The 72,089-nt window shown below is 40.5% G+C and overlaps 1 protein-coding gene, 1 long non-coding RNA gene and 1 pseudogene across 4 annotated transcripts; 2 read left to right on the top strand and 1 right to left on the bottom strand.

Moving 5' to 3' along the window:
• Positions 1 to 10,691: 10,691 nt before the first annotated feature.
• On the bottom strand, positions 10,692 to 18,969 carry LOC134624574 (oocyte zinc finger protein XlCOF6-like). Of its 3 annotated transcripts, none has more exons than XM_063469577.1 (4): positions 18,829 to 18,969; positions 15,574 to 15,679; positions 11,910 to 13,934; positions 10,692 to 11,586 (listed from the first exon to the last, which is right to left on the bottom strand). In XM_063469577.1, the coding sequence occupies exons 2-4, from the start codon at positions 15,589 to 15,591 to the stop codon at positions 11,092 to 11,094; spliced, it is 2,538 nt and encodes an 845-aa protein (XP_063325647.1). In that variant the 5' UTR covers positions 15,592 to 15,679; positions 18,829 to 18,969; the 3' UTR covers positions 10,692 to 11,091. The 3 variants fall into 3 exon arrangements, with proteins under 3 accessions (XP_063325647.1, XP_063325646.1, XP_063325645.1); XM_063469576.1 differs by having other exon boundaries at positions 10,692 to 11,589; positions 15,574 to 15,671; positions 18,829 to 18,960; XM_063469575.1 differs by having other exon boundaries at positions 10,692 to 11,589; positions 18,829 to 18,960.
• A 91-nt stretch (positions 18,970 to 19,060) lies between these two features.
• LOC134624584 (uncharacterized) lies at positions 19,061 to 22,684 on the top strand. The gene is made up of 3 exons (XR_010093589.1): positions 19,061 to 19,154; positions 21,998 to 22,157; positions 22,362 to 22,684. It is a non-coding gene; the product is annotated as an uncharacterized LOC134624584 (long non-coding RNA).
• Positions 22,685 to 61,053: 38,369 nt separating this feature from the next.
• LOC134623373 (tripartite motif-containing protein 16-like) lies at positions 61,054 to 62,812 on the top strand (annotated as a pseudogene).
• Positions 62,813 to 72,089: the final 9,277 nt, after the last annotated feature.

Raw genomic sequence — 72,089 nt, forward strand, 5'->3', positions numbered from 1 at the left:
ATACAATAATTTTACTGCTGTAAAATCCAAATTCTGTCTTATTTAAAATATAAATCTAATATAATCTGCTTCTTAATGTATGTTCTTTAAAATACAGCGTGTTTTTTAATATATTATAATAATGCATAATTATGTGGACATGCATATTAGATTGTTTTTTAGTGAAATATAATCCCTCCAGAAAGGCAGGAAAAGCGCTGTAACTTACTTAAAACTAAATATGTTCCCTAAAACGGTGACAGAGCTACAGACCCATGACAGCCTTACCCAGTTAGCCAGCAGCTATGACCAGCACTACTTGTGCAGTTAATAAAAGGACAGGTAATGTTTGTCGCGCTGTTGCACACACAGCACGCTCATTTGTTCATCAGTTGCAACAAGACAGCTTACCAACTTGTACGCAATAAGCTAACACTCCTGTGTGCTATAGACTACTGTGTACGCTGTACACCTACTTACTGGTTTTGTCGCATCAGTCTGTGTCTCTGAGTTTGTGTTTCTCCTACAGCTCCGGACCGCAAAAAATGCGCGTGCTCTTTGTGAGCTCGTTCCCGGCTCGTAACCAGCGCGTTCTGCCGTCAAGGGCGATCATTGGTTAATGGTGATCATGTGACTGATGCAAGCCAGATCCTTTTATTTAGCAAAACTGTGATTAATAGTTAAATATTATTGTTGAGGGGCACTGACAGGACTCTGCACGCCCACACACAAAAAAAAATATTTTTTTAAAAAAGTTGCCTCAACAAAAGGGCACTTTGGGCACTCATCAGGAAAGGGGCGGGTGCTCAAGCCCCTCTAGCCCCCCCCTCTGCACGTGCCTGTCGAGCTCAAAAAGACATTTAATGAGTTCGAATACGTCTCTACTACATCAGATATCTGGACTGCATATAATAAAAGCTGTCTTGGTGTAACAGTACATTGGATAAATCCACACAGCATACAGAGAGAGAAAGCAGCACTGGCATGCAGAAGATTCAAGGTTCAAAATACGCATGATAATATTGCTGTTTAGTTGGACAACATTCACTCACACTATGGCATATCCCACAAAATAACATCACCTGTGACGGACAATGGCTCTAATTTTGTCAAGGCCTTCAGAAAGTACCAGCCAGTTGAGGAGGAAGACTCTGAGGATGATGACGACGAGGTACCTTTTACAAATATGAACGATGCCTTAAAAAACAGTGTTGGTGATGATAATGACAACGATGATAATGTAGGTGTGAAGATCACTTGCCGCCACACCACAGATGTGCATCACACACATTAAGTCTTGTTTCTTGTAATGATGTTGACAAGTGGCTACTTTCACAAACAGAAACAAAGGCAGTATATAGAAGCGCTGCCACAAAGTGCACAGGGTTATGGAACAAGGTCAGTCGTTCAACAGTGGCTGCAGAGACAGCGGATGGCATTATTGGAAAGAAACTGCTAGTTCCTTGCACTACAAGATGGAAATCATTTTATGATTCCTTGGCTCGAATCTGTGAGATTTCTCTGCTTGAGCTGAACACCATCTTCTCCAGGTTTGGGTTGACAGCCATGACCGAGCGGGCACATCAGTTCATCAGGGAGTACTGCACTGTCATGAGGCCACTTACAGTCGCCCTGGACATTGTTCAGGGAGAAGATCACACTTTTTATGGGATACTCCTGCCCGCACTGGAGACATTGATGTTTAAAAAAAAAAAGTGAAGATGCTATCTTGGCTGCTGTGACTCTGCCCAAGTTCAAACTACGTTGGCTGTGGACACAGGAAAGGAAGGACAAGGCCAAGGCAAGTCTGCTGGCAGAGTGCCGGAAAATTGTCCTCGACGAAGACCAGCGAATAGGTACCAGCACACCAACATTCCAACTTAGCGAAGACTCAGCCACAGAGGATGGCTTTTTTTCCTTTGAAGATGAGGACGACACCTCTGCTACTGCACAAAGTCAAGTCATAGATTATTTCAAATCAGGATCACGTGGAATGGACTCTCTGAATAGATATGCGCTGTTAAAGAATATTTCACTCAGATACAATGCAGCCACGCCATCCATTGCCCCAGTTTAGCCTGGGAAAGCTCGTCTTCTCTCCAAAGAGGAACATATTTATAGATTGTAAATGCCCATGGAGTTGACACTTTGTATTACCTGTTTACAGTTTTATACCTTATAAAAATGTTTTAGTTTTATTATACAGTGTACTTTTTCAGTATTAAATTGAAATCATCTCAACTATTTACTTTTGCATGGAGGAAAAAACTTGTTTAGCCAGAATTCTCTAAAGCTGTTACAGTTTGGCTCATTTAATTTGCACTACATTGCTTAAAAAGCATAATTTAGTTTAATACTTATTTGATAGCCAGTTAAAGCCTGTTTATGTGCAATAAATATCAAAGGTTCTGACACATCTGTTGTGTTTTATTGTATTATTTATTACAAATTAAAAAAATAATTCTCTCTGTAATTATAAAATATTATCTGATTGGTGTTGTCATATTATCACAGCAATGTTTGAATAGTTTGTATTCATATATATTAATGTTTACTGTTAGTTCCTTCTGTTAAGTGCCTATTTACTTCAAATATATATTTAGTTTTATAACAGAGAGTTGCATATATGTGTTAGTATGTTCAAGTATGTTTAGTCATTTATTTTTTATTATTTTGGTAACTTTGATTAAAACTGGATCCAAGTTGTTTTACATATTTAAATATTTTTTAAAGTAACGCAATAGTTACTTTTCCATATACAGCCTAAAGCACAGACAGCAGAGCAACACAGAGACGGACAGAGAGAAACAGCAGAGGGGAAAAAAGTGCTGGGGTGTCCTCTGGTTCCCTAATATATAGGGACCAGTATCCCTGCCCCCTGCTGCTGGGTAACTTTCCCACCCATCCTCCAGCCAAACACAGCTGCAGGGGTCAGGTAGCGGCCAAGGTCTTGGCCAAACGCCAGTCAGGACTCTGACTACAGTTTGGCTTTGGCTTTTTACAAAAGGTCATGACACGGTCAAACATCACACATTAATCCTAATGATTAAATCTTACACAGCAAGTGGCACAATCTTATAATATATAATCTTATAACTACATATGTTACATGCTTAACATGGTGATTCTCATATATAAAAACATTTCAGTGTAGGTTCATAGTGACTGTGTGTGTTCGCGCGCGTGTGTGTGTGTGTGTGTGTGTGTGTGTGTGTGTGTGTGTGTGTGTTATATCATATGATCCTTAAGGTGATTTTATTATTATTAACTGCCCTGTTACTGTACCACCTTAATAAACCACATGAAAGTTAAAATATATATGTTCAGTGCAGATAGATATATGGTGTATATAGTTACATAGGTATACATGTCACACAAAAATCCACCACATAACAAAAACCAGCTGGAAATGTTTTAATGTTATGTTACAGCTTTGAATGTTTTATCAGAAAAATTCTTCATTTGGTTTTGAGGAACATAAGATCATTTTAATTTTCGCTTCAGTTTGCTCTGAGTTTTTAGATTGAAGTGTTTGATTCATTTTAAATGATGGTTAAACTCTCGTGCTGCCTCTGATGAGCCTTGTGGAGTCACAGTATCAATATTATTTATTAGATTATACTTTGTGTTACTCTCATAGATTTTCTGGCTCTCTGATAAAAACACTCATACAATACAATACAGCTTTATTTATATAGCACATTTAAAACCAAAGGTACACCAAAGTGCTATACATTAAGACAAACAGGTTAAAACATAACACACACACACAGAAGAGTCAAAACTTCTATCATATAAATAAAGATTTATTTACAATATGTTCACTTTATAAACAGTAACATTAGGAAAAGTAGAAAACTGCACATTGTAACTATCAGCATCCACAGCTGAAGTCTCAGGACTTTGCTTTTTAAACTCAGTGTGATGAGCAGCATAGAGGCCGATCCTTCCTCGACTCTCTGTCTGTGGGTTCACTGTTGGAGTTTGATGTTTGGGCTCATCAGCAGCTCCTGGAAAGGACAGAAAATATTATTTTATCCTGAAAGTTCATAAAATCAATTCATCAAAGTTTATTATCCTAAAGTTTAACTAAAATATGACACTCAGTTTTAAACTTTTATGACATCAGCTTACCAATAACACTGAGTTTACAATCTTGAAAGCTGCTGCCATGATTTTTCTCCACTTCACATCTGTACAGACCCGAGTCATCAGTCCTGAGTCTGGACAGTTGAAGTCTGATTCGTCCTTCTCTGAGGGCGTCTTTGTCACTCTGGACTCGTCCTGAAAACTTTTCTTCCTGACACCTCAACACCTTCATGAACCTGATACAGGACTGAGAGTTTATCACTGATGAAGAGTTCACAGAGTATAAAAAGTGTTTCTGAGGATCTGTCAGGTTTGGTGGTGAACGTCCACTCCAGTGTGATGTTGTGGTTCTCCTCTGCCTGATAGGAGGTCTGTGTCACATTGACTACAAATGATCCTGTTGAGGAGACAGAGAGGGAAAGAGAGGAGCAGACACACTGAGAACTGGAACAAATCTGTTGTTGAGCTTTATTTGGAGTTCATAAAGTGAAGCTGTAAACTAACCAGAGACACATGAGGTGAGGATGATGAGCAGCAGGATCCTGCAGATCGTCTTCTCCCTGTGAGAGGAGACAGAGGTGAAGAGTCATCAACACATGAGGTCAAAGGTCAGTCAGTACAGCTAGAAGAAGGAAAATCTACAGTCTGAGGGATGTAATCCTGTTCGTGATCCTGATTATTACACTGACTGACCAAAACTACATGAATAAGACCAGAAGAAAAACCTGCACTTTTTGAAAATATTTTTATAGTCTTCAAAGCTGCAGATTTTATTTTCTGTCACAAGGTGGCGCCACGTGTTGTTTTGAATAGCATTGGGCAGTAAAAAACATTTTAAAATATTTTTACTTTTATTTGTACATTTTTTTTTGTTTCTATAGCTTGTTTTCTATGATGTGTGTCATTCCAACATGCATAAAAACAAACCAACTCTTAAAATTTATTTTTTTTATCCATCTTAATCCTCAGCATTAAAACATGATCAAAAAAGATCAGAGGCTCTGTTTTGTATTTTAAAAAAATATGTACATTTGTTTTTGTTTGTTTGTTTCTCCTTTCAGTTTGATGGTTGGTTTGATGGTTTCAGTTTGATGGTTAGTATGTGGACTCACATAACACATAACTCAGGTGAAGTGCAGCTGTAAACTTTGCCTCGACACGTTGCACAGACAGACCAGAAAGATCTGCTCTTATCTGGCAGTAAATCTCAAACCATGATGCTGTTTGTGCAGGAAGAAAAAAAAATACCAGAAAACCAGGGTGGGACAAAGCTTAGAGGTTAGAACAGTGAGCTATAACAGGCAGGTTTCTGGTTTCTAGCCTCTCCATAAACTGGAGAGAGGCCGACGAACAGAGAGAAAAGTTTCCCAGCACTGCTCATTACTGTTATAATGAATGCTTCCAGTTGCATAAAAATAAGATGTCTTCATTTCTTCAGAGGAAAAAGTAGATGCTCACTGGGTTGCTCGCCGAATTTGTTCCTTCCATGAAAGAGGACAGTTTATAAACAGTTAAATACCAGAATGTGCCTTTAAGGCCAAAGTGAAATCCAACTGATTAAAAAGTTCATTCTCGCTCACAGTGGGAGCTTCTGATCTCGAGGAAAAACTCAGATGGGTGTGAAAATTTTTATTGACCAAACACATCAGTTATGATTTATCATCACATTCAATGTGTGAAATTAGTTAAAGTGGAAGCAAACAGAAATGTACCTGCAGCTCCAAAACACACTCTGCTTCTAAGTTACTTGGTGATGTCATTATGAGGGCAGACAGTGCAAGACTTCAGATGTGAGCTGAAGACTGTTCATCCAATCACAGGCCAGAAACGACACCTCTGTTTCTGTGCTGAGCAACAAAATGAATTTCTCTGAACTTGAAGCCTCATAAAGGTGCTCTGAGTTCAGCGCTGCTTAAAGACAGAAACAACCTGAAGCTGCAAACAGATGTTTGTTTACAGCAGCTTACACAATTAGAAAACTCTTACTTTATCTGCATCCGCCTATCAGTATATGTGATGATAATCACAGGACTGTTTTAATGAACTGCACTTAAATAATCCTTTAAACTGATAACCAGGAAAAAAAAAAACCAAGATAGTAGAAAATAAAATACTTACTAAAGGTATCTCTGCTTTCAGCTGCTCGTTGCTCATGTTGTCCAAACAGCGGATCCATCATTGTTTGCTCCAACACACCAGCTTTTCTAGCATGACTGAATGCACCTTACTTTGAAAAAGTAATTAATAATAGTTACTAGTTACTTTGTCAAAAAAGTTACTGAGTTACAAGATTCTAAAAGTAATTAATTACTTATAAAGTAACTATTGCGTTACTTTAAAAAACATTATGTTTTCATTTTGAAATACTGTATTGATCTAAAATCAGACAAAAAACATAAAATCAGAGTAGAAAAAGTTATATTTTAACTGTAACAACCACAAACATGTTAAATGAATCATATTTCATAACTTTAAATGCGAATATAAATTGTCGATTTTAAAATCATATGCACAAGTTTGCAAACCACAAAGTTATTTGCAGCCATTTACCTTTTGCCCCTTTTTCAAGGGGCGTTAGTATGGCCGTTACTTGTAACACCGTTATTCCCATCACTGTTAGAGACACATTTGAGGACATTAACTTGATGTGAACACTTTTAGCAAACCGTCATTTCTGCCACTCTCCTTGTACCTGAACATGTACTATGATGCAGGATATATTTTTAGTATAAATATTAATAATGGGAGGCTGACTTTTGAATCATTATAAAGATTTAAACCCAAAAAAGAATGATTTTGAATATGTAAACTCATACTGTGTCTTTACTTGTTTGACTGCTTTCATTGTTCAGCGAAGAGCTGAACAAGTAAATCTTTCCACCTCCACAAAACTCAAATAGACTCAGTTTGCAAACAAGCCCTGACTGCTGCTGGCAGATACTCTGCATACCTGACAGAGGTTCCCTGGGGAATACCCGGGGATTTCCTCAGGTTAGTGACATCAGGGCACTCCTTGATCTGAGATAACTCCTCACACACCTGAGGGCAGAAGCCCTGACTTACAGCATTCCACAGAATATTTCAGCCATGTTTGCTATGTACTTTGATGATGCAGATTTAAGGCCACACTGGAAGCTTCCACTGTCAGAAGAAGGTTAAAGTTAATAATGGCGTCCTGTAGACATTTGCTAGAGTTAAAAAGTATGTTTAAAGGCACATGACTGTGGCAGCTGCTGCTGGTGGACGAGGGAGAAATGGATTAACAGCTACTATAGGCCCATGTGTGGTTACTTTGCAGCTGCTGCATTTGCCAGAGCTCGTTGGAGTAAGCTGGTGATGGAGGCTAAACATGAACACACTGTCTTCATCCACTGAAAAAGCTGCTTTGCAAAAGCACCTGCTCAACAGACTCAAGCAAATGATCAGACATGTTCAAAAACAGTGAAATGATTAACTGGACGATACAAACCAATTTATTTAAAACACAGCTTTGAAGTGAAAATGTTATAAATCACTGAAAGTGCAGAGATACTGACTGAACCAGCACACTGCACTGAAAATGGTGACGAATATTTAAAAGTGACTGTTTGGATTCATTTAACCTAAATAATAAAAAATCAGTAAATAAATGAAAAATGCATGTTTGAAAATAAGAATAGGATGAAAATAATAATCTGATATGCCGAGGATTGAAGAAAGAGGAAAGTACATAAGTAAGTAAAGGAGCATTTTAATCTGTGCGTTCAGTTTGATTTGGTCCAGTGAGCTCACAGCGCCTCCAGCAGGTGGATTCTAGTACTGTTTGTTTTAAAGGCTGTGAACAGTTTTCTTCTCTGCTGACAGTGTCTGTTTGGAGCCAAGTGTTACTGTTTTTTTGTGATCCTGGATCTGATTCCAAAGTTGGTCAACTCTTGGTCTGGATTTTGTCAGAATAAATTTGTTTTCCATCTTGTACACCTGAGTTCTTTAGCGAATGAAATTACAAACTTGGAAAATTGAATTGAATTGAATTGAATTGAATTGAATTGAATTGAATTGAGGGTTGACTAGACATGAAACGATGAAACGTGGGACACGGGAACAGAAACTAAACACAGGCTAAGATGAACACTGAGGGAGGGAGAACTAAGATTACTGAGAGCGTGATAAATAAGAATAACAAAAACCAAGAACAACAATAGTCAAAGAATATTAAACCAAAAACACAAAGCATTGGGCCAGGACCCACTACTGTGACATTTATATGTGATAAAAACATTAAAACTGGAAATCTGCTCAAATGTTGAAATTTTTATACGTATACTTTAGGTTCAGCTCTCCAGCCTGGCATTTGGTTAAGCATGATTCAAAAACATTTGATTTTTAAATCATTTTATTTTTTTAAAAACTGGTTTTAATTATTAGTTACATTTTGTGAAGATTTGTTGTGAGATTTAAAACTACATCATTTATTTTCAAAAAGGATTTTTAAAAAAATATTTTTCAAACTTTTACTTGATTTAGAGCATCATATTTGACAAATGTAAATTTTAGTCTGATTATCTCATTTCATATAAAATAACTGAAACAGTGAACTAAATATCTGAAATCTTTCCTTCCTTAAAAGTTATAATCCTACTTAAGTTATAGTGCAAAATCTTAAGCAACAAATATACTTAATGCTAATTAATTAATAATTCACTTTAATGTTGCAACTATGCGGTCACTTTTGTCTTTAAAATCATAAAATCCAAACTAAAGTGTTACTGTTGCTATATGCATTTTATATAAATACTCGATGATGGTACTGACATGAAGGAAGACAAAGTTACAGGTTGCATCCTTTGAGTTTGTCTCTGTGCCGTTGGGCGATTTTCAGAAGCAGATATGTTTCTGTTCAATTCAAAAATCACTTTTTTCAAAACACAAACACTATTTTAAAGCTTCTAGAGAATAAAATAATAATGATAATTATAATAACAATAAAAGTTAAAAAGAAAAACTCTCAGATCCATCAAAACAAGCAGCAGGAAGAACAACAAGCGAAGAGAAAACTTTAACCTTGTAGACTTCATTATGTTCCAGCTGCTCTACAGACGCTGTGACCTCGAACTTAAGCAGGTCGTAAAGTATGTGCAGCTCAGTAACTTCATAATTAGACCCTGTGGTATTTAGGCAGCAGAACAACTAAGAATAACAACTACAAATAATGTTTTTAGGTTTCTGTTGTACTGCAAGGTTCTGTACAGGAGAACCAAACCAAGAGCAAATATTACGTCTCATTTACACCCGAGCACGAAGAGCCATCAAAATTTAGCAAATTGAATCATCTTTGTTTAGATGCAAGAAGAATCATATAGAAATGAAAAAGTATAAATATAAATCCAGAGCAAAGATATCCTCTAAATCAGCGTAGCACATGTGCAGCTGCTGGGATTCACTTAAGCATTCGGCTCGTTGCTGTTGCAGATTTTTCTCTCACTGTTCTGGCTCACAGCGCTGCAAGCACAAAAATAAATACCCCCAAAGGTGTGAAAGGTAACTAATCAGTAAGAGTATTGTTACTCTCCCCAGGAGTAGTCCAGCAGTAGAAATCAGTCCAATAACAAGGTGTGTAACATCTAGCAGGGTGACAGAAAAACCCAGGGTAACTTCTAAGGACCTCAACGTCTCTCTCACATTGTGTTTTTTAAACATGTTTCCATTTGTGACTTCAGTCTTTACTCTGAAATACAGGAAGAGAAATCGTGGCTGAAACAATTTCTCATGAAACCAGAGGTGTGGTCCAACAGTCAGTTTTGGTGAGGAAGGTTCCTAACTGAGAGAAGTGATCCAGAAGTATCTGTGTAGCAGCCACAATGAATCAACATCATGAGCTTTATTAACTGATCAAAGTCTATTCTTTCATCTTCTGTATTATTCAGTTTGCATTGGTGATGCCCATTATTGTAATGCTTTTTTAAGATGGGCAAAACTTTATTTCACTTTGGGTTAGCTGGGATAAGTGATGGATGGAGGGAATTTTACTTCAGTCACAGAAATCCTAAACAGGAAGGAGGAGCAGAGTTACAGTGGATCACTATCCAGCAGGGAAACAAGATTTATTTCAATTTCTTGGCCATGAGTGAGATTTACTAAGTGGGCAAATTAGGGTGATGACACCGTTCCAGAGTGATCTATTAATAGTGCACCAATTTACATTCAGAGACGCATGCAGCCAGTTCATTTCAGCATTAACCAGCTTGCTACCAACAGCAGGACAAAAACAGCAGATTCGATCATGGAGACACTGAATCTGCTAAACTAACTAAAACATTGTAAGTGCAGGTCTTCAGTTTACGTTTCTTTGTGGAAACAGCACAGCAAAGGAGACTCTGTGACGTTTTGGTATAAGGGATAAATCTTCTGACCGAACCTGCTGGGACTGTGTGAGGTCCTGAGGCTAAGAGTAAGGATTTATCCACAGGAGAGCTGCGTTCTTACAAACCATCCCACTGTGTAAACCTGACATCTGTGGAACAGCTGAGCTGTATGATGTGTACAAGGACACAAAACATTATTTACCATCAGATCCCGGGCCCTCCATGTGTTAATCAAGAAACTGCTGCTGTGCTACATCCATAAATAATGAATAAATTAGGAGCTAAAGCTAAAAGGACAGTTTATTTGTTCCAGCTTCATGTGAACTCATTCAAGAACATCACAGATGAAAGAAACATTAACAACTTCCACACTACATAAAGCAAGAAAAATAGTTTTTCTTTCAGGTGGTTTCAGAAAAAACAAAAACATCAAACACCTCCAAGACTCTCTTTGAAAGAACTAAAAACCTTTATTCTCATGGTCCAATCATGAGTGAACTCCCCGATGAAGCCTTGTGTGCTAAAGCATGTCAGAGTTTTAAAGGTTAAACATGAGTTTCAATTATTTACAGACGAGCAAAACCAGGAGAGAGAAAAAAGGACAAAACTGACTCAGTAAAACGACAGAAAATAAGATCCCATGTGCATCTGTATTATGTAGAAGTTCAGCCCAGCAACCAGTTCAGTTCAACACAAGTTTAAATGATTCTATCTGAACTCTGTGGAGCCTGATCTCAAGCTTTTTGAGTCTGACTCTGAAACCAGAGGATCTTTCTGTCTCTTCAGATTCACTGTGATCCAGTGACGGGAGAGATTTCAGCCCTGAGTGATCACGCTGATGTTTGTGTGGTTGTGTGTGCTTGTGTGGTTTCTCTCCTGTGTGGACTCGTTTGTGTGTTTTAAGGTCACCTGCAGTGGTGAAGGATGACCCACACTGATCACAGAGGTGCTGTTTAACCCCACTGTGAATCAGTTCATGTCGTTTTAAGTCACGTGATGTGGTGAAGCTTCTCCCACATTCTTTGCAGTATTTCAGTTTGTCTCCAGTGTGTCTGTGTTGATGTGTTTTTAGGTCAGCTTGGCAACTGAAAGTTTTTCCACAGAGGTCACAACGAAAGTCTTTCCCACCACCACAGTGATGACAGGGTTGAGAACTGGATCCTTCTGTGTCGCTCTGCTTCTAAACAAAGACACAAAGACAGTGTAAGTCAGTCCTTCAACACTTTTATCCTGAACGTCGCCTGAAATAAAGAGCATCTCTGCAGACGTCCAATCACATTTTACTGTTTCAGTTAACACACTCAGTTTACTGGGCTACAATAACTGCAATACTACCACCATAACACTACAGTAATAATAAAATTATAACTGAAATGAAAATCTGAATTATCACTCAGAGCTGCTTTTCCATGCAGTAGAATTGCTAACATGCTAACACAGTATAATGAGCAGAGTTGTTCCAAACAGTCAGGCTAAAATGATAACAATATAAATACATACCTCACAGTAACTGCACTTGTAGAGTCTCTTTCTGGTGTGGATCTGTTGGTGTCGTCTCAGGTAATGTGGAGATTTAAAAGTCTTCTCACACAGGTCACATTTATAAGGTCGTCCCTCAGTGTGGGTAAACATGTGTCGTTGTAACTTTTCGTCTGTTGTAAACTCTTTGCTACATTGTTCACAGCAGTACACATCATGTCTGGTGTGAATGCGTAGGTGTGTATTTCGGTGCCCTCTCTGGCTGAAAGTTTTTCCACAGATGTCACAGCTGTATGCCTTAATTCCAGAGTGGGTAACTAGATGACTCTGTAAGTGACCCCTTTGAGTAAAAGCTCTGCCACACTGATCACAGCTGTATGCTTTAACTCCACTGTGGATGAGTTGGTGTCGTTTTAGGGAAATCTTCAAGGAAAAAGACTTTCCACACAAGTCACAGCTGAACGGTCTCTCTCCAGTGTGGATGATCTGATGCTGTTTTAGTTTAGCCTTCTCAGTAAACTCCTTCCCACACTCGTCACAGCTGTATGCCTTAATTCCAGAGTGGGTAAGTAAATGATTCTTTAAGCTGCTACTGTGAGTAAAAGCTTTGCCACACTGATCACAGCTGTACGCTTTAACTCCACTGTGGATGAGTTGGTGTTGTTGTAGGTGATACTTCCTGGAAAAAGACTTTCCACACAAGTCACAGCTGAACGGTCTCTTTCCAGTGTGGATGACCTGATGAAGTTTTAGTTTAGCCTTCATAGCAAAATCCTTCCCACACTCATCACAGCTGTATGCCTTAATTCCAGAGTGGGTAAGTAAATGATTCTTTAAGCTGCTACTGTGAGTAAAAGCTCTGCCACACTGATCACAGCTGTACGCTTTAACTCCACTGTGGATGAGTTGGTGTTGTTTTAGGGAATCCTTCCTGGAAAAAGACTTTCCACACAAGTCACAGCTGAACGGTCTCTCTCCAGTGTGGATGACCTGATGAAGTTTTAGTTTAGCCTTCTCAGTAAACTCCTTGCCACACTCGTCACAGCTGTATGCCTTAATTCCAGAGTGGATAAGTAAATGAGTCTTTAAGTTGCTACTGTGAGTAAAAACTCTGCCACACTGATCACAGCTGTACGCTTTAACTCCACTGTGGATGAGTTGGTGTTGTTTTAGGTAACCCTTCCTGGAAAAAGACTTTCCACACAAGTCACAGCTGAACGGTCTCTCTCCAGTGTGGATGACCTGATGAAGTTTTAGTTTAGCCTTCATAGCAAAATCCTTCCCACACTCGTCACAGCTGTATGCCTTAATTCCAGAGTGGGTAAGTAAATGATTCTTTAAGCTGCTACTGCGAGTAAAAGCTCTGCCACACTGATCACAGCTGTACGCTTTAACTCCACTGTGGATGAGTTGGTGTTTTTTTAGGGACTCCTTCCTGGAAAAAGACTTTCCACACAAGTCACAGCTGAACGGTCTCTCTCCAGTGTGGATGACCTGATGAAGTTTTAGGTTAGCCTTCTCAGTAAACTCCTTGCCACACTCGTCACAGCTGTATGCCTTAATTCCAGAGTGGTTAACTAGATGCCTCTGTAAGCTGCTACTGTGAGTAAAAGCTCTGCCACACTGATCACAGCTGTACGCTTTAACCCCACTGTGGATGAGTTGGTGTTGTTTTAGGTGATCCTTCCTGGAAAAAGACTTTCCACACTCGTCACAGCTGTATGCCTTAGTTCCAGAGTGGGTAACTAGATGACTCTGTAAGTGGCTACTGCGAGTAAAAGCTCTGCCACACTCGTCACAGCTGTACGCTTTAACTCCACTGTGGATGAGTTGGTGTAGTTTTAGGTGACCCTTCGTGGAAAAAGACTTTCCACACAAGTCACAGCTGTATGCCTTAATTCCAGAGTGGGTAACTAGATGACTCTGTAAGCTGCTACTGTGAGTAAAAGCTCTGCCACACTGATCACAGCTGTATGTTTTCTCTCTCTTTCTTCTGTGAGGTTTGTCGGCCTCCTGAGAGCGCTGACTTCTTGGTCCATGTTGGTCCTGCAGTGACAGAGATACAAACAGAGGCAGTGAGTGAAATGCAGTCGTGGAACAACCTCAACCTTCAAACTCCCTCCATTAACACTAGCTTTAAACCTGAAGGTGGAGTGTGGCACCAAACACCTTAAAGGTCTCTTATCCCCACCTGCTGGTAATAGTAACACATTACATCCAACCTGGTGCTAAAAATAATTCATGACTGTTCAAACACTAAAATCATGCCCATCCCTCCTGATTGTATGTACACCAGTGTTGGGTAAGTTACTTTAAATTAGTAACTTAGTTACATTACTAGTTACTTCTATCAAAAGTAACTCAGTTAAAGTTACTCATTACTTTCAAAGTAACTAGTTACTAGCGAAAGTAACTTTGGTTTTACTCAGACTTCTCTTGTTAATGCGTTGATTCCGTAACTGGATACCCAGCGAGAGTTCCAGTCTTCTAGCTTGCTTACTTGCCACAAGTGCACTGTGCCACCTACCAATAGAAAGGAAAAGATGCATATTTCTACGAGAGAAATCCCACGCCTGGACCGTCGTTGACCGCCGCCATGATTCTAGCCTACGTCACAGCGTCATGTGCGCTTTTTACATCCAACACAAAAACTGCAGTCGTGGTGCTTTGATTGTACTCAGAACTCGGAAATTCTGCCTTCTGAATAGGAAGATGTAGGTAACACCAGACTGCAGATGAGCTGCATACAGGGCTGGGCTGGGAAAAAAAATCGGTCATGCTCGCTACTACACAGCATGAAAAAGTCAGCATAACGAAAATAAACTCCAACTAAACTTGGTTTATATCTGACCCGGATAAACTGCACGTCATAACTTCTTACCTGAAGTTCAGTTCACCTGACACTCGGACCGGGGGCCGCTTCGGGTCTCTCCTCTTGCCTCCCCTTTCCCTCATCCACCTGCTGACCTCCACCACTTGCTAGTGTTACTGAATCTGTGGAAGCTCTGCGATGCCACCACACGAAGTAAAGAATAACGAGCCTATCTAAATCCCAGTAACGAATAACACGTTCATGGTTTTGGCATAATAACTAGTTACCGTGCTCGTTACCACAATAATAATGTAGTTACTGTAACGCGTTACTTAATAACGCGTTAGTCCCAACACTGATGTACACACACACACACTTTTATATTATTTTATAATTTATATTATATTGTTGTTTCCTATTACATATTTCTATAATTTGTATAGATTTATACATAACTATTCAGTGATAATAAATCCTATGTTTGTGTATTTGTTTATTCATAAGGAACCCCATTAGCTTCCACAACAGAAGTTGCTCGTCTTCTGTCAAATACAATCACATGGAGGAAAAAACATGGCGGCGACGGAGAATGAGAAGGGTGAAAGCGGATTGTTGAATGAAACGGATGAACCAGAATTGGTTTGTAAAAATGCAGCAACGTCAGTGGTGTGGAACTGGTTTAGCATTCGTCCGTCAGATACACAACAAAGCACTATTTGTGGTAGAGCATGCTAGCAGGCCGTCGTTATTACTGTGTTTTTTGTGGAGTTGTAAAGTATTTTGTCTAGTGTCAATTATATCGTCAGCTACATCGTTAACACAAATTTTCAAATGTATATCGTGATAAATATTTATATCGCCCTGCTCTGTCACCTTCTGTGTTGAGCTCATTGTTTTCTCTGCAGTGGCTGAGCTGAGTCCAAGTAGCTGAAAATGTTCCTCTGCTGCTCCGTCAGACTCTTCTCCTCCTGCTGATCAGCTGGGACACAAAACAGATCTTTGTTAGGCTCCACACTGCACTGAAGAGTCAAAGTGTCTCATATGTTCATCTGACAAGACAAGGAACACATTTTTGTTTCCCGAGGTGGGCAACTTATTGGAAACAAACACAAAAGGTTTGAGCACTGATACCTGGCATTGCTAGCATTGAAAGATGCAATGCCAGTAATGTGGATGGTCAAGACTAAAACCAATCATTAAGCAAAGACAACAGGGATCATTTGTTTCTGTTTATTTAGCATTCACAACATTTGTAGTTGCCTTCTGTACAGGGGAAGTCCACGCACACTGTGTGGTACCGCCATCCGCAGAAGGTGCATCCAATCTCTGTAAGAAAAGCTAGATTGTCTGAGACTGAAATGATATTAACAGAAGGAGTGGTGATTTGTAAAACTTCAAGTGTATGATAAGGTGAAAACAAATACACAATTGCATGTCATGTAGTTGAAGGTTTTTTCTTCTTTTGGAAGACCGGAAAACACTGAAAGTTACAAATGTATTGTGCTTGAAACAAATTCAAAATAGGTGATAAAGCCAGCTGCACATGTGTGTCACAAGTAAATCTGGCTGTATAATAAACAGAAACAAGTGATCCCTGCTGTCTTTGCTTAATGATTGGTTTGAGTCTTGACAATCCACATTGCTGGCATTGCATCTTTCAATGTGTTTGTGGGTGGATTTGAATGCACCAGTGTAAGTGCAGTATTAACCCCGATTCTTTTGTCCCCATGATAGAACAGAGAAAACCGACTCATAGTGTGTTAAAACATTTATATTTCTTTTTATTCAATCATCTTCCGGAAGAGAGAGACCCCTGCACAGCCCAAACGCCGGTTGCAGGATCTCTAACATTAGAATCATAAACTGTGTCTCATATAATTATTATTTTGGTACTTTACACGTCACAGTTTTGATACAAACATTGCTTATATGGCAAAGTTCCTCTTTTCTGTCTGGCTTCCTGTATCTATTAATATGCTGTACAGCTCTACACTTCCTGTTTTCAGTCTGGGTGAGCACTTAGTTTGTGAGTCAAGTGGTGGCCTTGCTTTACAAACCTTAAAGTACATAAAAAATATATAATAAGAAAATAAGGATACTAAGGATATTAACTACATGACAGCAGCCACTCAGACTCCACTCAATGTGGTCATAGAAACAGGTGCAGATGTGTCACGAGTTAATCTAGTAGTAGGCTCTGGCACTTGGCCACAGGTGGCAGCAGTGGACTGACCTCCATTTGAGACTGCTCCAGCTGCTCTGTGACAGTCAGTAGATCTGCTACAAATTGCAGATCATATGCAAGTTTTGGAAATTACCTTATAAATATTCCTAACTTAGCCATGGCAGCCATGTTGATGTATTACCTATATTGGCTGAAAATGTTCATTTCCAAAGAAAAGACACAGGCAGACTATGCTTACAAAATGTGATGTTACATGTTATTATGTGATGTTATTGAAATCATCATGAATAACGGGAGTGGTGATTTCTATAACTTTGTGTATATAATTTGGCATTTCTTACTGATGTAGCCCAAAAATAAATACATAATAAAATTTAATTCATTTTAAAGGTTTATTTGCAAAGACACAAAAACAGACAAAATATAGAAAGTTCCACATGTATTGTGGAACTTTCCACACACACACATAAAACATATTAAGGATTGTGCATTAACATAAAACTGTTGTCGAAATTCACCAGAGAAACACACACACACACATGAAGAGAGAGAGAGAGAGAGAGAGAGCGAGAGAGAGAGAGAGAGAGAGCGAGAGAGAGAGAGTATGCAAACAGCTACCAAACAGCCATCATAATTCGTCATACAATGAGAACAGGACAAATCAATGATTAACAAGGACTAATTCATATTAAAATCTGTAACATAATGTATTGTTTGCAGTTTAGTCTGATTGTTTCAGGATGACCTGCCATTATCCAATGACACATCTGCTTACCTGCATCTTTTGCTCGTTTCTCCTCCTCTTCTTTTCTCTGTTTTCTAAACTGAGCACCTGATGGTTTTGAACTTTTCTTGTCCACCTTCCATTGGTTTTAATTTTGCACTCCAGTATGAACACAAATCCCCCAACCCGAGGATCACCACAACATAATCTAACAGACCTACACCTTGGTTCACAGATTTACTTTGTCTAAGGTTTATTTCTGGGATTTCACACAACCCAGTATTCAGATCATGAATACATAATGGCCTTGGATTTACAACATTATGAATGAAATGTGCTCTATTTGGAAGCAGCATGTCCCCCTCCCCTTTCCAGGGTTTGTGTGTGAGACTTTAAATCATCAAACTGTGAATTACAAGTTGTAAATTGTTATTGATCCCTTTACCCCTGGTCCTAAAATGAATATTTATTTTCTCACTCTTCTTATATTTATTGTTTGTTTACTTGCACTGCTGTAACTGGAGCCTCGTCGTCTCGTCTCTCTATATACTGGACTGTATGTAGCGGAGATGACAATAAAGTTTACTTTGACTTCAGCAGCGAGCAGGCGCACCTCGCAAACGGAGGGCGCCCTTACTCCCAGCAAATGGACGATAGAAAACCGATCGGTGCCTACAACATTCCCAATGTGCGCTGGCATGATGTCGGGGCAGCATGAATACGAGCAATTTTTTTTTTTTTTTTTCGCCGCCCCCCACCACGATGCCGCTCCGGGCAACCGCACGTGTCTCCCGTATCAAAACCCGCTTCTGCCTTTACTACTGTGCTTTGATGTCGCTTGTAAGGGTGAAACTCATTGTGAAACGTTTGAGAACCACTGCTACAGAACAATGGAGATTCCCGTTATATGGTAACACTTGCACCTCACGTGACGCCCAGAATTGTACAATACTGATGCTTGAGTGTGTAGAGTGTTGAGCGCGTGATGGAAAAACAACTCACGAAACTTGACCTTTCTCTACTCGTGGCTCACTTGCACTTCTAATCTATTCGTTTGCACACTTACACACACTCGGCTGTGGTTTCCTGTTTCGCTACACTCTGGAGAGCCTCGCCTTTAACGGTCTTCTCTCACAGAGAGCAACAGAAAACCTCACTCAGAAAACTTCGAAAAACTCAAGATTGACTGAACTCAGTTCAAAGTTACCTTGGCACTTACCTTTAGACGTGAGAGGTAGTGATGGTCCGCTTGAAGCTGACGCTCCGGTGCGTGTGCCAAAAAGATCAACACACTGCTTCAGAATAGTGATGTGTCGGTCGCGAACGAAATTAGAGCCGAATCTTTGACGTGAACGACGCAAGCCGTGGGTTTTTTTCTCTTTCTCTCACCCTCTCTCTCGCTCTTTTTTTTCACTTCACTCCGCACTCGAGCCTTGTGCTTTGCGCTGGGCAGAGGGGGGAGGGGTGGTAGTTACACCAGCACAGGAACAGAGCGGGAGGGAGAGAGAGAAAGAGAGCCAGGGACAACAACGTCACATTACAAAGGTATAGTAATCATCCACAACTATTTTCAGTTGCAGATGATAAAGGATTCAGAAAGTTTATTCATGCAGGCCCATATGACAGAGAATATGCATCTTCTTTTTGTTTTCATATTTTAATTTATATTTAATTGTGTTGTGGTTTGCAGTGTTTTGTGTTGTTTCACTTTAAATTTGTTTAAAAGCAAAAAGCTGAAATTATAAATAGTTAAAAGTTGAACTGTGACTAGTTGGTTTTTGTATTATATGATTTATTTATTACATTTTATATGGAGTGAATAAATAAAAGTATATTTACGGTGGCCCCTAGAGACAAAGCACGCACAAACCCCAAAACACGTAAAAACTCCAAAACACGTACAAACTCCAAAACACGTACAAAACACAACAGAAGTGCTCCAGAATGCTCGGCGCAGTGTTGAGCTTTTGTTACCTAGTGGCTACACAAGCCAGGAAGTACCAACGACCGGATTTGGTGTGTGGTAGTAACAGGTAAATGAACATTTCTTTGGAATTATTTGAATCTATATGAGTGCTTGTGTGTGAATACACAAGCAATACACATATGCTTTCAATTGTGTAATTTAAGTGATCTAGGTAGCTCTGTTTTGGAAGTTCAGTTAACGCTAGAAATGGGTTTTGGAGTTTGTACGTGCTTTGGAGTTTCTCCGAAAGAGCTGGGTTTTTTTAGTGAGCCGAGCCGAAAGAGCCAGTTCTCTAAAAAGAGCCGGAAATCCCATCACTAGTTGTGTAATATGCTGGTATTGATATGATCAAAAATGAACTGAGTTGTTTCCTATTCTATAGAAATTGTACATCTAATTAATAACAAGGCTTTCTGCTGATGTTATTAATTAGAAATGTATTGTTTTATTTTTAAGCAACAACTTTTTAGCATGCAATCAGTCCATGCCGTACAGGACAGAGTTGTAACTGTGAATACAAAAATAGACTATTTTACAAAATTGCTCATTCAACAAATGTAAATCACAGCAGATCTTTTTGTTGTAGTGCACTGTCACAACTAGAAATGTGGGGGGAACTCCTCAAAATTGAAGGCAGAACAGGAAAATACATGGAAATAACAATTTTCCTTTAAGCACATCAGTAAAGGTCGATCCGGATACTTGATAACTGTTGTTATAGGTATGACATGAATTTGAATCTCCATTATCACAGGTTTTAATTGGGAGGCAACATGCAGATATACAGGAGGACTATAAACAGCAATTCCTATTGCATACAACTGTTATAGAAAATACCAACAACACTGTTAATTTATCGCTTGCTGGTCTATAGACTTTACAGTGTGGACGGATGAAAAATCCATCTGGCTCCACTCTTGCTGAATTGGTGCTACAAACAACTCTGCGCTCGGCTTTCCTGGCTGTGTGTGGATTTATACTTACAAATTTTGACCCTATTTTTCTTCCTTTCAGCTGATTGGTCAATTTCATGTCAATCACCAATTAAACAATGCAATCAGAGAACATCTCCAAAAGTTGATTCTGTTCATCTGGACGTAGTGTTTTCAGTGGGAGAAAATGCTGAAAACGCTACGTCCAGATGAACAGAATCAACTTTTGCAGATTTACTTACCTGGATGATTGAGCATGCATCAAGACAATCAGAGGACAGATAGGTTTGGCTGTTGGAGGGCTGCTTCACGAGCTTCAGGTCCTGGAAGAATAAATTCCCTTTTACATACCAGACCAGCATTTTCCTTCATTACCACGAAGGAAAACAGTCTGTGCGTGTCCGAGTTCAGTGGTTTTTGTGTCACAGGGCTTATAATATGTGTAAAAATCTGGCCAGGGACCATCACATCACACTGCTATCATATTTTTCTGTTGCTATCATGTTTCTTTTCTGAGATGTTGTTACTTTTATGACAGATGTAACGAGAAATCTTCCTGAAAGTAAAATGTTTTATTCTAATCAAATATTTGATTCTGATAACAGATAAAGATTTTTTTTACTTTTGTTCCGCTATGATAGTTTATACAAATTTTGGCCAATTCCTATTTATTTTAATAGGCTTTAGCCCCCAAAAAGTCGCCAGCGACAGGCTTTTCCAAACCTGTCTCGTCAAACCTGAGCTCTACCAGGGGCCCAACACGCCTTTTAGAAGAAAAGAGATGTCCGAAAATAAACCACAGGGTCAAATACTTGATTTTGTTCAGTGTTTTAGAGTTATCAATTCGAATTGACTAATTTAAATATTTTATTCATGTACATTTTGATTGGCTTTTTCAGTAAAAACAGCAAAATTTCAATTTCTTTTTTTTTTCTGTCATTAATCCTTGATTACACTCATATAGTATACAGTAGAGAAAAAAAAGTAGTAGTAATACTGAAAAAAGGGACAAAAGCACACACACTCACAGCTGATTTTATGACACTTTTACAGCTAAAACAATATATAATTCCGGTTATCCTGTGTAACATTATTGGGGATAAAGGGTTGAGGACCCGCAATTATTTTTTTTAGTTTAGCTTTTGTTTACTACCATATTTTTATCACCACACAGTAAACATTAAGTAATACGTAAAGCGTCTATTTATCCTCCATGCGTGGTCCATTATCTTAAGCTTAGGCTGCTGCCCCCCGCGACCCAATCCGGTGCTAAGAAGAGAGGCCCAGAGTTCGCTCTCTCCAGGCACTTGGTCCAGCTCCTCCGGGGGAATCCCAAGGCATTCCCAGGCCAGCTGAAAAACATAGTCCCTCCAGCATGTCCTGGGTGTTCTGGGTCTCTTCCTGGTGGGACATGCCCAAAACACCTCACCAGGGAGGCATCCTAACCAGAGGCCAGGATCTAATCTATCCTTTTTGTATGTTCCCCTCAGGTTGCCATGGTAGCAGATACAGGGAGAACAAGTGTAGACGATGCCACATGAAGGATGATGAAATTCCTCATATCACCTGAGCTGGCTGTGGAGTACAACATGCTTGGCCGCCAAGGGAAAAAAAAGTTCAGAGATTTGCGTCTTTTTAATGTTGTGTATGGTAAGTTAGTTTCACTTGAGACATTTGAACTTTAGAAAACTAAACTTTTTTAATAAAGCGTTTGAGATTGGTTATCATGCAATTTGTATACATTTTTTGAGGCAATAAAGTGAAATAAACATTGTTCTTTGCAAATCATCACCAAATTAAGTAAGCTAAGATTAACTTTACCTTGGCTTGCCCATTTTTCTTCTTCATTTGCAGAGACACTGAAGAAGAATTATTTAACATCAAAAGTCAACTTGCAAGAAGCAGAGAAGGATGAGGGCTGCAAGGGTACAAAATAGACTTACGGCTCTGTAAAAAACAAAAAATGAAACCCTGCTGATTCTAGATAAGCTTTTGAGTTTTCCATCTGACTTTTTCCCCATGTTGCTACAGTTCCAAATATCTAAGGAATTTTGCTGTAGTTTGACATTTCTAGTTTTTTAAAAGTTTACGCACTTTGGAATACAGTTACGTAAAATCACAGTTGTTGGACAAAATAAATGTGAAAAATGTTGTTTTGTGTACCCTCGTGATTTTTGAAATGGTTTTATTTACAAACTAGTTTTTGTTTGTGGTCAGCTTTAATATATTTGGTGTCTTTGTGTCACAGAACCCGTATTGGCTGTCTGATAAATTGATTTTGTGACTGTTTTGCTACATGGGGCCCACCCAGTGCCAGAAATTTGCCAATTCAAACTAGAAGTAAGATGCAACTACAGAACCCACTGATAATGCCATTCCAACTTTTTAGCTCGTGTTTTCCTCATGTTGTACCCACTAAGAACTTGAAAGATGGGGCCCGGGTGGGTTCCTGTGTACTTTGCCTAGTTGGGGCCCATTTAGTTCCCAGACTTTACCAATATAACACCTATATGGGCATTTAACATGGGGCCATTACGGAACCCGCGGACAATCCTATATGGGGCCCATTTTCAACCCATTTCCAAACCATATGGGCCCCACATATAAATGTTGGCTGGGGCAGGGTATCCCTCAGCAGCAGCTACAGTATCTTCAGAGTGACAAACTGCATTTAGCAGAACACCAATTTAAATTCAAAGAACCGGAAAATGCAGTTTATACAAACCGGGTCCACTAAACTGATCCACCTGAACAGGAGAGGAGCGCTTCCTGAACCGGTGTTTGTCAAAACATAACACATTGTCAGATTGGCCGAAAACGGCGTTCACGCCGCCGTCGCTCCAGTACAGCTGAGCAGACTGCAACCGTGGGAGAGAGTGACTGTGTTTCACACGCTCAGCTTGAGCTTTCTGATCGTGAACTTCATGACAGATCGACCACTGTGAGTAACACTATTTCGCCTTCGGTGGACTCTGTATCTCCTAAATCAGATAACTCTGCTACTGTGTGTTTGAACTCTAAAGACATTATTCAGAGTGACACCTCGGTGTCAAGTTATTCACCGGTTGTCCTCGCTAGTGATCTTTGTGTTCCTGAGCCGTCAGACTCTGGTAATGCTCGCAGTGTTTTCTCTGAGTTAGCCAATATGGATTTTCCAGCTGTTGAGCTGAACAAAGGACTGTTATTCCACCCCAGACTCACCTACACGCTATTACTGGCATTGTATCCCCGCTGGACTGTTTTACTCCCCAGCCTCTTAATTCTGAGGTTTCCCAGCCTGAGCCCAGCCACACACCATCAGCAGTTGTAAATAAAACAGTGCGTGCTGAGGAGCACCAACAGTCTAAGACTTTGTGTTCTGTAGCCGATGCTCCTTCTAGTGACTGGTTTGTGTTCAAACCTGTTTTGTCTTTTCACATTTCCGGTGCTGCCCAGCGGGCCCTGGACACAGTAAAACTTCTGCATCTGAGACTTCCTGTGTTGGTCCGACAGTTTCCCCTCTGTGATCTTTTCTGTGCCTCAGCTGGTAAACGTAAATGGTAACAGAGTGCAACCTGCCATAGTTAAACTGGCTAAAATGCTTGAACTTAGCACAAACTTCTTTGGTTCCTGTTTACGCCTCAGCTTCTTCTTATTTTATATATATGGCCTGGTCATGGGGAATGAGACAGAACACAGAAAATATTCGTTTTTGTTTTTTGGCTTTTTTTTAATTTCTCCAAATGATCTCGGAAAAGCACAATTTTAAGCACAGATTTTTTAGTTTTTGTGGTTTTGAGTGAAAACATTTAAGTTTAACATTAAACCCAGGAAGAGTTCCTACTTTGGGTTCCAATTTAAGCAGATTATTAAAGTAGATCTAATTTTAACAACTTCACAGGCACCTGTTGAACTGTCACTAACCCAAAACCAGCGAGAGCTCTAATCCTGCTCCACAGGCTCAGCCTAAAACACCTGTAACTTTCAAGGTCTGAGATAACAATAAATATCAAAATATCACAGTGTAATAATAATTAATATTTGTAATAAATGTGTAATAATATTTTTATTATTATTTAATTTGATTTTCCTGTTTGCAGCAAACAATTTTACAAGCAGGGATGCTGTCAGTCCACAGTAGAGGCCGATCCTTCCTTGTCTCTCTACTGCAGAGACACAAACACATCTGGGTTTCTCACATTCATTAAAATAAATTACACTAACAACACATCAGAATAAGAGAAAAAAAAAAAAACGTTAGGAGCAGGTTATGTTCAGAGTTTTACTTTTAAATTCACATTTTCTCTCTGAGTCTCTGAGTTTTAGAACAAAACCTGATCAATTGAATTCAAACATCAAACTAAAAATGTCCTAATAAACTTTCAAACAGAAAGTGTCAGACTGTTTTCTTTGGTCTGTTTTACTCTGAAAATTCACATTTATATGAAACATTTCTGCTGATCTACACAGACCAACAGTCAGCAGAGTCAGTATTAAATATCAGAAAATGATTATTACCAGTCTACTTTCATAAGTCACCAGTATCCTCTAAACTTCATGCTGCCTCCTGTCATTCAGAGGATTTGTGCTGAGCTGGAGCAGCAATAATGTAGAAACTATGAAACAGAAGAAACTGCAGCGCACAAGAAAAATTTATGACATGTTGATAAGAGTTATGATTACAAGTGTGTGAGTCAGTGTTGTGTTTCACTTCTTAAGACTCAAACACTGCTGTGTTTTGCTTTTAAAATGTGCATTTATAAATTCATAACATAAGTTTACATGTACTATTATTAATTTTTTTTAAATAGATAAATAGAAAAATAGCATTTGGTTCATAACACAATTTCAACTTATCAATAAAAACATTAAAGCTTCAAGTACAAAGTTTAAGTCTCTAAATGAATCCTGAGGGTCTGAACTCACAGCTACACTCTGAGAGTTTGTATGAGATCAGACAATAAAGCAGCAGATCAGTGTGGATCGAGGAACACAAACACCACTGATTCTGTAAGAAAAGAAAAGCATCACTTCCTGTTCACGCTATAGCTTAATCAGAGCTTATCATACATAATCATCATTATAAAATCAACGTGAATACTTCATTACAAACTGCCATTCAGTAAAAAACTGAATCACAGGAAATGAAATAAAGCTAAACATCTCAAATCAGCTTCACGTTGCTCTGAGGTCGATGATTTCATTTAGTTTCATTATCAGTGACAGTCTGTTTACCTTCAAAATAATGTAAACTTGAAAAACTGTTTCCTTCATCGAGTTTATGATTATAGCTCATGAATGAACAGACTTGCATGAAGTTCATGATTTCTTGGATCATGTCTCGTTATTTTGTCCATCACGTGTTGTCCTCAGGATTCCCATATACTTGTTTAACATTCACCTAGAGACCATTTTTGGCCCGAGGACAACACGAGGGTTACAGTGAGCTCCAAAAGTCTCATTCACATTGTTGATCAAACGGTTTCCACTGACTGATCTGAGGAAGTTTTCTGACATCCATTATTAGATGAGTTAAGTTGCATTAGTAATGAAGGCACTGAAATACATCTATTAAATCCAAGTTTAAAGCTTTACTGTTTCTGACATCACTATGAATAACATCATATCCTGTTAGGACCTCCTGACCATCATGATGAGAACAAAGAGAATCCTGTAAACTGAGAAAACTGATTATTGGTTCTTTTGATCAACACTGCATGTAGATGAATATTAACATTAGATTCCTGAGATCTGCTTCCTTAACACAAGATATTTTTGCTTAAAGTGGAAACCAGAAATAGTGTGTTTGGCCGCTCCAGTGTCAGAGGACTTGGGGGCATGATGATGAGTTTTGTGTTTGTACCATATTCAGTGAAGAGCAATCAGGCTGTCACAAGTGGACTGGGAGGAGTGAAGGTGCAGTGAAATGTGCTTTCACAGCAGGATGGATTTAATTCTTAAACTGTCTCTGTTGAGGTTTTGTAGACATGTGACTGCTTATTATGTGACATTAACTTTTCAGCCATTTTGAACGTGGAGTAAACCTGATACATCAAGTGAGTGAAAAACCTGGAAATATTGGCCCCGTCTCAATGTGCGTACTTGTGTTCTCGTGTACTCGTAATACGTCATCAATCGGAGACCAAGTACTGTTCCAATTCAAAGCACGCATCAAGCTGAGAACTCGCTCCGCCTGTTTTATCGAGCATGCATTGGTGGTGATTTGTGTGGACTTGGTACAGCAGAATATCCCACAATACATTTTGTCCAAAACTCAAATGCAGCAATGGTGGAGGAGCGCGGCTACAAACTTTTAAATATTAAATATGACTCTTTCTGGGTCACAAAATGAACTTTATTTTCGGGCAAGAATGTATCTCTGTAAACTTTAAATATCTGCTTGATTTATCAGGATATTTCCATATTTCCAAAAGTGCTCTGATGTTTTCGAAGACGTCTGTTACCCACCAGCTTGATAGCAGACCAAGAGGTCAAGGATCACTAGAGCCTGGCGAGAAGAGCGGATTCAAACCCCCCGCGGTCTTTCATTACTCAAGTTAAACATGATATATAAGTCTCTTAGATAACTTTGAAATGTTAATGTTTGGTTTATTTCAAACATTAACATTTCGAACAGTGTTTTAAACACTGATTTCCTTTCCGATACAACACCAAGTAAAATTCAGGGTGGTATCGACAATACTGATCCATAACTGACACTCTGTACAAACACGTAAGGTTTCATTGTATTTCAAAATCCAATATATAATTGTATTATGTAATTATAATAATATAATAATATAGCTTCACAATGATTACAAGACATCAGACTACTTGTTCTTATTGCTTAATAATGCAGAATTATCATATTGAAATAAAAAAAACCTCAATCGACTCCGCGAGAGACGTCTGTCTCGCCCCAGCAGCACCTGTCCCTCTCCTCCTCTTCAGTTCGCCTCAACATACGCTCGTCATATTCTACGACAAGGTTAGTGGTGTTGCCACAACAACTCACTGTCTTGCCACATGTATCGCAAACAGTTTCTTGGCTGTTTGTGGAGGTAAAATACGTCCACACGTGACTCCGTTTACGCTCAGCCATTGTTGTGAGTGCGCACACCAGGGGGCTGCGAAACATTTATGCAGCTGTATTTCGCATATGACTATAAAAGGCGTAAGAGGAAGTAGTTCCTTCCAATTTAGCCGATCCGAATAATATAGTTTCTTTCCACTGTGTTCTGATTAATTAAAAACTACAAATTTACCCCCAAAGTACTAAAATGTCGATATTTTAATAAACACACCACTAATGTTAACAGTGTTTTATTTGTTCCTGAGTAAATCGGTTTGGCTGAGATTAGCTGACTCTGGATTAAACCTAACATTAAAAATATTTTCATTCAGGAGGAAACAGTTTAACGGGGAACAAAAACAGCATGTTAATACGTAGTTTAATCTTAGTTAACTATGCTAACTAAGAGTAAACACACAATTATGTATTCCTGGTTATGGAGGAATTGTGTAACGGGCTGAATATGGATGTTCACTTACTCCCTTCAAATGTGTTTACTAGTTCTATGACCTGTGACCCTGGCACTCTCCTCGTCTTCACACCAGACAATTTCTATCATTATGTTATCAACAAGGCCTTGAATTATACTGGACAAGATCTGAAGTACTCCCTCTCTCCTGCTCGGTTCCTGTGCTACTGCGAGTGTAACTACCGCCCCTCCCCCTTCTGCTCAGCACGAGCACAAGACCCACGAGTGAAGCAAAGAAACAAAACACAGCTCCCAATAAGGAGCTGGATCACGCCATTCACTTCAAAGAGTCGGCTCTAAGAGCCGTTTCGTTCGTGACCGACACATCACTAAAGAGCACATTAAAGTAAAATGATCCTGATTTAGCTGTTAACGGTTTCTTTTGAAACATAGCCGTTCATTTACAGGCAGCTGAAAAGTAAAAATCTAATGATTCTCCAGCTTTTATCGCTCTGATTTCTCAGCATATTAAAGGGCATAAGCTAGAAGTTTGTATCCACAGTCTCAAGCTTCAAGTGCTTTATCCAAGTGTGAGACTTTTCCCACTCACCCCAACCAGTCGAGGGAGATGTCAGCCCATCCCTGAGCCTGGTTCTGCTGGAGGTTTGTTCCTCTTGAAATCAACTTTTTTCTTTCCGCTGTCACCAAGTGTAAAATAAGGACAGATTATGGTTTCAGCTCTGGCAACTCAACGTCACCGGTTAGCTGATTAATTACCTTTTTTTGCAATAGCTCTCACTGCGTTGCTAAAATTGACTGCTTAGCTTCTGTGAACTGTTTGTGCTGGAATTTTCATTTATGACTGTTAAAAACTCCAATTCTTTTGATCTTCGGGCTGAAAGAAGAACAACACTCAGTGTTTTAATGCTCAATCAACAATCACTTTAATCAATACAATTCTCTTTATTCCATACAAACACTTCGAGCATTACAAGCGTCCGGATGGGAGATGTGGACAAAGTCATAAAAAACTTAAACATCCACATTCTTTCTCTCTCTCAGTGAGCCTAAGTTGCAACCTTGGCTTCCTGCTTTTCTCCTCCTGTGTGAGATGAGGGAGAATCTCCCGTGCAGTATGTTCTGGTATCTTTGTAATCAGGAAAGCAAGGCCACGATTCTCTGCAAACAGTATTTCTTCATAAACAGTGTAATTGATTCGCAATAATAAATCAGCAGTATAGTGTAATACAAATCAGTGGAATAATTTCACAATTTCTAAATCAGAAGTATAATGCAACCTAAAACAGGGTAATGATTCTACAACACAGACATCCACAACCTTTGTCTCTCAAAATAGGTGCCTCCTGATCCCTCTCTATCTCCTGCCTCCTTATCTCGTGTCCTTGCTGCCCACTTCTTCACACACTTCTCCCAGCTTTGGCTCACCAACACTGTGTCCCAGTAACGGCAACATTCTGTCGCCTCTGCTTCTCACATAAACCTCTGACCTATTCTCCCAATTCTGTGTGTGCTCTATGTGTGGATGTTTAGTAGCCTGACCTATGACCTACTTAAATGAATAATGAATATAATGTTTTACTATGGTTCATACAACTAAATCCCTAATACTACGATAATCTATTCTTACATGACTCAAATTCAATGTGTGCATTGCAAATATCCCTTTTAGACATGAACAAATGGCAACTAAGATTTTTTTGTCTTTTACAGAAGCTGCTGATCAGCTCAAACCTCAGAGACCAACTTTAATATCAACAAGAAAAAGATATCATAATTGGAGTGACAGCTGCCGTAGCTTTAATCTTGGTGGGTTTTTTTCTGTGGGTTGTGTTGAGAAAGAAATTAAGCCAACGACACCTCTATGCTGATGTAGAGATTTTGAGTGTCTTGGAAAAACAAACTGGGACTGACAGGATTCTCTGTGCAGGACCAACTTTGGATCAGAGCGAATCATCAGTCACATCAACAAAAGACTCTCAGCTGCTTTAATTACAGGAAGTGATGTGTGCTGTGTAACATGACTTATGTTAATTCATGCTCCTATTAATATTATATTGCTATTATTGTAGCACAGAGAGCTGCCTTTCATAATCTTTCTGTGTACATATTGTAAATACATCTTTATTTTTATGGGTTTGAATTTTTCTGAATTTTCTGTCTATTTTATTTAACTAACTATAACAAATGGTACTGATGATTTACAGAAGATGATATAAGACAACAGAAAACATACCTGGAAATACAAACCAGAGGCAAAATGAAATATTTACCTAAAAACAAACTGAAAATGGTCATCAGAGCCAAGCTTCATTAAATACAAACATTTCTGGTTATGTTGTTTAAAGGTATTTTCTATTGACACCCCGAAAAATCAGACGAGGAGACCATCAGGGAAAGTGATCGGCTTCTTCAAATTCTGATCTCATAAAACTGTCAGACTGCAGCTGTGAGTTCAGACTTTCAGGATTCATTTACAGCTTTACTTTTTAAACACTACAGATTAATCTTGTTATTGTGAATCTGAAACTCTGCTGCATTTACTGATTTTAATCCTGTGTCTTATTCAGCACACAGGAGTTTAGTTTTTTCTTCATTTAAGTTTCCACCTTCAGCCTCGTTGTTCTTTCTTTCCAGCTGAGATGGATTTTAGGTGGAAATGAGACAAACGGTTCATGAGCTGCCAGCACGTTACAGTTTTTCTCGATTCCTAAGACACATTCCTGGAAAGCTGATCTCCTTTTCCCCAACTGTGAACACAAAACCCAATTTTCAAGCTACATTCACAAAACCTCTGACTCTTCTTGCAAAACCAAACTTTCACCCCAAAACAATTCAAAACTGAACTTTGCCATCAAATCATGCCTCAAGTTGCTCTAAATTAAATACTCTACTGAGTAGTCACTAAACACTACATAGAAAAAAGGAAAACACAATGCTCAGAACATGAAGCGGTGGAAATAAATGTTTATTTAGGCTAAATGCATGTTGCAAAACAAAATACCTGGGCATTCCTAACACTTGTACATAGAAAAGAGAATTTGCCAAAAAACAGAAATCCTGTGCATTTACATGTAGCACACAAATATAAGTGCATTACTCCGCCACAGCATCATTTCTCCGTACTGGGTCAGGCCACAGGACTTCATCTACGTCACAGGCCACATTTTCTCTGGCCAGGCAACGAGGGAAAAAACCCTGGCATGCCGTATCCAGGCTTGACATGCCTCCACACTCATGTCACCACAAGCCAGTTCCATGGCTTGCAAGAGATTTACCCTGGTGTACGGTTGGCGTTCATAAACGTTCCACCGCCATGCGGAGAAGAATTCTTCAATGGGGTTCAGGAAGGGGGAGTATGGTGGAATCTACTGATGTTCGGTTGTACCCTTAGTCCGGCCTCCTTCATTGTCAAACCATGGACAAGGACATGATCAATCACAGTAGCTCTGACTTCATCTGAATGTGATAGATTTCATCTCTCACACGAACTCCTTTTTTTGGATGTCTATCCATTGTAGTGGCTCACAAACCAGTGCTCTGGCTTATATGTACCCCCACATCATTAGCCACAAGTGTGATCAATTTTGAGTTGTTGTGTTCAACCGGTGACACCTGAGCATTACTTGTGTTTGACTTTTGCCACCTGTGCTCACCATTATGCAACACAGGTGCATCACAATGACAATGTGTTGACAAGATGTGTCTGAACAGGTGAAAAGTGCTTATGGTTTTGTCAAAGAGTGACTGATTCAATAAGTGGGTTCAGGCAACTCAGACTTTGGTTCAGACAATAGGGTTTAGTGTTTTAGCAATTGAGAAAAACTGTAAACATCAGTGTCCTGCTGTGCAGTTTATTTATTGTGTTTGACTTTATTGCCTCCATGTGGACTTTTGTGGGAATCAGTTAAGTGGTGAAGCTGAATGATGCCAAATAAATGTCAGGTTTAATAAAGGACAGCAGGGTGATTTTAGGTTTAAACTTTTAGGGGGACTCAGCTGCCAGTCATGCAGTGCATTGGAATTAGTATCAATGCAATATGCTGTCTGCAAATGTGATCAACCCTTTTCACATTTGCAAACCTCAATTCAGTTGGATGACCAGGGGTGTAATTTTGAATCGAAGGTCTTTGTGGAGATCTGCCGGTGGGTTGGGGTGGAGAAGATGAGGACAACACCGCTCCACCCGAAAAGTGATGGCCTGGTCGAGCAATTCAACCGCAAGCTGGCTACCCAGCTCACCATCCTCCCCAGCCAACACCAGCGTGATTGGCCCTCTGGTCGTGTCAGACTGCAGTCCAGGAGTCCAGCCAATGCAACCCTGCTGCCTTGATGTTTGGGCGGGAGCTCCGGACACCGGCAGACTTGGTGTTCAGGTCTCCTCCCGAGCCAGAGATTGCTGGAGGACTGGAGATGGACTATTACAGGAAGCTGAGGGAGCGGCTACAGGTGGTCCATGACTGCTCCCACTAGGCCCAGGCCAGCGCGGGAGTGCGACAAAAGAGGGCTTACGACACCAGGCAGCGAGGGAGAGCCTTTGTGCCTGGAGATAATGTCTGGGTGCACTGCACTTGGGTGTCCCCCAAGCTTTGCAGTCAGTGGCAGGGCCCTGCAGAAGTCTTGGCACAGCTATCTGAAGCCGGGCCAAAGGCGCACGGTGGTGTTGGGGGCTGCTGTGCCCGTACACCACCTCTCACTGCCTTCCTAATAAAAGGCTATGCTCCCTGTAGCTCTCTGTATGGCTAAGGCAGGAATAGCAGGTCCAAACAGAAGTCTCTGTCTCCTCCTTGTCTGAGCTCGCCGCAGTATCAATATGCTCTGTTTACAGTGTCCACTGGTGTTGTTTAATGGACCCACCGTCGGCCCCATTTTACAAGCGCTCTTTAAATGACAGGAACTCCGTCACCGTTTATATTAGAGAGAAAATGCAAAATTTTTCTAAAAGAAGAGAAGCTGCGCTTTACGGGGATATTTCGAGAAGACGAGCTTTACGAAACTTTACATTGCATCATTAGAATGCACAAGCAATGATGGTCCAAGCACAGGTGAGAATTAATGATGCACGGAGCAGAGAAGTAGGTGTGAATAAGTGCCCCAAAAATGTCTGGAGATTTAAGAAACTAAGTCCCTAGACTCAAAAACTTTTTAATACTGTTGCGGGTTCAAATACTGAGAAGGGACACAGAAGCAACACTGATTCAGGAGGGTTAGGTCAAACGAGGATTTTAATGAACACACGTGGAAAGAGGATCACTGTACGCAGACAGCATCGATCTCTGTCTAACAATGCACAAGCAGATGTTTTATACCACCAGGGTTTAACTTTAATGAGGCCCCTTCAACGTCAAACAGATACAATACATACATAGGTTTCAAAACCACAAACGTTCCGTTAACAACTTTAACAAAGTTTAAAAGAGCATCTTCTTCGCCTCTGCGCCAGGTGCTTCCGGTGGCTCGTCTCACTTTCGCTTCTCCAAAACCTCGAGCCATGCTCTGCAACAAACTTAACAATTCCGCACGCACAAAAATGCAGTTACAAGCAAATATCTGAACTCTCACCTAGAACGTAGCCTACCTACAGTGTATGCAGGTGTGTGTGTGTGTGTGTCCTGACCTCAATTGGCACTCTGTGTCACCTCTCACCTCACCAGCTAATGCTCACAGTCAGACAGAGGCCACTCTCAAATGTGTAGCAGTTTACTAAAACTATATATATGCAATATATTGAATAAATGCTGTAAATGAATGCCACTACTCCAAGCTTAATAAAAAGGATATAAATGAATAAAAGATAACAATGAATAACCTGGTTATTCAAATAGCATCATCCCACAGCTCCTCAAAGTAACTTACACTTAGACTCTGCTTTAGTTTCACTTTCACAAACACGCTCAAAAGTCTGCAGTTTCCTGTCTACTTTGCACAGAGTGTACTCAGAGTTAGGCCCTTCTTTTATAACCCAACAGAATCAGCACATGCACATTTAAGATTATAACATTATAGCATTCAAAAGCATTTAAGATTATTGATTTAACTCAACAGTTTAAAGTGGTTATAACTGCACCTGTAATAAAGGCTAATTGGGTACCAATATGTTTAAACATCTGAATGCAATATCAATATCAATTATTAATGCAATGGTAATGATGATGATTATTAACAATAGCAGCAAAATATTTCTCTAATCCCCACAATAGATATTTAGTATAGTTCATATTTAATGTTGATGTTGTGTTACATTTTGTTCCTGTTGAATATTAGTTTTCACTTAAATATAAGTCCATATTTTTTACACTTTAAACAGTTTTTTCATTGTCCTAACAATACAATAATGAAAATTTTTGAAAACCCTTTAATTTGTTTACTGCCTCATATACCAACTACTACACCTGCTGCACCCTCTCACCTTTGATGGTGTTTGAGGGAGAGAAACAACTGAAATGATCATAAACTTAAATGCAACATAAGCATCATGTCAGTGGTTGCGAGTAGTAATATACCTGCACTTTTTTTTGCCCCCCACCCCCACCCCACTTCCCCTTTCCCCCCATCACTTCCCCTTTTCCCCCATCACTTCCCCTTTTCCCCCTGCGCGTTCATGGCAGTGCACGTACGTGTGCGTGACCCTCTGTAGTAGGTGGCTTTGCTCGTGCATGTGAGTTCAAGGGCTCATATGAGTTCACAAGTGTTTAATAGCGTTTTATTTAATGAAACCATTATGTGTTTTAATTAAACTCTTTTCAAAGGATTGTATAGGTCTCAGAGCTCTGCTATTTAGACATAGATGATTTAATTTAGCTAGTTTAGGAGTATTTTACTTTTAGTTTAACTAGGAGCATTTTGCTTTTCTTTAGTGCTCTGAATCTGTCATGGTTGGCTGTGTGGCAGGCAGGCAGGAGAGGTGGATCCAAAATGCAGGACTCAGACACGGGGGTTCAACTTAAAGCGCAGCTTTATTGCTGGGAAAAAACCTTGAATTAACTAAACTCACCAAAAAGCAAACAAAAACCCTAGAGAACTAAAACACTAGAACAGAAATACTAAACTGGAGCTGGAGACCAAAACACTGGAAACACAGAGGCAAAACACACAGCTAGTTGAGGGTACGACGCGACACTGAGCAGGGGCAAACACAGGGCTAATATACACAGGGAAGTAATCAGGGAATGGACAACAGAAGGGAGACACAGCTGGGAGAAATCAGGACTGACGAGACAGGGGGAACAAAGCTGCACACACTAACATGAGGCACACTCCTTCCTAAAACACGAATAAACAGAAACATGAAACTCTAGATCATCAGCAGCAGCACTACAAAAGAATAGGAAAACAATCCATAATACAAAATAAAACCAAAATCACAATAGAAAAAACACAAAACGCTGGGTCAAAAGGACCCAGGATCATGACAGTAACACACAGGGGCTAATAGTTTCAAACAGAGTGCCACAAATAACATGTATTCTTTTAGAAATAAACTGTGATGCTTCTAAAAACAGTGTATTCCCACATAGCCACACGAGCACTGCAGCAACCCCACAAGGTTCCTTTATTGCAACTAGTCCTATAATTATCTACTAGTCACAAACACACTGCAACAGTAAGACTTGTTGATTACACATAGATGATTTAACTGTTTTAGGAGCATTTTGCTTTTCTTTAGCGCTCTGAAAGACACAGGGGCTAATAGTTTTTAAACAGAATACCACAAACAGCAGGTATTCCTTTAGAAATAAACAGGGATACTTCTAAAACTACATATTCTTAACTCTGCAACAGTTAGACAGAGGGGGTTACAGTTAGACCCCCAACAGTCAGCAGAAGAAGTCATAAAAAAAGAGCCATCCTTATCAAGAGCATCCCAGCACTCACACATCCCAAATGTAGTTCCATAGTTTTACACCTATTTCATTAGAAACAGTTACTTTATCTTATCTTATCTTATCATGTCAGAGGCCACAATGTTCCTTTAATGCAACTAGTCCTATAATTATCTACTAGTCACAAACACACTGCAACAGTAAGACCTGTTGATTACACATAGATGATTTAACTGTTTTAGGAGCATTTTACTTTTCCTTAGCGCTCTGAAAGACACAGAGGCTAATAGTTAAACAGAATACCACAAACAACATGTATTCCTTTAGAAATAAACTGTGATACTTCTAAAAACACATATACCCACACAGCATTTAATTTAACTGCATTAGGAGCATTTCACTTTTCTAATAGTTTCACAGAGTCTAATAGTTTTCAAAAAGAGCACCACAAATAACAGGTATCCCTTTAGAAATAAACAGTGATACTTCTAAAAAACCGTGTATTCCCACACAGCATTTAATTTAACTAGTTTAGGAAGATTTCACTTTTCTAATAGTTTCACAAGCTAATAGTTTTTAAACAGAATACCACAAACAGCAGGTATTCCTTTAGAAATAAACAGGGATACTTCTAAAACTACATATTCTTAACTCTGCAACAGTTAGACAGAGGGGGTTACAGTTAGACCCCCAACAGTCAGCAGAAGAAGAAGTCATAAAAAAAGAGCCATCCTTATCAAGAGCATCCCAGCACTCACACATCCCAAATGTAGTTCCATAGTTTTACACCTATTTCATTAGAAACAGTTACTTTATCTTATCTTATCTTATCATGTCAGAGGCCAACTGAAACCAAGTCCACCTATATCAAAACACCCCGTCAGACACACAGTATTTTCCTTAGCGCTTCACAACTGCCGCAAGGTATAGCGTTTTAACTTTTTATTTTTTCGGATCCCAGACACAGTGGTGCGAGGTAGTTAGCACACAGTTTGGACATGTAGAAAACATCGTTTGTTTGTTTGAAACACACCAGCAGAGAGGTAGAATTCATAGCTGTTCATAAGAGTGTAATTTAGTCAAACCTCATTTTACGGATCTACGTGGCTCCTCATCACTAGCCAATTCACCATTTTATTTAAATATCTGAATTTTCGGAATGAGGATCCAAGCGGGACACAGAGGCTGCTAGTTTTAACGCACCAGAATGCAAATATAAATAAAAGCCTGACTATCCTGAGAGCCTAGCTGCAGCGACACCTTTCTTTCACACGGATGCCTGGATGTGTGTTGGAGCCCACTTTGCTACCCGCACAGAGCATTTCTGACCTACGGGCGTTGCTTATACAATAGAGAAAAGCAACAATACAGCGTGTTTCTCCGCTCCAAGAAATCCGAGGGCCTTTCACACAGTAAGCATGTCTGTTATACCCAGCGCATAAATGTCTGTGTGTTAGCGCTGATTATTCAAACCCTGTTTAAAATGTGACACATTTGTTATCCAAAAACATTTCCTCTAAATTTGCAAAGTTACTGATTTAAAAATTATATTTTGAATTTTTAATTGCATGACAAACATACGATAGACTCTTGAGCATATTTATATAGCTAATTTCACAATGGTATAACCGTGCTAAATAAAAGAGGCCCAAGCACCAATTCACTCTAATGCAAGCCTCTAAACTGCATGTTGATAAGTGCATGAAGTACACCTCTACCTCTACAGCTGAAAACAGTCTGCATCCATACTTTGAGGATCTGCTGAATTGTTTTAATGCCACTTTTTGACAAACTGCAGATGATGAATTCCTCTTTATTGTAGAAACTGTCCCTAAGCTATTGTTGCTCATACTTACTGAGTTCCCTAGCTACATCCTTACTATGGCAGTAAACTTTTTGAACAATAAAAGGTATGGTATATTTAAAGAAGCATCCTAATTGAAGCAAAGGCAAAAAAAAATTGGAATTAATTTTATGTGACTGTTCATATTAAAGCCAACAACAAGTGAAAATCCAAAACCAGCTCCAATCCTTTGTATTAATGATCTCTCTCTCTCTCTCTCTCTCTCTCTCTCCCCCCTCTGAGTGTGTGTGTGTGTGTGAGTGTGTGTGAGTGTGTGTGAGTGTGAGTGTGTGTGCGTGTGTGAGTGTGAGTGAGTGTGTGTGAGTGTGAGTGTGTGTGAGTGTGAGTGTGTGTGCGTGTGTGAGTGTGAGTGAGTGTGTGTGTGTGTGCGTGTGTGAGCGTGTGTGAGTGTGTGTGAGTGTGAGTGTGTGTGCGTGTGTGAGTGTGAGTGAGTGTGTGTGTGTGTGAGTGTGTGTGAGTGTGTGTGCGTGTGTGAGTGTGAGTGAGTGTGTGCGTGTGTGAGCGTGTGTGAGCGTGAGTGTGTGTGCGTGTGTGAGTGAGTGTGTGTGAGTGTGAGTGTGTGTGCGTGTGTGAGTGTGAGTGAGTGTGTGTGAGTGTGAGTGTGTGTGCGTGTGTGAGTGTGTGTGAGTGTGAGTGTGTGTGCGTGTGTGAGTGTGTGTGAGTGTGTGTGTGTGTGTGTGTGAGTGTGAGTGTGTGTGAGTGTGAGTGTGTGTGAGTGTGAGTGAGTGTGTGTGAGTGTGAGTGTGTGTGCGTGTGTGAGTGTGTGTGAGTGTGAGTATGTGTGTGTGTGCGTGTGTGTGAGTGTGAGTGTGTGTGTGTGTGCGTGTGTGAGCGTGTGTGAGTGTGTGTGAGTGTGAGTGTGTGTGTGAGTGTGTGTGTGTGTGCGTGTGTGAGCGTGTGTGAGTGTGTGTGAGTGTGAGTGTGTGTGAGTGTGAGTGTGTGTGCGTGTGTGAGTGTGAGTGAGTGTGTGTGAGTGTGAGTGTGTGTGCGTGTGTGAGCGTGTGTGAGTGTGTGTGAGTGTGAGTGTGTGTGAGTGTGAGTGTGTGTGAGTGTGAGTGTGTGTGCGTGTGTGAGTGAGTGTGTGTGAGTGTGAGTGTGTGTGCGTGTGTGAGTGTGAGTGAGTGTGTGTGAGTGTGAGTGTGTGTGCGTGTGTGAGTGTGACAATTGTGGGCCCAATTAATGATCAATGGTAATTGAAGAGGAAGCTTGAACCCTGGCTCAGGACATTTTCATGACAAGTGACAGTGCAGACATCTACTAATGAGAGAACATGTTTTATCATCATAAACACGGTGATATGAAGCATCGTTAAAGTGTCACTAAAGTAATGTTGACTCATGTTTTAATAGATGACTTTAAAACACTAAACTCTAATTTCTGTGGTTTATTTTAAGCTTACAGAATATAACATGTGGTAAGACGACGAGTTTCACTTCTCACTGTCTGTGTTATGTGTATCTATTTATCATGTATGCTACTTTGCTCTGTGGACTGTAAAATGTTTCATTGTATTCATGAAATAAACCAGACGTTCATTGTCTGCATCTTTTACTGTTTTTCTGCTTTTGTTCACTCCAAGTTTGACAAAACCTGCAGACATCCAGAGTTAACTCACTAACAATGTGGAGCACTCTCAGTGTATTTAGCTGCTTTTTCCTTAAACACAAACAAAAAAAAACAAAAAAAACATCTGAATTTCATTTAGAACTGAGATTCCAAGTTGTAAGCAGAAATCTTATGCTCAGGCAGAAGCATGTTTACCCACTTTCACAATGCTGAGGTGATTTGTTACACGTGGGTGTGAAGGGCAAGCTTTACTTACACAGCCTCACACATAGTAGATTTTTAAAGTTTTTGGGTACAGTGGTTTAGCCACAGATGTACCTTCTACTTTTGATAAAGATCACTCCACCTGCATATTTCTTAAGAAATTAAGCATCTTTATTAATCTCTTATTTATACATGTCTACACAATAATAGACACCGGGTGCTCTGTGACATTATAGTCTTCTACTTCTGCTTCCATTGGTTTGCATTTTAAACCCCCAACCTTTTAGGTTGTTATGAACTACTTATATTTCTAACATTTTGTGATATAAAAGTGAACTATGTGGCTGTTTTTATTTTCTGTATGATTGAATGAGTCAAGACAGGAGTTATTCAATCAATTCTAAATGACAGTGTGGTGGCCACGGTACTTTATGAGGGTCAAATATGTTAAGGATAATGTTTATCAATGTAAAATTGCAAAGAACTTGTGGATAGAATATAACATTTTGTAAACAGTTACCTCAGAACCTGTACTGTCAGACCTTTGTATGTAAGGTAAAACTTTCCACAGTACTTACACTTATGTAAGTAACTAAACACATAAAGTCACCCTTACCAATAATCCACTGCTTCTTGAAAAAAGTAGCACAAACAGACAACTGACTCAGCAATGATAAGAAGAGATACCCGAGGCCGAGACTCAAGCAGAAGAAAATCAAAAGTTGTTGTATTTGTGGTTTGAAAAATTAAAGAAAGTATGTTTAATAATTCAACAAGATCCGCACTTTCAACACATGTACATTCAAATTTTGGTACAGGCTCAACATTGCTGTTGTTTAATAGTTTTTACCCGTTCGAAAAAGTAATTTTACGGCTTTAATGTTTCCAGCTGATAAGGAGAATGAGTGCATTTCAAATGTGCGTTCAAAGGCTTTAAACATCCGCTTTGTCTGTAACGACAGTATCAAACTACAGAGCATTGTTTTTACTAAAATTCAACATTTTCAGATGAAAATTTGGCTGCTTTATGTTTTTTCACTGTAACACCCCCCTCAATGCCATTTTTTAGGATATTCATGGTGATCCCATTTTTTTCATATTTATGCTTTTGGGACTGAGGGTATCTAATACGCACGTTATCACTGTGTTTTGTACTACCAGCTGTGAGGGCTCTGCTTTTGCTTTGAGCAGTCTATTTTTATTTTGTCTCATGAGTGCGTGTTTTTCAAACGAGATCCTCGTCAGTTTGATTTTGTTAGCACAAACTTTGTGTCAAATCAAATCAAATCAAATCACTTTTATTATCACATCATGCGTGCAGGTACACTGGTACAGTACATGTGAGTGAAATTCTTGTGTGCAAGCTTCACAAGCAACAGAGTTGTGCAAAATACAATAATGTAAAACAAGCAAAATATAAAAATGGCTAATCTAAAAAGTAATAAATATATGTACAATATGTAAAGGTATATACATTACTGAATGTGAAGTTCACAACAGAGGTAAAGAGATTTAAACACCCCAGTTTAAGGAGGCAGCAGTTGGACCAGCTGCACAGGACAGGTGAAGAAGAGAGTGTCAGGGGAGATGTGCAACAGAAGCAGAGGGAACATTTTACAAGACGATAAATGGCACATTTAGATGATTAAGGATTTGTTGACAAGTTAAAAAGACACGTCCGTCAGAGTTCAAAAACATTACAGTTTGATTAAATAAAAAGTTTTTAAACTACACAAGGTTCATTTTCTCCTCTGATAGTAATCATGTTAAACATGTCAAGAAAGAAAGAGTATAAAGAAAAATAGTAAGTGTGTCTAATTAACCTCTTCCTGTGAACCTCACATCACCCTTTAATATGTTCGGTGTTACAAACTTGAAGAAGCACAGAAAAGATCATCAGACATTAATCTAATCAGTTTTCAGCCTTCATTCATATTGAAAAGTTGAAATCTTCCCTGCTAGACCGAAGGGCAGCGTTTAACACCGTTGGCCATAACATTTTATTACAGCTATTATTATTAAATGGAGAGGCCGCTTCACACACTGAGGTTAATTATGAAGCTCCACAGGCTTCTGTGCAAAGACCAGTTCTGTTTACATTATACGTGCTTTAGAAGACATAGCGTACATTTTCACTGCTATGCATATGATACCCACTTTTATTGGTTAAACTGCCGGGATGTCTTAGACACATAATGAGCTTTAATTTTCTGCTTCTAAGTTCAGATAAAACTGAGGTTATTGTAACGGGGTGTAAAAATCTTGGAAACACTGTGGCTAACAAGATCCTTACACTGGATGGCATCGTCTTGAGCCGCCTGTTGTAGTGATTTGGCACATTATAAGTAAAATTGAAGCACACAATCCCATAGCACAACATCAACATTTATTTATATACAAAAATAAAAATGCTTTTTACAGAAAAGAATTGTAACTTCAAAATTCATCACCGATTAGGTGGGTACATAGGATAAGTCCTCATCATTGTCCCATAGCGATTCCGGTAATTTCTCAGGGCCTTGGAAGGGTGGCAATGCCCAGTCTACCTCATCAATGTCGGGGGAGTCGCCGAAATACAAAAAATCTTCCTCGTTGTCAGTGTCCATAGTCCACAGTCATGGTGGTGCGGGGGGCGTGCTCCACACTGATACTGGTGAATACGGAGCGTCTTCACTCCAATCTTCAAATGTAGGATTCGTGGATGGCTCTTCAGAGAGTAAAGATTGCCCAGCATCCCTGATACACTCACTTCTGTTACTCTTGGCGACGCTGCTTGTACCAAGTTCTGCCACTTTGATGGTTGATTGAGCAGAAGTGCAGAATTGCTGCCACTCCCACCCACACCCTTTAAGATCAACCCACTTCCAGATAACGCCCCTTCTGTTATTTTAAAAGAAGACAGCCGTCTCATTCCTTCAAACCTTTTTTTTTTAGCTCAAAAACAGAGAGAAGTCCTGCGCCACACTGAGGAGGTGGAAAGTTCTGCGGACGAGGGCACAATAGTACCTGACACGCCCGGTTACTATCGGAGAAGCAGCAGCAAGCGGACGAGCTTGACGGTTTGGCATCTTCTTTTTTCATCGATACCGTGAAAACCGCAGTGTATCATCATGTCAACCTAGTAATCAACAAGTACCTCACTGACGAATGCAACGGTTGTATGTTCGATCAACCCCGCCAGAAACAGCACGTGTGTGTGCAAGTCTTGGAGGATGACTTTTACGCTGAAAATTATTACAGCATCAGAAAAAGGCTCCTCACCCCTCGTTTCATTCCATTCATTCAGCGGCTGCTGATTTCTCGCAATATCAAAATGGACGACGTCAAAGTCCGCATGGTGGCGGAAACTTTCTTGCACGAACTGAAATCGGAAAGGAAAGTCTTTGACGCCATCGCTGAGGCATACACCAATCTGGTAGGGTTGGACATGGTGAAAACCAGATAGCTACGGTTGGTCACAGAGTGTTACAAAGGTGGCTGCTAATGTTTTCTCTGAAAGACTGATTTTTTCTTTCTTAAAACGTGTAACCTGCGTTTTACCAAACAATGTATTCTACATTTAGTGCATTTAAAAAAAAACAAATAAAAAAACAAAACAAACAAACAAACAAACACAAAAAAAAAAACATGTACCCACCTAATCGGTGATGAATTGTAAAGTTACAATTCTTTTCTGTAAAAAGCATTTTTATTTTTGTATATAAATAAATGTTGATGTTGTGCTATGGGATTGTGTGCTTCAATTTTACTTATAATGTGCCAAATCACTACAACAGGCGGCTCAAGACGATGCCATCCAGAGTAAGGATCTTGTTAGCCACAGTGTTTCTAAGATTTTTACACCCCGTTACAATAACCTCAGTTTTATCTGAACTTAGAAGCAGAAAATTAAAGCTCATTATGTGTCTAAGACATCCCGGCAGTTTAACTAATAAAAGTGGGTATCATCTGCATAGCAGTGAAAATGTACGCTATGTCTTCTAAAGCACGTATAATGTAAACAGAACTGGTCTTTGCACAGAAGCCTGTGGAGCTTCATAATTAACCTCAGTGTGTGAAGAGGCCTCTCCATTTAATAATAATAGCTGTCGCGCTGACCTAGTAGGTGTGGCTGTTACTCTTCTTTTCCTCCTCCTGCCCACTACCTGCTCCATGCTGGTGCTGATTAGACCTTGTGTGCAATCTATAACTAAGCGCGGCCTGGTGTGCACCGCTCCGCCAGGTGAGCTGAATTAGAGCAATCAAGGGCGGGCGTGCCTAGTAGACCTTAAAATGCATGCAGCAGTCATTTGACCTGGGTGCGACATACTGAGAGGACAGCAAACAAAGCAATCAAAACTTTCCACTGTGAGGAAGACTTTGAGTTAGACGGGCTATCGGTAAGCTCTTGGACTCATATTTGCTGCTTATATGTTTGGGACCTATGGAAGCTCAATTGTGGAAATGTATTTATGCTTTGGGAAATAGTTACTGCATTTAAGTTGAAAAAATTATATTGATATTAAAATGAACGTTTAAGTTTGAATAAATTGTTTATGTAGATCGTGTTTCCCACATATTTATGTTAATTAATACTAAAAATAGCTACCCCAAATCCTTGGTTAAATCTTAAAACTAGTGTAAATATGTTTGGGTTAATTTAAGGAAAATAATTCTTTGTAAAAGAGAATCCTTGGTTAAAGTCTCTATTAAAATATTTGCAAACTCTAAAATGTGTACTTTAAAAATGTAATTGTTTATAAAAAGTATAAAATGCAAGGTAGACACATTTTGTGTATTTAAGAACCACACTTTATTTCATCCTTGTTGTTTGAAATTACTTAGCTCTTTGATTAAAAACCAATGAATGTAAATACTTTTGTCTATGTTAAATGGCTTTACTGAAGTGTATATATTTTTGTTATTTTATTTGTACTCTGTATAATGCATTTAATTTATCTGAATGATTAACGAAATGTTCTTTATTTTTGTGTTTAACCCTTGGGGTTCTATCCTGGCCATTTGTGGCCACTTTGCTTTTCGCTTTTCAACCATTTTTGTTCTGTTAATGCAAATGGAATGAAACTTCCCAAAGGTGTGTATTTTTTTGAGATTTTTTAATTTTCAACATCAGCTCCTTAATAATGTCAATAATATTCACTATACACTAAATAGTTCCTTATAGTTCTATCGTGGCCATTTGTGGCCAATTGAAACCCATTATAACCACCTTTTTTGATTCCTTGTTACTGACAGTACTATATCATGCGATTTAGGTAAAATTGCTTTCATTCTAAACTCAACACATGAAAATTGTAGTTTTTAATGTTTTTCACCAAATTACATCATTTACCCATTTTTGGCCAAGCAAGCAATTTCATGTAATATTCTGAGTTTCTAGTAGCGGCCTTTGATGGCCTACCACACTCCAATGGACCAATATAATGAAACAATTTTGACATAGGTTTGATCTTAAGGATCTAATAGTTTGTGTTTGTGCATGACATTGCAGTACAAACATGTATTTGCAAGATAGACTGGAATAAATTCAAACATTACATAGGCTGCAGTGAATTTCTGTGGATGCAGGATATTGAGCTTTGAGGTTCCCAGTCAAACTTAGCTTTGAAGCACATGTTAAAAGCACTTTTACTCTTGTATTTTTCATCAAAAGATACCATACCCAAAATATCAACTCTAGAAACAAAAACCAAAAAAACCCCAATCACGGGACATTTTGCAGAGTTCAAACCTGCAGCTGGAGCGTAAACAACAACAAACACTATTTGCAAACGTGTCCTGGAGTTTATGCAGGTGCAGACAGAGCTACTGCTGTAAGTAAGCCTAACAGCTTCCAGATCATTTATTCTGGGAGGATTGGGGTTGGGGGGCATGGAGGTGGAGCGCCCCCCCCCCCCCCCCAAAGAACATAGGAATATTTTCTGAGACCGAGGAGCTGGCGACTCAGTGGATCCGCCATGAAAGGAAAACCATGTGGGTCCCACTACTGAAGAGAGACTGCACCACAATCCAGGACCCACTAGGGGTCACCCTAGTCCTGCATTAGCAGCCTGAGATCTACTTTTGACTTTTTTTTTTTTATAACAAAGGAGATCTTTTAGCTGCTGTGCACCCTTACAAACCTGCATGGGAGGCCAAGGTGTGAGGATTGGAGGATTATAGATGAAGTGGAGATAAAACCTACACCAGAATAAAGCAATACATAGCATGTTGGATGAAAACACTGGAAGTTCTCAGGAAGTAAAAAAGGCATGGGGTTCAGACTCCAACTGACAGAGGAGCTCCGAGGACAACGTCTTTCCTTCGGTCACATTGGCAGAGGAACTCCTCAGATGAGAACCGGCACAGGGGAAACAACCCAGAGCTTCCTCCTCAGCTCCTCCAGTTGCAACAGAGGAAGAGTTTGTTGTCTGTCTTTGGCTTCACCAAAACTACCACAGCAATATCCCACATGCCAAAGCAACGGAGGAATATGCTTCTTTTGACAGCAACACACAAGGAACCAGCAGTCGGTGATGGGGAATAAAGGATGCGTGAAAGGAACGGAACTTGCAGCCCCTTGAACCAGGTGTAGAAAGTGTGCCTACAAAAACCACTCTAATGTAGTTAGTACATCTTGCTGCTAATGAGGATGCACACAGAAGCACACAGATACTGGAATATAAATTTTGATCATTTTATTGGTGATTGCAGGGATTATTTGGTCATTAAATTTGCCTTTCTGGCCACTAACACACCATGTGTGACATTGCTTTTGGCCATTCATCCCCCCCCCCCCCCCACAAAAAAAAAAAGAGAGAATAAATAAATAAAGTAACAGTTACTGTTACTGTCCTGCATTGATGATAAAAAACATATTAGGTTTCACCATTTATATGCTAAAAGATGTGAACTTTATTACTATTTTTACTATAATAATAATATGACTGGTATTTAAAGGGTATAATATCAGAATTTGAATTATATTTTGGTTTTTATGACTATAAGCGGTGCTAATTTAAAAAATCAAGCCAATGATAATAGAAATGTTTTAATATATATGAATTTTATAGCATTTTGTAAATGTAAACGGGGGGTGGCCATTTTTGGCCACGAACAAGCTGAGAGGGAGTTTTTTTGTTTTTCTGCCACTGCACAAAACAAAGATGCATAAATGTCATTGATGCTGTTAATTATTGCTATGCATCTAACCTTCATTATGGTTAGCAAATGAATCAGATGGCATGTATTATTTAGAAAAAAAACTGGAATTTTATGATTTTCTCTATGAGTTGTTATGATTATGTGCTCTAACTGGTATTTAAAGGGTTAAATTTCAGAATTTTAATGAAATTTTGATTTTCATGAACAGCCCTGATGCTAATCTAAAAAATCATGTAAAAAAAACTGGACATTTTTCTTAATATATATGAATTTTATAGCATTTTGTAAATGTAAACAAGGGGTGGCCATTTTTGGCCACGAACAGTCTCAGAGGGAGTTTTTATGTTTTTGCTCTCTCTGCACTAAAATAACAATGCATTGTAATCAATGTTGATGTGAATCAATTATATGCCCCAGACTCTACTATTAATAATACAAGAAATTTCAGTAGTAATGCAATTATATAAAATTGCGAGATTTGAGGTTGCCGTCCAGCTGGTGCAGTGGACAAACAAACTGGTGTTTAAAGGGTTAAAAAAATAAAAAAGTAATAATTATTTTATATTTATGGAAAGAACTGAAGTTACTTAAAAGCTTTATGCAGAAAAAATGGCAAAAAAACCAAAAATAATAAAAATTACAGACCTAATCTGTAGGTGGCCACTTTTGGCCACGAACAAGCTTTAATGGTTTTGATTTTGAACAACCCCCAAGGGTTAAAGGTTTTTCACCTACCTACCTATCTATCCAGCAAAACAGCTACCTAAGAAACTGGTTAAAAAATAAATTGAGTGAAATTGAAAGTCTGGTCTTTTTTTCAAGTGTGGGCACCTCACAGACAGAGAACACTTGACAGTGAAAAACCGGCCTGGCCAGTAAACAAACCAGCCTTGACAGTGAAGACTCCACAAAAGCTCACCACAAAGACGGAGAAGAGTCCACCTGGGGGCCTGGAGGAAATCGCAACTTGCCGTTTGCCTGTCCAACCAATAACCAAGAAAGCAGCATGGATGAGTCCAAGTCACTCGAAGAGCTGAAAATAGAGCGAACCACTGCAAAAAGACTGTTTTCTAGACTCACCAACCATATAATAAGGACCCACATGGATATGTCTGTAGAGGAGCTGCAGGATTCCTTCAAGAGACTCACAGCAGAGGGCTCCAAAGTGATTGACGTGAATGAGGAGCTTGAGGCCGCCTACATCACGCAGTGTGAAGCAGAGGGCACACCGGAGCTGATGGGCCAACAGAGAGCAGACGTCGAGAAAACGGAGAAAGAATGTGAGTAGAAGTTGAAGGAGGCGAAGCACCTGATCAGAGAGACACTGTGAACATCATATGGTGAAAGAGAACTGACCCTTGCTCTAAAATCAGCAGAAATGGAGTGTGAGAACGTCTCATCCACTCAGCCTGATACACCCCTGGAGGCATATGATTTTATGCTCCACCATCTAGAAGAACTGGTGAAGAAAGCTAAGCAGGCACACCAGACATGGAACCGCTGGGCTCCACCTGCTGAGAGGCGAGATTGTGATCGTCGACTAATGGAGCTCGAAACCTGCCTTCCAAAGCTTGTGTCAGGGAAAGCAGCCCTGATCAAAGCAGAGAGAATTAAAAGAGATGCCGACCAAGCAGTTGTCACAGTCCACAACGCAGCCCCGGTCGCAGCCATAAAACTGAAAGCCACAGCTTTACCAAAGTTTACCGGCAGCCAGCGTGAGTTCTACAGATGGCGGAAGGAATGGGAGGCTCTGCAAAAGCAAGGTGAACCAACCAGGTCCATGGAAGTAAAGAAATTCCAGCCTGCAAGAGGTGTCTCGAGATCCACGACGGACCCTGCAGAAAGACGACTTACCTGTGTGGAAATCCAGAGTGCAAAGACCAGCATCATTACCTTCTTTGTCCCTTGCCACGACCCTTATCACAAAGGCCCAAGTCTGGTCCGGTGAGAGCTGAGGGGAGGAGGTACACAGAGGTCCAAGAAGAGTTCATCTCTAAACTATCGCCAGAGCTAGCACAGCAGTGTCGGGAAGCTTTCTGCAACATCTCCTCACGAGCCTTCAACTCCATGGCAGCACAGAGAGATCTACTGGAGGAGACTGGTCTAAAAGAGTACCCTGTGATTCTGATGCTCCTTGACGTCATCGCCAATGATGGGCAGAGAATTGGGACACTAATTGATCTAGCATCTGACACAAACTACATAACCCATAAAGCTGCAAGTAAGCTCAACCTTCGCAGTGAAGACGTCATGCTTGTCATCCAGGGTGTCGGAGGTATGAAGGTGTCTGTGGCAACCAAGCGCTACCTTCTCAAGATCCGTGTCAACACCTCGAGAGGAACTTTAAAGCCTCACCAGTTAGTCTGCTATGGTCTTGACAAGATTGCTGAAGTGGAAAGACATGTTCCACCTCAGAAGCTACAGAAGATCTTCCCTGACGTCCCTCTCCAAGACCTCATCAGACCCAGAGAGATCCAGCTTCTAATCAGTCATAAAGAAGGCCAACTGGTGCCCCAAAAGATCCGCTCCATCGGTGACCTGGTGCTCTGGGACGGTCCACTTGGCAAGACAATCGGGGGCACGCATCCAGACCTCTTTGAGGAAGTCACTTTGATGGCCCACACCTCCAAGACTCACTTCGCAAGATCAATGAGAGCTGCTGCATTCAAGTACCAAGAGTTCACTAAAGGCCTAGCTTCCTGTCAGCATCCTGATCACCCTGAGACTCTATCGACCACAGCTACCAGCAGCAGAGACTTTCTGAAGTGGTGGAGGTGGGAAAGCATCGGAGCCGCTTGCCAGCCAAGATGTGGAGGGTGTCGTTGTGGGAACTGCCAGCCAGGGGGTAAAGAAATGACGCTCGCAGAAGAGAGGGAGATGGAGATCGTAAGGAATGGCCTGACTTATTCAGCTGGAGATGACCACAGCAGTGAACCGCATTGGCATGCCAAGTACCCATAGGTAGAAGATCCAGCAACCTTGCCAAATAACAGGAAAGCAGTAGAAGTAACATTCATCACAACCGAGATGAAGCTATCTAAAGAACCTGAGTGGAAGACGGCCTATGCTGCACAAGTTCATGAGATGTTAAACCGCAGAGCTGCAGTGAAGCTGTCCAAAGAAGTCCTGCAGAGTTGGACTGGGCCAGTATGGTATATAAGCCACCTCATCGCGCCAAATCCACACTCGGTCTCTACCCCAGTGAGGTTGGTGTGGAACAGCAGCCAGAATTACAGAGGCCTCAGCCTGAATGACATCCTCATCAAAGGTCCTGATGTCCTGAACCCGATAAGAGCTGTCCTGCTGAGGTTCCGAGCTGGTGTCTACGCCGCCCTTGGTGACATCCGCAAGATGTACAACTCTGTCTGGCTGGAAGATCGAGAGGTCCACTTGCCAGTTTCTTGTGGCGTGACACAGAAGATGCAGGCATAGAAGACTATGCCATAACAAGAGTCAACATTGGAGACAATCCTGCTGGTTGCATAGCCCAAGTCGCCATGAGAGAAACTGCAAACCTACCTTCATTCAGTCACTTCAAAGAAGAGAAACGTGTGCTGGAAGAAGATGGTTATGTCGATGACATCCTGACATCACACAATGACCTCGACCATCTGAGACACCTAACAGCCAACATCGAGCACATCCTGAGAGCTGGAGGATTCTACATGAAGCCTTGGGTCTACTCCAGTCAAAGTGGGAGGGAGGCGTCAAAGAAAGAGTTGCCTCGATCAGAGCCAAAGACTATGATCCTGCCAAACCAGCTGATGGAAGATGACAACAAAGCCCTTGGCCTTGGCTACACCATCAATGATGACAAACTTCATGTCATGGTTGCAGTGAACTTTTCAAAGTAAAGGAGGAAAATGCCTCTTGGTCAAGACCTGCTCAGAGAAGAAGTCAGAGCGCAAACACCTGATCTCCAGGCGAGAACTGCTAAGCCAAGTCTCCGGCCTATATGACCCACTCGGTCTTGTGACTCCTGTCAAGCAGAAGGGTGCCATCCTGGTAAGGAGAGCTTTCCAAGAAGCAAAAGTAAAATACTGCCTTGAAGACACATGGGACGCAGCCTTGTCTTAAGGTCTCCGAGAAAACGCCATAAAGCTTCTGGAAGAGTATGCTGACCTGAAGAAACTGCATTTCACTAGAGCCCTGACTCCACCAGATCCCTGTGCAGAGCCCAGTGCCATCACATTCTCTGATGGCAGTGAACACGCATATGGCGCAGTGATGTACCTTCGCTGGAGTTGCAGCCATAGTGTCATTGTGAGACTAGTAGAGTCTAAAGCCAAGCTAACACCTCTCAACCATAAAGGCGATCCTGTTAAAGCAGAGATGTGTGGCGCCATCTTTGCTGCCCGTCTGAAGACCTACTTCCAGAGACACTGCAGAATCCGGGTCAAAAAATGGTACCACCTTGTCGACAGCCAGACCGTCTTGGGTGCAATCCAGTGTGAGAGCTATGGTTTCCAGACCTTCTTTGCAAACCGTGTTGGTGAAATCCAGAGTAGCACTGATGTCCAAGATTGGTGGTGGATTCCCGGGTCAGCAAACATTGCAGACATTCTCACCAGAGGGGCCAGTCCAAATGCCCTAACCGAGGACTCCGAGTGGCAGTCGGGTCCAAAATTTCTCCAACTTCCTGAAGATGAGTGGCTGAAGAAATCTGCCGGAGAAGTCGCTGCCCAAGCTCGAGAAAAGGTCACAAAGCTACAGAAAAAGGGTTTTGTTGCGGTCCTTACTAGAATCCACACCAATGCAGCTCAGGACTCACTACACGTAGAGTCGAGAAGACCACTGGCAGGAGTAGCAACCCAACAGCTAATCGACGAAAGGCGATTCAGCAACCTGAGAAGGCTGACTGGGACCGTGGCGTGGGTCTGGAGGGTTGCCAAAACGTTCATGAGATCCAAGACCAGAGACCAAGAAAAGTGGGAGGTAGTACCATCTTCGGGTGTCCTCACAGTCAGCGAGAGACGAGACCTTTTCAAGACCTTTGCCTAGCAGCACAAGAGGGCGTCAACTTCCCAAGCACCACAACAGACAGACTAGTCGTTTACAGAGACCAAACAAGTGGACTTCTAGTCTGTGGTGGCAGAATCCAGACCTTCAAAGAAGACCGCAAAGCCGTTCCCCTTCTACCATTCCAAGCCTGGTTATCCACCCTCCTTGCCAGAGAAGCACACAGCGAGGGACATGACGGAGTGGCAGGAACCTTACTGCGGATGAGAAAGAAGGCTTGGGTTGTCAGAGGAAGAATTATTGCCCATAAGGTCGTGGACCAGTGCATCATCTGCAAAAAGGCAAAGGCAAGAACCTGTAAGCAAGTAATGGGAGACTTACCTGAAGAGAGGTCAAATCCTGCTGCACCATTCGAATTCACATCTGTCGACCTGTTTGGACCCTATCATGTGAGGGATGATGTCAAGAGAAGAGTGACCATGAAAGTTTGGGGAGTTGTGTTTTGCTGTATGGCAAGCCGAGCCATTCATGTCGAACTAGCGAGCACACTATCAACAGTTAGCTTCCTGCTTGCCTACCAGAGGTTCACTTCTGTCCGAGGCCATCCCCGGAAAATCTGGTCAGATCCTGGCACAAACTTTGTTGGCGCCAAACCTGTATTAGAAGAAATGTATGCTTACCTGAAACAACAAAACAAGGAGTTGCTTGAAGAATACTCTGCCAAAAATGAGACCACCTGGGCATGGAAGATTCTTCCCGCTGACTCACCTCACCGAAATGGGGCCGCCGAAGCTGCTGTCAGAGTTACCAAGAGAGCCCTTCATACTGTTGGCAATGCAGAGGGTCTTACCTTCAGTGAGTTTCTGACAGCACTCCAGCTAGCTGCCAACCTTGCAAATGAGAGACCCACTGATGCCAGAATTCAGAGCCGAGAAGATCGCATTGACTACATCACGCCGAATAATCTGTTGCTTGGTCGAGCCACACAAAGTGGGGATTTCAAAACTATCGACTTCACAAATTATCCTTTTAAAAGGCTGAAAGAAGTACAAACCATGGTCAACAACTTCTGGAGGTCCTGGAGCCAACTCGCTCGACCAAACCTGTTTATACGCAGTAAGTGGCATACTGCAGAGAGAAACATTGCTGTTGGAGACATAGTTTGGCTCTGCGACCAAAATGCCCTTAGAGGGCAGTTCACTCTCGCAAAAGTCATCAGCGTGAATCCTGATTCCAGAGGGATCGTTCGAGATGTGCATGTGAGGGTCTCTCCAAGTTCCAGCATTGCAGTCAAGAGTCCAAAATCCGCTACCAGAAGTCCTGAGCTGAGCACCATTTTACATTGGGACATCCGGCATCTTGTGGTCCTTTTACCGGTGGAAGATCAAGCCAGGGACCAACCCACCTGAGTGCGATCTTTCCATGCAGTGCTGAGAAAAGATCGAGTGGGAGGTGTCGCGCTGACCTAGTAGGTGTGGCTGTTACTCTTCTCTTCCTCCTCCTGCCCACTACCTGCTCCGTGCTGCTGCTGATTAGACCTTGTGTGCAATCTATAACTAAGCGCGGCCTGGTGTGCACCGCTCCGCCAGGTGAGCTGAATTAGAGCAATCAAGGGCGGGCGTGCCTAGTAGACCTTAAAATGCATGCAGCAGTCATTTGACCTGGGTGCGACATACTGAGAGGACAGCAAACAAAACTTTCCACTGTGAGGAAGACTTTGAGTTAGACGGGCTATCGGTAAGCTCTTGGACTCATATTTGCTGCTTATATGTTTGGGACCTATGGAAGCTCAATTGTGGAAATGTATTTATGCTTTGGGAAATAGTTACTGCATTTAAGTTGAAAAAATTATATTGATATTAAAATGAATGTTTAAGTTTGAATAAATTGTTTATGTAGATCGTGTTTCCCACATATTTATGTTAATTAATACTAAAAATAGCTACCCCAAATCCTTGGTTAAATCTTAAAACTAGTGTAAATATGTTTGGGTTAATTTAAGGAAAATAATTCTTTGTAAAAGAGAATCCTTGGTTAAAGTCTCTATTAAAATATTTGCAAACTCTAAAATGTGTACTTTAAAAATGTAATTGTTTATAAAAAGTATAAAATGCAAGGTAGACACATTTTGTGTATTTAAGAACCACACTTTATTTCATCCTTGTTGTTTGAAATTACTTAGCTCTTTGATTAAAAACCAATGAATGTAAATACTTTTGTCTATGTTTAATGGCTTTACTGAAGTGTATGTATTTTTGTTATTTTATTTGTACTCTGTATAATGCATTTAATTTATCTGAATGACTAACGAAATGTTCTTTATTTTTGTGTTTAAAGGTTTTTCACCTACCTACCTATCTATCCAGCAAAACAGCTACCTAAGAAACTGGTCAAAAAATAAATTGAGTGAAATTGAAAGTCTGGTCTTTTTTCAAGTGTGGGCACCTCACAGACAGAGAACACTTGACAATAGCTGTAATAAAATGTTATGGCCAACGGTGTTAAACGCTGCACTTCGGTCTTCATGAAGGCTGAAAACTGATTAGATTAATGTCTGATGATCTTTTCTGTGCTTCTTCAAGTTTGTAACACCGAACATATTAAAGGGTGATGTGAGGTTCACAGGAAGAGGTTAATTAGACACACTTACTATTTTTCTTTATACTCTTTCTTTCTTGACATGTTTAACATGTATTACTATCAGAGGAGAAAATGAACCTTGTGTAGTTTAAAAACTTTTTATTTAATCAAACTGTAATGTTTTTGAACTCTGACGGACGTGTCTTTTTAACTTGTCAACAAATCCTTAATCATCTAAATGTGCCATTTATCATCTTGTAAAATGTTCCCTCTGCTTCTGTTGCACATCTCCCCTGACACTCTTCTTCACCTGTCCTGTGCAGCTGGTCCAACTGCTGCCTCCTTAAACTGGGGTGTTTAAATCTCTTTACCTCTGTTGTGAACTTCACACAAAGTTTGTGCTAACAAAATCAAACTGACGAGGATCTCGTTTGAAAAACACGCACTCATGAGACAAAATAAAAATAGACTGCTCAAAGCAAAAGCAGAGCCCTCACAGCTGGTAGTACAAAACACAGTGATAACGTGCGTATTAGATACCCTCAGTTCCAAAAGCATAAATATGAAAAAAATGGGATCACCATGAATATCCTAAAAATGGCATTGAGGGGGGTGTTACAGTGAAAAAACATAAAGCAGCCAAATTTTCATCTGAAAATGTTGAATTTTAGTAAAAACAATGCTCTGTAGTTTGATACTGTCGTTACAGACAAAGCGGATGTTTAAAGCCTTTGAACGCACATTTGAAATGCACTCATTCTCCTTATCAGCTGGAAACATTAAAGCCGTAAAATTACTTTTTCGAACGGGTAAAAACTATTAAACAACAGCAATGTTGAGCCTGTACCAAAATTTGAATGTACATGTGTTGAAAGTGCGGATCTTGTTGAATTATTAAACATACTTTCTTTAATTTTTCAAACCACAAATACAACAACTTTTGATTTTCTTCTGCTTGAGTCTCGGCCTCGGGTATCTCTTCTTATCATTGCTGAGTCAGTTGTCTGTTTGTGCTACTTTTTTCAAGAAGCAGTGGATTATTGGTAAGGGTGACTTTATGTGTTTAGTTACTTACATAAGTGTAAGTACTGTGGAAAGTTTTACCTTACATACAAAGGTCTGACAGTACAGGTTCTGAGGTAACTGTTTACAAAATGTTATATTCTATCCACAAGTTCTTTGCAATTTTACATTGATAAACATTATCCTTAACATATTTGACCCTCATAAAGTACCGTGGCCACCACACTGTCATTTAGAATTGATTGAATAACTCCTGTCTTGACTCATTCAATCATACAGAAAATAAAAACAGCCACATAGTTCACTTTTATATCACAAAATGTTAGAAATATAAGTAGTTCATAACAACCTAAAAGGTTGGGGGTTTAAAATGCAAACCAATGGAAGCAGAAGTAGAAGACTATAATGTCACAGAGCACCCGGTGTCTATTATTGTGTAGACATGTATAAATAAGAGATTAATAAAGATGCTTAATTTCTTAAGAAATATGCAGGTGGAGTGATCTTTATCAAAAGTAGAAGGTACATCTGTGGCTAAACCACTGTACCCAAAAACTTTAAAAATCTACTATGTGTGAGGCTGTGTAAGTAAAGCTTGCCCTTCACACCCACGTGTAACAAATCACCTCAGCATTGTGAAAGTGGGTAAACATGCTTCTGCCTGAGCATAAGATTTCTGCTTACAACTTGGAATCTCAGTTCTAAATGAAATTCAGATGTTTTTTTTGTTTTTTTTTGTTTGTGTTTAAGGAAAAAGCAGCTAAATACACTGAGAGTGCTCCACATTGTTAGTGAGTTAACTCTGGATGTCTGCAGGTTTTGTCAAACTTGGAGTGAACAAAAGCAGAAAAACAGTAAAAGATGCAGACAATGAACGTCTGGTTTATTTCATGAATACAATGAAACATTTTACAGTCCACAGAGCAAAGTAGCATACATGATAAATAGATACACATAACACAGACAGTGAGAAGTGAAACTCGTCGTCTTACCACATGTTATATTCTGTAAGCTTAAAATAAACCACAGAAATTAGAGTTTAGTGTTTTAAAGTCATCTATTAAAACATGAGTCAACATTACTTTAGTGACACTTTAACGATGCTTCATATCACCGTGTTTATGATGATAAAACATGTTCTCTCATTAGTAGATGTCTGCACTGTCACTTGTCATGAAAATGTCCTGAGCCAGGGTTCAAGCTTCCTCTTCAATTACCATTGATCATTAATTGGGCCCACAATAGATTTGTTACATTATGCCTGTAAACAACATGCTTTTATAGAAGTCATTGTGACACAAAATATTTAGATTCTTGTTTCACAATGTGCACGAACTCAAAATCTTTAGAGTTTCATATTTATAAAGTATCGCAAAGAATACATTTATACCAATGTATGAGCTACACTTCTCGTAAAAATAAATTGATTGGTAATGCGTTTGAGAAAAGCTCCTGCTGTGACCTTCCTTCTGTGAGGGCACACACACACACACGCACACTCACACACACTCACACACACACACACATACTCACACTCACACACACTCACACTCACACACACTCACACACGCACACACACTCACACTCACACACACTCACACACGCACACACACACACACACATACTCACACTCACACACACTCACACACACACACACATACTCACACTCACACACACTCACACTCACACACACTCACACTCACACACACTCACACACGCACACACACTCACACTCACACACACTCACACACGCACACACACACACACACATACTCACACTCACACACACTCACACACACACACACATACTCACACTCACACACACTCACACACGCACACACACTCACACTCACACACACTCACACACGCACACACACACACACACACATACTCACACTCACACACACTCACACACACACACACATACTCACACTCACACACACACACACACTCACACACACTCACACACGCACACACACACACACACATACTCACACTCACACACACTCACACACGCACACACACTCACACTCACACACACTCACACACGCTCACACACGCACACACGCACACACACTCACACTCACACACACGCACACACACACATACTCACACTCACACACACTCACACACGCACACACACTCACACTCACACACACTCACTCACACTCACACACACACACACACTCACACTCACTCACACTCACACACACACACACACACACTCACACACACTCACACACGCACACTCACACACACTCACACACGCACACACACTCACACTCACACACACTCACTCACACTCACACACGCACACACACTCACACTCACACACACTCACACTCACACACACTCACTCACACACGCACACACACTCACACTCACACACGCTCACACACGCACACACACACACACACACTCACTCACACTCACACACGCACACACACTCACACACACTCACACACACACACTCACTCACACTCACACTCACACACACTCACACACACACACTCACTCACACTCACACTCACACTCACACACGCTCACACACGCACACACACACACACTCACTCACACTCACACACGCACACACACTCACACACACTCACACTCACACTCACACACACTCACTCACACTCACACACGCACACACACTCACACTCACACACACTCACACACACTCACACACACACACACACTCAGAGGGGGGAGAGAGAGAGCGAGAGAGAGAGAGAGAGAGAGAGAGAGATCATTAATACAAAGGATTGGAGCTGGTTTTGGATTTTCACTTGTTGTTGGCTTTAATATGAACAGTCACATAAAATTAATTCCAATTTTTTTTTGCCTTTGCTTCAATTAGGATGCTTCTTTAAATATACCATACCTTTTATTGTTTAAAAAGTTTACTGCCATAGTAAGGATGTAGCTAGGGAACTCAGTAAGTATGAGCAACAATAGCTTAGAGACAGTTTCTACAATAAAGAGGAATTCATCATCTGCAGTTTGTCAAAAAGTGGCATTAAAACAATTCAGCAGATCCTCAAAGTATGGATGCAGACTGTTTTCAGCTGTAGAGGTAGAGGTGTACTTCATGCACTTATCAACATGCAGTTTAGAGGCTTGCATTAGAGTGAATTGGTGCTTGGGCCTCTTTTATTTAGCACGGTTATACCATTGTGAAATTAGCTATATAAATATGCTCAAGAGTCTATCGTATGTTTGTCATGCAATTAAAAATTCAAAATATAATTTTTAAATCAGTAACTTTGCAAATTTAGAGGAAATGTTTTTGGATAACAAATGTGTCACATTTTAAACAGGGTTTGAATAATCAGCGCTAACACACAGACATTTATGCGCTGGGTATAACAGACATGCTTACTGTGTGAAAGGCCCTCGGATTTCTTGGAGCGGAGAAACACGCTGTATTGTTGCTTTTCTCTATTGTATAAGCAACGCCCGTAGGTCAGAAATGCTCTGTGCGGGTAGCAAAGTGGGCTCCAACACACATCCAGGCATCCCTGTGAAAGAAAGGTGTCGCTGCAGCTAGGCTCTCAGGATAGTCAGGCTTTTATTTATATTTGCATTCTGGTGCGTTAAAACTAGCAGCCTCTGTGTCCCGCTTGGATCCTCATTCCGAAAATTCAGATATTTAAATAAAATGGTGAATTGGCTAGTGATGAGGAGCCACGTAGATCCGTAAAATGAGGTTTGACTAAATTACACTCTTATGAACAGCTATGAATTCTACCTCTCTGCTGGTGTGTTTCAAACAAACAAACGATGTTTTCTACATGTCCAAACTGTGTGCTAACTACCTCGCACCACTGTGTCTGGGATCCGAAAAAATAAAAAGTTAAAACGCTATACCTTGCGGCAGTTGTGAAGCGCTAAGGAAAATACTGTGTGTCTGACGGGGTGTTTTGATATAGGTGGACTTGGTTTCAGTTGGCCTCTGACATGATAAGATAAGATAAGATAAAGTAACTGTTTCTAATGAAATAGGTGTAAAACTATGGAACTACATTTGGGATGTGTGAGTGCTGGGATGCTCTTGATAAGGATGGCTCTTTTTTTATGACTTCTTCTTCTGCTGACTGTTGGGGGTCTAACTGTAACCCCCTCTGTCTAACTGTTGCAGAGTTAAGAATATGTAGTTTTAGAAGTATCCCTGTTTATTTCTAAAGGAATACCTGCTGTTTGTGGTATTCTGTTTAAAAACTATTAGCTTGTGAAACTATTAGAAAAGTGAAATCTTCCTAAACTAGTTAAATTAAATGCTGTGTGGGAATACACGGTTTTTTAGAAGTATCACTGTTTATTTCTAAAGGGATACCTGTTATTTGTGGTGCTCTTTTTGAAAACTATTAGACTCTGTGAAACTATTAGAAAAGTGAAATGCTCCTAATGCAGTTAAATTAAATGCTGTGTGGGTATATGTGTTTTTAGAAGTATCACAGTTTATTTCTAAAGGAATACATGTTGTTTGTGGTATTCTGTTTAACTATTAGCCTCTGTGTCTTTCAGAGCACTAAGGAAAAGTAAAATGCTCCTAAAACAGTTAAATCATCTATGTGTAATCAACAGGTCTTACTGTTGCAGTATGTTTGTGACTAGTAGATAATTATAGGACTAATTGCATTAAAGGAACATTGTGGCCTCTGACATGATAAGATAAGATAAGATAAGATAAAGTAACTGTTTCTAATGAAATAGGTGTAAAACTATGGAACTACATTTGGGATGTGTGAGTGCTGGGATGCTCTTGATAAGGATGGCTCTTTTTTTATGACTTCTTCTGCTGACTGTTGGGGGTCTAACTGTAACCCCCTCTGTCTAACTGTTGCAGAGTTAAGAATATGTAGTTTTAGAAGTATCCCTGTTTATTTCTAAAGGAATACCTGCTGTTTGTGGTATTCTGTTTAAAAACTATTAGCCCCTGTGTCTTTCAGAGCGCTAAAGAAAAGCAAAATGCTCCTAAAACAGTTAAATCATCTATGTGTAATCAACAAGTCTTACTGTTGCAGTGTGTTTGTGACTAGTAGATAATTATAGGACTAGTTGCAATAAAGGAACCTTGTGGGGTTGCTGCAGTGCTCGTGTGGCTATGTGGGAATACACTGTTTTTAGAAGCATCACAGTTTATTTCTAAAAGAATACATGTTATTTGTGGCACTCTGTTTGAAACTATTAGCCCCTGTGTGTTTCAGAGCACTAAAGAAAAGCAAAATGCTCCTAGTTAAACTAAAAGTAAAATACTCCTAAACTAGCTAAATTAAATCATCTATGTCTAAATAGCAGAGCTCTGAGACCTATACAATCCTTTGAAAAGAGTTTAATTAAAACACATAATGGTTTCATTAAATAAAACGCTATTAAACACTTGTGAACTCATATGAGCCCTTGAACTCACATGCACGAGCAAAGCCACCTACTACAGAGGGTCACGCACACGTACGTGCACTGCCATGAACGCGCAGGGGGAAAAGGGGAAGTGATGGGGGAAAAGGGGAAGTGATGGGGGAAAAGGGGAAGTGGGGTGGGGGGCACAAAAAAGTACAGGTATATTACTACTACTGCCTTATCTGTATGTTTAGGATCATTATCCTCCTGCATTGACTAAAACTGAAGGACTGTTTGTTAACTTCAGTGAGAACTCTGACATTTCTAAACTGAAGTTTATTCATATACAAGAAAGTCTTAATATGCTTAAGTTGTTGTGAGCAGAAAAAACAAAAACAGGTTAAACAGACATCGCACTCAAACCGCTCCTCTTCCTGGAATGAAGCACAGCCTGATAAACAAGACAGGCTCCATTCACTGCAGAAACACATGCTGTTGAGATCAGAGCTCAGACTAGTTTCAGTTATAAGGAAGATAAACTCACACAGTCACTGACACTGAGAGGAGAAATGGCACAGAAAGGAGTTCAGCTGGACCGAGAAACCTTCTCTTGTTCCATCTGTTTGGATCTACTGAAGGATCCGGTGACTACAACCTGTGGACACAGCTACTGCATGAACTGTATTAAAAGTTTCTGGGATGAAGAGGACAGGAAGGGAATCCACAGCTGCCCTCAGTGCAGGAAGACTTTCACACCGAGGCCTGTCCTGGAGAAAAACATCATGTTAGCAGGTTTAGTGGAGCAGCTGAAGAAGACTGGACTCCAAGCTGCTCCAGCTGATCACTGCTATGCTGGACCTGAAGATGTGGCCTGTGATTTTTGCACTGGGAGGAAGCTGAAAGCCATCAAGTCCTGTTTATCTTGTCCAGCTTCTTACTGTGAGAAACACCTCCAACCTCACTATGATGCAGCTCCATTAAAGAAACACAAGCTGGTGGCCCCCTCCAAGAAGCTCCAGGAGAACATCTGCTCTCGTCATGATGAGGTGATGAAGATTTTCTGTCGTACTGATCAGCAGAGTATCTGTTATCTCTGCTTGATGGATGAACATAAAGGCCATGAAACAGTCCCAGCTGCAGCAGAAAGGACTGAGAAGCAGAAGGAGCTCGAGGTGAGACGACTAAACATCCAGCAGAGAATCCAGGAGCGAGAGAAAGATGTGAAGCTGCTTCAACAGGAGGTGGAGGCCATCAATGGCTCTGCTGATAAAGCAGTGGAGGACAGTGAGAAGATGTTCACTGAGCTGATCCGTCTCATCCAGAAAAGAAGCTCTGATGTGAAGCAGCAGGTCAGATCCCAGCAGGAAACTGAAGTGAGTCGAGTCAAAGAGCTTCAGGAGAAGCTGGAGCAGGAGATCGCTGAGCTGAAGAGGAAAGACGGCGAGCTGGAGCAGCTCTCACACACAGAGGATCACAACCAGTTTCTACACAACTACCCCTCACTGTCAGCACTCAGTGAGTCTACACACTCATCCAGCATCAATATTCGTCCTCTGAGCTACTTTGAGGATGTGACAGCAGCTGTGTCAGAGACCAGAGATAAACTACAGGACATTCTGAGAGAGGAATGGACAAACATCTCACTGACAGTCACTGAAGTGGATGTTTTACTGTCACCAGAGCCAAAGACCAGAGCTGGATTCTTAAAATATGCACGTGAAATCACACTGGATCCAAACACAGCAAACAAGTATCTGTTATTATCTGAGGGGAACAGAAAAGCAAAATTTATGAAAGAACAACAGTCTTATTCTGATCATCCAGACAGATTCACTGGATGTTATCAGGTCCTGAGTAGAGAGAGTCTGACTGGACGTTGTTACTGGGAGGTGGAGAAGGGAGGGTTAGAAGTTGGTGTAGCAGTCGCATACAAGAATATCAGCAGAGGAGGGACGGCGGATGAATGTGGATTTGGAAAAAATTACAGATCTTGGGCATTATATTGTGACACAAACAGTTCTGAATTTTGGGACACAGACGGTTATAAATTTCTGCACAACAATGACCAATCTCACTTCTCAGGTCCTCGGTCCTCCAGAGTAGGAGTGTACCTGGATCACAGAGCAGGTATTCTGTCTTTCTACAGCGTCTCTGAAACCATGACTCTCCTCCACAGAGTCCAGACCACATTCACATCAGCCGCTCTATGCTGGACTTTGTGTTCCTGGACTTTTTGTTCATGGACTTGGAGTTTGGCTTAATGCAAGCGCTGCAGAGTTGATTAAAGTCAAAAAGAGAAGACAGGTTGATGTTGATCCCTGACCATTATATGTACTTGTGTAGTTTCTAAATGAGGCTTTACATTTTAGAAGCTGAGAAGTTCAGTGGTCCATTGATGTGTGAAAATAATATTGCACTGATTCAAACTGTACTTACATTTATATACCTTACATCAATATAAATCTGAATTTGTTCTTATGGCTGATAATCATGTGAGTTTAAATGATACTACTCTTCATATTCAGCATGTTTGAAATCTTTCATCAGTCTGGTTAGTGGTTTTATTCTGTAGTTGCTATAGTGGGTTGTCAAATGCAACAATATATTGGAGCTGCAGTGATTCATCAGTTAGTCAATGATTACAGAATTGATTGTTTTATAATTATTTTAGTCACATTTAAAGCTGGTTCCAGTTTCTGAAATGTGAAGATTGTTGATTTTCTTGATCATATATGACTGTAAACTTAATGTCTTTGAGGTTCGAACTTTTAAAATGTAACAAAAATTAAATACTTAATGTTTGACATTTATTATCATTTTTTCAGATGAAAGTTTGATCACACTTGATCATTTATACATTTAAATATAAATATAAATGATACAGGCCTGTATATTGTGGAGTATAGACATGTTTCTTTGCCCTGAGCTGTGTCTGGCAGGCAGAGCTTCTCCACAAATCTGATGCTTATGATTTGGAGAAAATGAGCTGAGGGAGACACCTGGTGGACAAACACAGACATAACAGGAAGAAAGACTAAAGTGCAGAGGGGAGACAAACAGCTGGAAATACTTGTTGGAAAGGATTGTCATGCTTCAGAAAAACACACAGCACACACTCTAACAGTCCTTTATTTGCACTGAAGGAGACACGTGAAGAAACCAAATCACACAATAATGAAGTGAACACATTTATAGCCAGTGTTCAAGATGATGGATAGAAATGAAAATCAAGGAGCATTTATACATTTTTACGTCTGTGTCACAGAAACTGTTCAGCTATTCTCTGTTTATTAGTCTATTTATCAGGAACCTCTGTTGATTTTATATGTAAAGGATTTTTCTTCTGTCACTGAACCTTTTAAGGGTTTTCTCATAGTAGTTTTGGGGATTTTTAATTAGATTTACAGCTTCAGAATGACTTTGTGATGTCAGATTAGAAAGTCTGTGTCAAACCCTGGTGTTTGATCAGATGTTTGATCCCTGCAGGGTTGGTATTTCTTATATGAATGTTGAAATTGTTGTATTTGATTTGAGTTAGATTTGTACTGATGAATGATTCATTGTAAAAAGTGGATCTACCAACAGTTTATTTCTTTGTTATTGTGATTAAAATGTCAAACAAATATATTTTCCACTTTTTGTGTGACAGATGCAGGAATTTCTCTGTCCTGCATGTGGAGAAATCTGCTGTTAAATCAGAACATTAACAGGTTTCAGGTTGTATTCAAACACATATTACTGTGTATCATGTGTCAGCAGGCATGTGTTAACAGGGATTATAAGACACTTTAGTAGCTTTAATGCATATTTATATATTTAACACAGTAAGGCAACCAGGTTCTTTATACTAAAAAGAGGGAGGAGATGTGCTTCCAAGATTTATTATCCAGACAGGGAAAACAACTTCACATTCAACCATACAGGGAAGAGAAGTTCAGGACTGAGGCTTACCAGCAGGTGAAAATGGTCAACACAAGGGGAAGGCGGATCCATCAAATAAATAAATAAGTAAGTAAAAATAGATCAACAGTAACACTGTTTCGTCTTCCGTGGACTCTGTATCGCCTAAATCAGATAACTCCGCTACTGTGTGTTTGAACTCTAAAGACATTATTCAGAGTGACACCTCGGTGTCAAGTTGAAACTATGTTTGGCACCATTAACCTAGTTTGCCCAGTGACTGTTACTGCTCCTGAGCTCTGCTCTCCACTTCCAGTTCCTGTTCCCAGGGCAGCTCGGGCCCAGCTTTCCCTTGCACCCTTACCGGTTCCTCAGGTGGGGGTGGCTGAGGTCCAGCTGGTCCCTGCTTCAGTTGCCAGGCTAACTGAGGCTGTATTCATCCCTGCACCCGTATCTACTCCTTGGGTGAGGATGGCGGACACCCAGTTATTGCCAATGCCTGTTCCGGTTCTCCGGGTGAAAGCAACTGTGACCCTGCCGAGTCCTGGACCCGTTTCAGTTCCCTGGGTGGGAGCAGCACAGGTCCAGCTAGCTCCTGCGCCTACACGGGCTCCCAGGGTAAAGACAGGAAGAACCCAGCTCGTCCCTGCACCCATCTGTTCCTCGGGTGGGGATGGCTGGTGTTCGGCCAGACCCAGTACCCATCCCTGTTCCCCAGAGAAGAGCAGCTAAGAGTCAGTTACCTCATTAGTCACAAGTTCAACAACCATCACAGCCACCAGCACAACCATCATCACAACCACCACTACAACTTTTGTTTCAGCCTTTAGCTCATTTATCAGCTCAGTTTCCTGTTTTATCACCAGCTCAGCCTCTAGTTCAGCCTCTAGTTCAGTTTCTAGCTCTATTACTTGTTCAGGCTTTAGCTCTGTCTCCAGGTCCCTCTCTAGCCCAGCCCTGTTCACTTGCTGCCATCCTCTGCTGAAAGCTCTGGTGAGCTCATTCAGTCAGCTGAGGACTGCATCTTTCTGACAAAGCTCAGACAGACTGTTAGCACTGTACGTGCCCTGTGCAGCTACAGTTAGCTTCGCCTCAGCCGGACTTTTCTGCGCCTGCTGGCTCTGCATTCGACTCCGCTGGCGGTTCAGGAGAACCGCTCCGGCACCTCCTCGTCTCCGCTGGCGGCTCTGGTGAGCCCGTTCATCCGCCACCTGCTCCACCGTCTGCTCCATCGCCTGCGGCTGCCACGTTGCCATCTGGTCCAGTCTCGTCGGCTGTGGTTACCACACTATCGTCTGGTTCTGTACCCACCAAGCCTCCACCAGTACGCCCGGTGCCTGAGAATCGTCGCCCAGGCCCTCGTTTGCTCAGTCGCCGCCGCCATCTTCCACGCGTCCGGCATCTGGATCTGCTCAGTTGCCTGCGCCACTGCCACTCTTCACGTGGTCGGCCCCCCAAAACTATGGACTGTTATGCCGTTGGCCTGAGGGTGGGCTCCCTAAACTGTTTCTGGACTCATGGTTGACCCAGCTCCTCAGTTTGAGTTTTGGGCTCCTGCTGCTGGAACTTTGATTTCTTTGGACTGCTTTCCTGGACGCCAGCATTTTTGTTTTAAACTGTTTTCATTTATTTCTGAACTCATGCTGAATTAACACAATGTATGTTACACTGATATGACTGCTGAAATGTCAAAGCACCAGCAGCAACAGCTGCAACATGCCAATAAATTCTACGGTGCAAACAGCTCAAGTCAGAATAGTTTAGACCAAAACTAACAACACTGTGAACAGCGCACAATTATTAACAAACTCATCAGTCTGATTACAGTTTGTTTAGATAAATCCAACAGGACGTGAGATGTTGATGTTAAAACTGTTGCAGTGTTTTCAAATGATGGGACAGAGAGTGTGCTCCTGAATACTGAGGTGATGGTGACATTATTCATTTTTATTAAGAAATTAATTCTGTTTTTCTCCCATTGTGCTTGGAATGAGCTTGTTTCTCTTTTTGGTAATAATCTCCCCGACTCTGGAAAACCCTTTCACATGGTACTGAGGAGAGTATCCCACAGCAGGCCTGTAAAGGTTTGGATCTTGTGAGATTATTCTGTTATCATATGTTACCTTATATATGGAATCAAAGTAGTTGAATTATGTTAAACAGCTGTAGGGCATATATTATCCTTTAGTCTAGACTGTGTGCTGTGTATGTAGTTTAGTTCCCATTATACTTTTTGGGTTAAAAGAACATAATCATTTTGTAGTTGATTAGATAGGTGTGCATTACTCTGTACCCTTGATCTGTTGTGAATGTGTTACACTGTTTCTGCTGAGGGTAGGTGGGGGCTACTAGAGGCTATAAAAGGCTGAGTAACCCGTCACCATTTTGAGACTTGCTGTGACCCTCTGCAGGCAGGTCTCCCCATCATGATGGTTCTTATGCTCTTAAGTGTTGAATTGTATGGAAATAAAGTATTGTTGATTGAGCATTTATACACCGAGTATTGTCCTTCCTTCAGCCCAAAGATTAAAACAACTGGGAGATTTTAACAATCTATGCACCTCTGCCTAGATGATACCCATAGCTCAGGTGTTGTTGTTGTTGTTGTTGTTGTACCCCAGTTGCTTGGTACAAAACAGACACTTCACCTTGGAATTAAAAAAAACAAAAGCTTGTGAGTATTTTAGCAGTAACACATTTCATTATTGACATGAACATTATGTGTAATATTTTACTGAGAAAGATCAGCTCAGAGTGTTGCCACACAGGAGGAAACCCTTCTCCTTTTAGCAGGCTCCATGGAAACAAGCTCCTCTGTGTCACAGCTGAAACTGTTCGTAACTCGCACCAACACTCGAAACACTTTCTGAACCAGCGAGACTTCAGATGTCATCGTTATTACATAACATCAATATCCACATTGTACACATGCAGTTATAGTGATGACAGACAGAAACAGGGTGTATGTTGTTAACAAAATGACAAACCAAAGCATCATTACCAGCAAGATAAGTCCCATAAATATTAATCAGGTGTGTATAAGGTTCACCTTTTTGTATCTGACACAGAAACAAAAGCACAATGTTGTCTGCAGGTTGTTTGGAAGTCACTCTGAACCTGTCTTCCAGAAAACAACATGGATGTGCAGTTTTTCACTCGTTTTTATCTCAGATGTAAATTTATCCAGTGAATCGTTAAACTGTCAAAAATAAGCTTGTTTGTATTTTGTGACATAAAACACTCAGTGTTCACAACGCTCATGAGTGGAAATGTGCCGATAATGTGTGTTGGGAGCTGATAACAAGTTAAGACAGCCAGCAAATGTGTGCCCTCGATAATTGTTCTTTTAACAATGCTGGTTAATTCTGTCGTGTTCATGTTGATTCTTAGTAGCAGTGTGTTGTCAGTGTGGTTTGTGCTCGGCTGCAGGGGAGGAGTGGAGCAGTGGGTTCAGGGTGTGGTGTCAGGGGATACTGGTTGTTACAACCAGCAAGCATCATCTAAACACACCTTCCCTATTTTAAACAGTGAAACAAATGAGATTCATGATACGATCCAGAGGATTTCTGAAACAGGTTTCCAGCCTTACATTTCCAGTTTGAATTAATGACACATTAGTGAATGCTCTTTATCAGCTTCCAGGCTCAAGCAGATAAAGTGCACTTTGTTCTGCGTAACGCAACTGATGATGTGGTGCACAATTCCCTGGATCACAGCAAGTCTGTTGCACATGAGTCGGAAGCATAAAACAGGCGTGCACTGCTTAGTGTTTTTGTGTGATGGGGATGAAATAAGATGTGTTAACACTCACAGTCTGACCATTTGTGTCTCATAGCGATCGTGGAAAACACATGACATAAATTATATCATGACCCTGCTCACTTGGTGGGTTTGGGCAGTGTGAATAACCCTCTCAAAGCTGCAGGGGAATAAGCAGGTGTGATGTTGTCACTACTGGAGGTGAAACATTGTCATTGTTTAAAGAGGGAGGATACTTACACACTTCATAAACCAGCAAGAAGACATTTTCCCAGAAATAGAGTTTTGGTTAGTGGAATCGACAAACAGTTTGAGGCTGATTTGGCTGATATGGGTGAATATTTTGCAGACAATGATAATGTGAGATACTTACTGACGTGTACAGATGGATTTTCTAAGTATGCATGCAGGTGTCTTCAAACCAAGGCAGGAGCATCTGTTGCATCTGCTTTTGAGGATGAGTGAGGGACGTGTACCTGTTAAACTTCCAACAGATGAAGGCGAGGAGTTTAATAATAAACATTTCCATCAGCTGATGATTTGATTTAACATCACACATTTCTCTCCATAAAGCCAGATTAAACCAAGCATTGTGGAGCATTTTAACAAAAGCTTTAAGGGCCGTATGTGAAAATACTTCACATCTGTTAACTTATGAAGACATGTAAACGTGGTCCAGGACCTTGTGTTGTCAAGGTCAAGCGCTGTGAGGAGAAGAGCAACATGTCTAACCTTTCCTTTCCCTTTTCAGAGCAGAGGTGCAGACAGGAGGGCAGGCGGGTGAGTTTTCAGACTTACTCCGGGAAGCTGAGAGGAAGAGCAGCGGCAGCGAGCAGGTAAGTTTCCAGCAGGCAGTGAACAGACAAAGAGGACCAGCATCAGAATTTCCCCTCAGAGGTGAAACAAGATCATGATAAAGAAGACTTTAACACATTGTAAAGGCGGCACCACAGAAGAGGGAGACTTTAATGTGGCTGATATGCAGAGGTGGCAAAAGTACACACATGTTGTACTTAAGTAGAAGTACAGATACCTGTGTTAAAAAATGCCCAGTAAAAGTTAAAGTACTGATTCAATGTCTTTACTTAAGTAAAAGTGAAAAAGTAGAGGCTCTGAAATGTACTCAGAGTAAGAAAGTAAAAAGTAGCTGAGCTCTGCCTCATGAGCAGAGAAAAAGAAGGAAAATAAAAAGTGGCTCTATTTTCTGTTGCCTACATTGTAGAGGGAGACTTTGTCTCTAAACAGGAAAATGAGGAGTCAGGGGTTAAAGTGGATTCAGCAGGTGGAGGAACCCTAAAATCAGTTGTAATGGCTCAGTGTCTGAAAAAGATCACAACTCAAAAATTTCTATTGAGAGCTTCAGGCTGTACAGGCTGTGATATTTGTGCTCTTTGTGGATTTACACAAGTGAATTCAACCAGATGTCAGCTGATGTTTTTATGAGTTGAACAGGCTGATTTCCATCCTCTACACTGACAGTAAATTGTTTATGCTGTCTGTATATTAGACACTATTCAGCTGGTATGAAGGTGGAATTCAGTGAATCTAAGCGTCATGAGCTTAACTGCAAATGAATCTCTGCTACACTTGATGTAACCAAACTCTGAGCATGAAACCACAGCCACTGTCACCAGTCACACACTGTTCTGTACTTAAATCCATCACAGTGCAGCAAACTAACCTGTTTATCCTGCAGTAGCATGCAACCTTTAAATAACACAGTCAGTCTGTCTCAGTTTGTTTAGCAGCACGTTTCAGAATATGAAAAAACATAATGTCACATGTACAGAACCAATATCTGATTTAAAAACTGAGCTTTAAATGTTACATGTAAGCTTTACTCCCTCCCTGTGAAACACAGCAGCTGGACCTTTAGCTACAACTCACTGTGAGACAAACTGCACATGAACAGTTTGTGTGTTTGCTGATGTTTGTTGAGCTGATAGAAACGTTGCATTTGAAACAAACTCACACTTAAAGTTTGATGCTTGAAGGCTGTCTTCATCCTGCTCTCTCAGTCTTTGTGTCATCACCCAAAAGTTCAATGTTGCAGTGAAACAGAATTTACAAACTAAAAGACAAAAACAAAAAAAGACATGAACTGATCCATATCAGTTTAGAACAATATTGAACACAGGCTGCAGCTGGACGCTGACAGGTAACATCATTTTCACCTGCTGTCGCCTGGATGTGGAGCTGTACTGTAAACAAACACTGAAGCCCAATTCGACCAGAGTAGGAACAGAAATCTTTAACAAACTAAAATAATAAATTTCATCAGCTTGTCAGCTGGCAACCTGTGGATACAAGCAGACTAGTGGATCAGAAGGTTAAAGTTAGCTTATAATCTCTAGCGGTTTAAGCTTCATTAACTAATGTTTTAGATGCTATTTAGAGAACAGATAAAAACAAGCAGACACTTTAGTCACAGCAACGTCCCCGTATTATCAGAACAGTTTGAACTTTTGCTGATTTGTGCCATGAAATGATCTCTTCATCTTCTTTCTGCCACAGCAAAGAAAGTCTTAATTAGGCAATTAATGACAAACCAGCCTCTGTGTGAGCGCACTGTAACATCATGACATCATAAACACTGCATATAAAACTTGTTCTCATCTGTCCTGTATGTCATCATTAGACAAGTTAAAGAAATATAACGTTTAATGATAATTCCAGAAAATAATACTAACATGTGGTATTATTACTAGTATTAAAATAGTAGTTGTAGTATTTTTAAAGGTGCTCTAATTAAATTTGGGGTGCTTGAACACCTCATAGGAGGAGTAATAAAAAAAGTGAAACCAAACGGAGCAACTTGTCATAGTCGACCTGGGCCGGTTCTAGACACGCATATATGAGGGGGCAGACAGAAACGTAAAGAGGGCAAATGGTGGCAATGGAGGCAGGAAAGGGGTGGGGGTTGGGTGGGGTAATACCAATATTGTAATACTGTTTTTGTCATGTAATTGGATTGCACTTTGTCAGGCCTCTACCCTAAGACTAGACCAACCTGAGTGTCCCACCTGAAGGCTAAACTTCTGCTGGTCTAGCTGTTAGGGTCACTGAGGCACGCAAACTCCCTGACCACATTAAGGTGGTAATCCGTCAGGGGGAAAACAGAAAAACTAAACAACAAAAAATAAAATATTCCTCATCAGATTCTAACAACTAAAAACACTAATTAGATGCCCTATATTAAATATATCCAAGCCCAACAATAATACTTCTTCTTTTATTTATTTATTTATTTTTTGCCTGTCCCGTTTGGTTCTTCTGCCATCAGAATTATTGTCTAAAGGCAAAGAAAGATGCCCAACGGATTTACTTTACCAAATGGACCATAGCAGCCTTGCCGTAATGGCCTATTTGATTCACCTTTTATTGTTTATTTTATTTTTTATTTTCACTTGCTAGATACGGGACAGACTTGAATGAGGAAAAGAAAAGGGAGAAAGAAAGAGGGGGAAAAAACAGCGGAGAAGAGGGACGGGGATAAAGGGCAAAAAACAAAAACCAACAAAATAAGCAGACAAAAAATACATATATCGATCACCTGGATCACCTGTTGAGAAAGAAAAAAGAAAACAAGCAGAAGAAAACGAGAGTAATAGAATAAACAACATCACAATGATATATGGGAATATGACCGTAAATACTAAATATTAAACATTATTGTGCAGCACGTAAGATCGACAGCGCACAGTGTGCTTTGAGGTAGGAGCCAAAAAGGGTGTAGTTTGTGTGTGTGATCACCTGTGTGTACACCTGTGAGCATGGACGCGCTTGTATTTAAAAGGTTCCTTCATGTAATGATCTGCTAGAGGGTGTGGGGGGCCACAGCCCCATCCTCCAGGGCATGAAGCAGGTATGGAGGAGATCAAAACTCCAGACATCCAGAGGCCCCCAGAACACAAGAGACCAAGGAAGACCAACAGAGGGG

This window comes from Pelmatolapia mariae, linkage group LG3_W (assembly GCF_036321145.2).
Source record: "Pelmatolapia mariae isolate MD_Pm_ZW linkage group LG3_W, Pm_UMD_F_2, whole genome shotgun sequence".
Lineage (NCBI taxonomy): Eukaryota > Metazoa > Chordata > Actinopteri > Cichliformes > Cichlidae > Pelmatolapia > Pelmatolapia mariae.

Excerpts from the sequence above, each read along its gene's own strand:
- LOC134624574 (XM_063469576.1), bottom strand. Across the intron at positions 11,590-11,909 it reads ACAAGTGCAGTTACTGTGAG|AAGCAGAGCGACACAGAAGG; the intron begins GTATGTATTTAT and ends GTCTTTGTTTAG.